General features: G+C 36.7%; 2 protein-coding genes and 2 long non-coding RNA genes across 4 annotated transcripts; 1 reads left to right on the forward strand and 3 right to left on the reverse strand.

Annotated features, from left to right (window-relative positions):
- Positions 1-6,181: 6,181 nt before the first annotated feature.
- On the reverse strand, positions 6,182-6,948 carry LOC144357760 (uncharacterized). The gene is made up of 2 exons (XR_013421714.2): positions 6,852-6,948; positions 6,182-6,359 (listed from the first exon to the last, which is right to left on the reverse strand). It is a non-coding gene; the product is annotated as an uncharacterized LOC144357760 (long non-coding RNA).
- Positions 6,949-16,894: 9,946 nt separating this feature from the next.
- LOC144362804 (uncharacterized) lies at positions 16,895-18,335 on the forward strand. Its single transcript, XR_013422628.1, has 3 exons — positions 16,895-16,960; positions 18,057-18,149; positions 18,262-18,335. It is a non-coding gene; the product is annotated as an uncharacterized LOC144362804 (long non-coding RNA).
- An 8,700-nt stretch (positions 18,336-27,035) lies between these two features.
- LOC146738926 (uncharacterized) lies at positions 27,036-32,009 on the reverse strand. Its single transcript, XM_085503963.1, has 3 exons — positions 31,919-32,009; positions 27,892-28,031; positions 27,036-27,422 (listed from the first exon to the last, which is right to left on the reverse strand). The coding sequence occupies exons 1-3, from the start codon at positions 32,007-32,009 to the stop codon at positions 27,036-27,038; spliced, it is 618 nt and encodes a 205-aa protein (XP_085360089.1).
- A 4,713-nt stretch (positions 32,010-36,722) lies between these two features.
- On the reverse strand, positions 36,723-37,340 carry LOC146738927 (uncharacterized). The gene has a single exon (XM_085503964.1). It carries the CDS (start codon positions 37,338-37,340, stop codon positions 36,723-36,725), a length of 618 nt encoding a protein of 205 aa, XP_085360090.1.
- Positions 37,341-59,161: the final 21,821 nt, after the last annotated feature.

The following is a 59,161-nucleotide window of genomic DNA, read 5'->3' on the forward strand; positions in this document are numbered from 1 at the left end:
GGTGCTCAAAGGACTAAGCAATAATAAGCAGAAGTTTGAATTCCTGTGAAAGTTTCATGTTTATGGATAGCACCAATGACATACAGTGTACTAAGATAATTATGAGGATACTACAAGGTTATTACGAGAATATTGCCCAGATGCATGAAGGCAGTACAGTGATCATACTGACATATGTGTAGGAGAGGTCAATGCAATTCTGTACTGCCTGAGTGCATACTTTTTTTTGTATTATATTTTTTATTAGGTACTCGTAAAAAATTACATATCTGTTTTTCAAAGTGACAATTCTCAAAGCTTCAGAGAAAGGATGATTTATTGCTCACACTCAGAACCTTTATGTTTGCTTTTAGTTTATCATGGACGGATTTTTCACTAAGTTCTCTATATTCAATAGATTACTACTTGTCTATCCCGTGCAGTTCTAGTTCATACTATTTGCCTCGTTATTCCATATATGGTATTAAAGGGAACCACTTTTTTAAATGCTGTATCCTTTTATTGTTGTGGTTTGCTATCCAATTTTTCACACTGATAGAACATGTACGTTAGAATACCCTTGAAATCGGGTTTGTGTCATTCATTTTGGTAAATATGTTTCCTAACTAACAGGCTAATAAAATTTATTGTCAACGATTCGCCTGGATCTGATATTATTAAGCACATTCTGCTCGGAGGTGAATTTTGTTTTAATATCTTTCCCCAACTAAAAAGTATGTCTCTCCGAAGTGCAACAACATATTCACATTCATAGAAGATATGTTCCAGAGTTTCTGGATTCTCCTGAAAAAATGTGCACATCTGTGTTGAAAAAATTTCTGGGTTTATTTTATGAAGTTTGTCATTTGTATATCGAATGTTATGTAAAAGCTTGAACTGAAATTCACGTGTTTTGCTGTCGATACTCATTTTTATCATTAATTTATACATTTAACTCCATTCTATTAGGCCAAGTTTCAGCACTTTTTCAAGTTTCTTTTGACTCACTGGAGGGATGAATCTCCTATCTATTAATTACTTTTTTATTTAGTTTTTTTTAGATCCCATCAAGCGGCGTTGGGATTCAAGACACCGATAAACTCATCTCATCTATGTCAGTGTTTATGGTATTTTAGATTTTCAGAGATGGCAGTAACACGACCAATCCATTTTAGTTTATGTAATAGAGACAATTCATTTTGGGTTATTGTTTTCCATGGTATAAGACCATCCTCTTAATCCAATTCTCTATAAAAAAATAGGTTTTTCGGCTATTTTTTTATTTTCGGTATTCCAAATTACTTGGTTTGTGTTTCTGTTACTCATTTTAGTTTCAGCTTCCCAAATTTCAAGACATTCTCGCAGGAAGTCAGTACAGCGAATTGGTAAAAGTTTTGTTTTATAATTACATTGGAAGATGATATTACCTCCTATACTCTTAAGCTGCTTATCAATAAATAGTTTATATGGATGTTCATTATTTGGATCCACATATCTTTTAATCCATAGTAGCCTCTGTTGTTTTTTGAGGATATGCATGTCTGGGATACCCAAACCGCCCTGGCCCACACCTCCTATCATAGTTCTACGAGCAATTCTGTCTTTTCCTTCCCATATAAAATTATACATAGTCTTTTGAGCCTCCTGAATAAATTCATTCCCAACTGCAGTTGTACTCATAAGTGAACTGGGATATACCATAGGTTTTAAACATTTGGACTTTTCCAAAAGGAGAAAGTTTCCTGCTCTTCCAAGCGTTCAAAATAATGTTCATATTGTCCATGGCTTTTTTAACATTTATTTTGCTTTTGGTTGTAAATTTCTATAATTTTGATAGGAGATGTGGGCCATCTAACCCCGAACAGTTTATCTTGCCTATATTTCCATTTACCGAGCAAGACAGCTTCAGTTCTGTCCATGTTAATTCTCAGCCCTGAGCATTTTTCAAAATCCCCCAATATCTTAAATAGCACCTCAGCAGATTTTTCGTTTGAAATGAAATGAAATGACATGTTGTCTGCAAATGCTACTTCTTTATTTTCTTTTCCGGATATGATAATACCTTTGATTTCTTGTTTTGATCTAATAGCCACCAGCAGGATTTCTGAAACTAAAATGAAGAGCATCGGAGACAGAGGGTCTTCTTGTCTGATTCCTCTTTGCAACTCAAAGTATCCCGTACTATATCCGTTATTCATCACGCAACATACAATGTTTGTATACAATGATTGTACCCACCTCTAATGCCCTATCAATATACTCCCAACTGACCGTATCAAAGGCCTTTTCAAAATCTACTGCTATTAGCAGAGCCTCCTTACCAGTTTGTTCTATTTAGTGATACACCTCACTAATTAATCTTGCATAATCACTAATATTGCGGCCTTTAACAAAAGCTGCCTGGGTTTCGCCAATTAATTCAGGAAGAACAGATTACAATCGCTTAGCAAGACATTTGGATGCCAATTTTGCATCCACATTCATTAATGAGATTGGCCTCCAGTTTTTTAATAAACATTTATCTCGTCCAGGTTTTTCTATTAGTGTAATGATACTTTGTTTCTGAGAGGTCGAAAATTCTCCCTGCTCAAAGGCCAAGTTTAATGAGTTCACTACCAGATTTCTTACCAGTGGCCAATATGCCTTATAAAACTCAACCACTCAGCCATCGTTTCCTGGGCTTTTATTTTCTTTCAATGAAGTTAATGTATCACAAATTTCCATTGAAGTTAGAAGTCACATTTTGCCCGGGAACTTTCTGCCAGCACTGGAATTTCAGTATTATTACGAAATTTTTAGTAGCCTCTATCGAATCCTTATTTAGGTAAAGTCTAGAGTAAAAGGATTTTATTTCTGTTAAAATTTCATTTGGTTGTTCTATAGTTTTTTCCCCTTCTACTATTAATTGTTTGATGCAGGATTTCTTTTTTCCCCTTTTTCATACCACCTAGCCCGTGATCTCATTATAGCATCTTCTACCTTATATCAAGACATGAATATCACAGTCCCCGTTATTTGAATATAAAGTAGTACAAGGAACATCTGCAAACTGGTGAATGAATACATACTCCATGTGGGTACAACTCATCATAAAGTGGTTTCCCATAATCTAGTTTTGTACTAACAACTATAAACTTCCACTGACCCATGTTCAGAATCTACTAAGTGCAACAAAACTATTTGTCATACATGTATACTTGCTCAAGAAACTGCATTCATAAATCTGAGTGAACCTTAATGTACATGACTTCTTTGTTAATTAAGGTCTTAGTATATTACCAGGATCTGGGTCAAATCAAAGATCAAATAACTGCATTGTTTTAATTTGCATGTTTTTGAGAGAGTGTGGTCATTATTGCCGAAAGCACATCTACTCGTGCCAAGATGTAATCATACCAAATATGAATAAAATCTACACTGTGGTGGTAGGGATAGCAGCAAATAACTGCATTGATCTAATTTGCATATTTTTGGGAGGGTGTGGTCATTATTGCCAAACGCACATCTACTCATTCCAAGGTGTGATCCTACCACATATGAACTAAATTGGCCCAATGGTTGCTGGGATAAGAGAAAAAAACTACATTGATCTAATTTGCATATTTTTGGGAGGATGTGGTCATCACTGCCAAAAGCACATCTACTCATGTCAAAGTGCAATCCTACTAAATATGAACAAAATCGGCTCAATGGTTGCCGAGATCAAAGGAAATAACTGGATTTAGCTAATTTGCATATTTTTTGGGTAGGGTATGGTCATATTAATAATAACCTAAAAGATGACTTCCGATGATAAGGAAGCTATTTTGAAATTGGGTTCTGGGAAATTGGTTCTGAGGTTCTGCAAAGTTGGTTCTGAGTTCAAATACATTTGAAAAAAACTTTAACTGAATCAATTATTCTGAGCATGCTCAGTTGCTCTGTCAGTGTAGTGGAGATAGGTAATTATGGATGAAAATCTTGAAAAAGACCCACTTAGGATTTTCAGATCTGGAAAAAAAAATACGTGCATATGTAATACAGATTGTTCATCAACCAGCACAGTTTCATTGACATCTGCTGCGGAGTCTCTGAGAAAATGTGAGAGATAACTTGAAAATGAGAAAGAAAGTAAAATTAGTGCTCCCCTTTCAGGCTTCGCCTGATTATAATGCTCTTCTAGTTACTTTTTCATTTCTTTCATATTGTTATAATTTTCCTCATTTGAGTATCTTCAAGCTGTTTTTTCCAAGTCTTCAATTTCCTGTTATTTAGTGTAATCAATTGTAAGTTTTTTATCTGGTAGTTAATTAAATCCCATAACTGACTTCTATCTATATCTTAAATTTTTCCTGCCAGTTTTCAATCTTTTCTTTTATTAATATACTGTTTATCTTTAGTTAGAGTGGAGTTGAACCTCCAGTGAGCAGAACCATGTTTCTGACAAGAATTTTTGAAATGCAGCCAAACAGCAGAGTGATCCGAAGCCAAACCTGGTATAATTTCAACTTTTTAAACAATATTTTGCAAAACATCTGTTATTATTAGGTAGTCCAGTCTGCTTTGTTGAATAGTAGGGCGTTTTCTACTACGCCAAGTAAACTATTTTTTGATCTCATTTCTTATTCGCCAACTAAGCTAAATTGTTCAATCCTCAAACATGTCTATCGAATTAGTCCAGGTTTGGCGGTTCCCTCCTGATCTGTCCATTAAGTTATCAACTGTAAAATTCAGACCCTCCCAGATTATCGTACTGTTTGGATCTGGGATCATATTAGTCAACCTGAATTTTAAATCAGTTAAGAATTCAGCATGTTGTTATTTCCTATTGGGTGCATAAGTGTTTAGTAGAATACATTGAGAGTTATCAATTTCAGTTTGAATCATTTAAGCGGGGGTTGTCACCTGGGCACGCGCGGGAATTGAGTCCCAAACGACGATAACACACGCTAAAAACGCAAAGGCTCATGGTTAGACGTTTGTTTGTAAACAATTACACGCTATGGCCATCTGACGCATGCGCAGGTGACGACTTCCTCGCTTTAAGATTCTTCCATCAATATCCTGTGTTAGTTTATTAACTTTATCTGTATTTCTAATTATAGTCATCACTCCTCTGCTGGTGGTAGTTCCATGTGAATACATTTCCCCTAAATTGAGAAGACCAGAAAATCTCATCTGCCAAGGTGCTATGTGTTTCTTGCAAATATGCTATATCAAAGTGTTTTTCTTTCAGCCAATTAAACATTTTCTTTCTATTTTAGTCCCCCAGGCCCTTAACATTTAGGGTCACAATAGATAATTGCTCTTCCATGAATGCACATGTTTGTACTTGGTTTTGCAGAAAATAGCAAAGTTGCAAAAGCAAAAAATAAAAATGTACGTTACCATAATAAGGTTATTAACAAAATACCGACATTTAAGTTCTTATACATCGTACACTTTCGCATTATTTGGTTTGTGTTTTCTTTGATCAGGTGTCAAGTCAAGAGTACATACAGTGTTTCAATCAAAACTATGTGACCTTTGATTTTACGAGGTTATCACCTGATATTATTTGTTTTGTAGACAGTTAAAACTTGAAATTTATGGCTGAAGCAAACTCCAACCAAATATACAAACACAAAACATAATAAAAGTAGATACATCATCATAAAATGTCAGTGGTACAAACTTGAACTAGTTCAATCTAACGAACCGAAACTAGTTCCACCTTACGAAAACTAAATGTGGACGTGAGCAGCCATGTTTAATTAATTATATATTCACGCATGGACGCCTAATAAACAAAAGTGCCCTGTAACTGACTAGACAAGTTTAATGGCAGTTTCCATCTGCATCGGAAAAAGCTAACTAGCACCAGTACACCATCAGTTCATTTGTGTACTCCGACCCATACCAATCTGATTAAAATCTGATGTAGTGTACGGGCTTTAATTATTTTGGCTATAAACTTATTTTAATTTTATTTTTTATTACTTTTATTATTAATGCCCTTTTATATTATTATTTTACTTTGATTTTGATTTTTTTGAATTCCGCCCTACATACATCTGATCCGACGCCTACGTAAGTCCCGTTCAAATCTCGCGTAAGTAACAGCCAATCACAGACCCCCTTTTATATAGGCTGTCGGTTGCTTACTTTTCAGTGTAGTGATACTCCACGGGCAATCTTTCTGTACATTATATTTTGCCCACTTGAATAAACCATTAATAGAAAATTGCTAGTATATTTTTATTTACAAAAGAAATTCCACAGCATTTTACAATTTTTGTCATTACATTGAATATTTTGTTCACTTCCAACAAATGTGTACACTTCCTGATACATCTTCGCCAGCCAAGGTTCGTTTATTCAGTCATCGCTTCAATTTTACATCAAACACTGAGCATAATTATCTAGAATGGAAGCAAAAAAATAAGTAAATCGTAATGATTAGAACACTGTAAACAGCTATAGTAAACAATGCAAATTTTAAATTGTACAACGGTCACCGGCCCACGGCATCGACGCAGAAAATTGGAGCAAAAAATATTTCCTGATCAATTGCGATGTGTTCCAAATAAAAAATATGTTATTCCAGTCCAAATCAGCCCAATTACTTTAATAAAGAGTTATTGTATAATGTACAAAATGTTGATACATTTTGATGAATATTTACAGCTACGGCTTCAATACCGTAGACGGTTTTGACCCGATCGTCAACAAAACATCACCCGTCTCCAGGGCAAGCAACTGGAAAAAGACACCGGTGTTCGGTCGAACCGGTGGAAACAAAATCGTCACTCCCAGAATAACTACGCAAAATAACGATCTAAACTCGAACCATTCGAGCCACAATATAAACATAAAAAAATGACTTTCGTTGCATTTGACAATGATAAACTTACCGAAAAGCCGTGTTCTTCTCGGTCGCTAACGTCGGTATTATCCGCCATTTTATTTGAGTGTGTTTGCCACCTGACTCTGTCCAGTGACATCAACATGTGCGCTATAGAAGAAGGTCTGTGATTCGTTGACTAAAATCGTCGACAGTGGGTCTCGTTGAAATCTCGTTACATAGACATCGGCTCAGATGTATGTATTGCGGAATTTAAAAAAAATCACAAAATCAAAGTAAAATAATAAAATAAAAAGGCATTAATAACAAAAGTAATAAAACATAAAATTAAAATAAGTTTATAGCCAAAATAATTAAAGCCCGTACACTACATCAGATTTTAATCAGATTGGAACCATACCAGAGTCATACATACCCTCTTCTGCAAGCGGTGAAAGTGGTGGAACTCTCTCATTAAATGCTAAGTAACTAAGGGAAGACTGGACAACTAAGGAAAGACTGGACGACACAACTACAGACTATACTGATCAAACTGAACTGTAAGTGAAAAATAATAACTACTTTAGACAACAATTACCACATATACAAGGTTGAGAAAATTGCATGGAGAGTTGTAATGTAAACAAAGACAAAGACAACAAAAGCAGCCATTATCCACCATTACAGCCAAAGAGTGTGAGCAAAGAAACCTTAAAACAAAAGGTTACAATTATGGCATCCAAAACCAGAGGATGCAGAAATCGAAAACAAAGAATCCAAGGAAAGAGAAGCAGTTCCCCAATGTGAGGAAGAAAAAGAAATTAGTAATACAGATACCACTGTTTCAAAAAAGATCACTCAACTATGATAGGTTGTACTCCATGAAATGAAAAAGAAAAACAGAACAATAACAAAGGATGATCATACACCATCGAAAATTCCATTACGAATTTCAAAAACACCAAAGTTGAATAGCGCAACATTAGATAACACAGAATTGGCTGCCACATTGATGCAAATGTTCAAGTCAATTGAACATATAGACAAAAATTAATGCAACATAGTGAGAACAGGAAATATGAGTCAAGAACTAGCAGACCAACTAAAAGCAGTGCAAGACAGCCTTACACGCCAAAATAAAGAAATTCAAAACATTTGAAAGTGGAAGTTGTTAAGTCAGCTAAACAACAAACAGCTATGTACACCAATAAGGAAGACACGGATAAGTTGACAAATAAATTAGACAAAATGAAAAAATATATCATATCCATAGACAAAACAGTGCAACTTAACAAAACATCATTGGTTTTAGTTGCAGTAGCTCAAGAAGTTGTATCATAAAAGATGTAGAAATACAAGGATATGAGCGAATTCAACTGGAAAATGAAGAACTACAAAATAGAATTGGCGAAATAGAGAAATCAAAGTTGCTATACTTCCACTCCCCTAACCTATTCAAGAACCTACCATTGGCAAACATCAATACAACATGTAGCAAGACGTTATCTCAAACAGCACTAGAAAATCAAGATAAATATAAATTGGTGCATTATAGAAAGAAGAACAGAGAAATACAAACTCTTATTGTGGGTGACTCAATGTTGAAAAATATTTGTATAAAACGTATATACAAGAATACACAAACCAAAACACTACCAGGTCGCAAGATAAAAGACATAGATGAATATATTCAAAGGACAACTAATGAGAATATCCAGAACATTGTGATCCATGTAGGAACCAATAACATTTCCGATGGATGTATAATAGAATCGTGTATGGAGGCATATAGAAAACTGATTAACAACATGAAGCAAAAATATCCAACAGCCAAAATATGCGTATCATCGATAATACACAGAAGATATGATGTTAACATAAATAAGAATATAGATGTTCTTAATAAGAAGTTAAAAATCATGAGTAACAATGGTGATAACTATATCTACATAGACAATGATAACATCAGTTACATAACCCACCTATATGATACTGTGCACCTGAATAAATGTGGGACAGCTGTCTTTGTGAAAAATATGAAAGATGTGATTGGACCACTAATCGGTGTCACAAGACAAAAAAACAAGCCAGGATACAGTAGCCAATGGAAAGAAAAGAAGAACAACAGGAGGTATACTCCTCATTGTGAGACGGATGGTCACAGACCACAAACAACTTACTAATGGATCAACAAAAACACAGGAATATAAACAATGCTCAAAAGCGAGCATTATCTATATCATATTGGAACATACAAGGAGTTAGTAACAAGCTAGAAAACAATGACTTTATAAAGAAAATTACAAATCATGACATTATTGGACTGGGTGAAACATGGTTAACCACAGTTTCAGAACACTTGCTAAACATTCCAGAATGTTATACTTATTCAGTATCAAGAAAAAACAAATCTAGAGGAGGTATCTCTCTATTAATAAAACAACAACTGAGAAAAGGCATCAGAATTGAACAGACAGAATCAGAAGATATGATATGGTGCAAACTGGAAAACAATTTTTTTCAATTGGAAAAAGACATGTATATCTGTTTTGTATATCACCCACCATTCAACTCTAAACATTGTAAACCAGACGTTTTCGAACGATTAGACAACCATATTACAAACTTTTCGTCCAATGGTACTATTGCCATTCTTGGGGACTTTAATAGCAGAGTAGATTTTTTAGCTGACTATGAGAACAATGATGACATTGATAATTTCATTCCAGTATCAAATTTATCAATCCCCGTAATAGTAAAGATGAAACTGTCAATACACAATATTTTTATCGTAAAATGTGGAAGAGTAGTTAGTGAATGTACTACTGCTCACGCTAAAGGCAATTTTAAATGACAGAGACACACGAGCGTAGTTCACGTTAGCAAAAACACAGTATAGGTTTATTGCAGTACGAAGTAAACTGACATAGAGTACTGAGGCAACTGGTAAAACATGAAATATAACAGAAATCATGGGTATTTATACCTTCTATGCGAACGTGAAAGGAAACATATTTAGGCGTAAACTATGTAACTAAGTTTTAAATATAAGCGGCAAAACGAGGCCGAACTGTGATTGGTCAAAGTTAAACACTTGTGATAGGCTGCTCACTTCACCACCAGAATCCGTTGTCGGATATAAAGGGAGGATGAATCGAGATAATTTATCATGGATTGACTCCACTAAATACTCCCAGCAGCAGGCAAGAAAACAAATACATGACCTATTTAATAATCGACTGACAATAAAGTATAAAGGGGTCGATTATGTTTTGAATAAATGTATTCAAAAAGTTTGTCGTGTGTTCTTTCATTTCTCAGTAAATTATCGCATTATATCGTTCAATGTTCTATATTTAGAAACTCGAATAAAACTCATAACAATAATATTGGAAATGCAAGAGTTCTGCTTAAATTATATAGTCTCATATTGCTTACATAAGGTCCTGAATACGAATTCTCGCAGTCATGGCTGAGTCTCTCAGTAGACGTTTTCTCCTCATTGGGGGTTGCGTTGTGTTTGCATCTACTTCGTCACTATTCTGACTATGATCCTCGTGTGGAACAGAGTTCACATCTGAAATTTCATCGGAAATAATTTCCAAGGGGTACAATTTATGTACTGGGCGATTAGTATCACCCTGAGCTGTATAGAGTTGGGCCGATTGCACAAGGCCATTATTTCCGTAGATTAATTTTGTAACAACTCCAAGACGCCACTTTTGACGAATGTCAATAGTTGCGTTCACGCACAGCTCCTTAGCACGGGTTAAGAGGTCAAATTCCTTAGCCTGTGCTAAGAAAACGTGCGTGAACGCTTAGCACGGGCTAAGGAATGCTAAGTACGGGTTAAATCTGATCCGAATTTAAGACGCCGTGTAGACCCTTAGCACGGGCTAACGAAGTGTGCGCGAACGCTTAGGCCAGGGCTAAGGGCCCTCTGCTGCGACCTTTGGGTGTGAACATTATTTGCGTGATCAAATATATCCAATTGGCTGGTCCCCACCTCTACGTGCAAGCTCAAATCACACCCAGCCGGGTCACGTGATCTGACGCACAGTTCAGCGAAATATATCCAACTTTCTCATTCCCAAAATGGCAACCGAGCATAGTGTACATGAAACCGCGTTCTCTCGCAAAAACTGGAGCGATGAAGAAACAAAAGCGTTATTGAGTATATATGGAGAGATAGCGAAATCTTGAGACAGCTGGACTCATCGCCGCGGAACAGAAAGAGTGCCTACAAGGATATGCAAGCCAAATTAGAAGAGATGGGATTTTTCCGAGCGATCGACTTCATACAAGAAAAATCAAAAAGATGAAGCAGCAATTTAAAACTGTAGCAGACCATAATAGAAGAAGTGGCCGAGACAAGATAACTTGTCCATTTTTTGATGACTTAAATGAAATCCTGGGCGGCCGAGCGAACATAAATCCAACAGCAAGCAATCTGATAGATATTTCAAGTAAGTTTAAATTTTCGTTGATGTAGTAATTTGCATGTCAATGAGCTTTAATAGATGTGTATACATAATTACAACTGCCCTGTATTTGACCATCTGGTTAGTTATGTAACTCTCTTTATATAAAGGCTGTACATTGACAATAAAGGGGGTCTGTATTGGTGATTGCTGCGTGTGTGCTTGTATCTTTCTCTGGTCTGCAACCATGAAGTATTACATTGGCGACGAGGATTTGTGAACCTATTGTGCACAGAATTACTGTAATAGTCATACTATGAACCAGAAAAGACCACACGGTGAGACATTTTGCAATAGAAAGACATACTTGTCTCCTTAATTTGACTCTGAACATACCATCTGAATTTCATTATGGCAATGCAAGGCAGTTTCATGCTCGCTCAAATATCTTTATTTGATGTCCATGGTGACCCTAGCACCCTTGCATCACGATGGAAAAGATGGATCTCTCGATTTGAAAATAGCTGTGTCGCGTGGGAAATTGAAGACCCAGTACAAAAAAGGGCTATGCTATTAGACAGGGGAGGAGAAGATTTGTTTGAAGTCTCAGAAACACTGACTATGCCAACAGAACCAGAATATGATGACATTTACAAAAAGATTGTGAAACCTTTAGAGGACTATTTCCACCCTAAGAAAAATACTGAGTATGAGATTTTTCAATTTCGGCGAACATTTCAATATGCCCACACAAAACAATTGATCAGTTTGTTACACGTCTACGCAAACTTGTCAATAACTGTGGGACAGCGAAGGAAGCTGAAATCAAACATCAAATTATTCAAGGTGGGAAGAGTAACAGAATTCGCCGACGCGCCCTTCAGGAAGATATGGCCCTTGATAAAATAATAACGTTAGCCAGAACCCTTAAAATTTCCGAACGTGAAGCACATGGCATTGAAAATGTACGACATGACTACGTGAATACTGTGTCTCAAGATCGAGCCACTGTTTGCCGTGTACAGCATAACTGGCCCAACCAAAAGAATCGCCATTCTGACGCAAGGTCTACAGGTTCGGAGCGTCGATGTTTCTACTGTGGGCGTAATTATCCACATGATGGCCACTGTCAAGCGAAGGGTAAGCAGTGCAATTATTGTCATGAACTCGGACACTTTGCTGTTTGCTGTCCCAAATCACGAGTTTGCAAGAACAGAACTGATCGTAATTCGTTTAAGGTAAACAAACATTATTCAGAAATTAAGCACCTCCATACAGACCAAAGTGTATCAGATAATTCTAGTGATGATGATTATTTGTTTAATGTCCATGATAAATATGGTGGGAAGCTACGATTTATTAAGTTGAATGTGAATAATTCCCTTGAATTTATGTTAGACTCGGGTGCATCTTGTAATGTTTTAAACAGAAATGATTTCGGAATTATAAGTGATACTGTAACTCTTGTGCCAACCAACAAAAATGTATTTACATATGGAAATCAACAGAAAGTAGATGTACTAGGTACTGTTAATGCTAATGTTGACTTGGGTGGGCGATTTGAAAATCTGAAATTCATGGTCGTTGATACTGGGGACTCGTCTATTTTAGGATACCCTTCCGCAAGTCAACTTGGGTTAGATCAACCCTAGCCACTCTAATACTGTATCATTTGTCGAAAAAAATATCTCTTCGAATTCTGAACAAGGTTGCTCTCGCACATCTGTATTTCATAATATTGGGATGGGATTGAGTACTAATGATTTGAATATTCCAGGTGTTCCGGTCTCGGTGCAAGCAATTGTACAGAAATATGCAAATGTTTTCACTGGGATGGATAAATATTCTGCTAAGTGAATCAAATTACATGTGAACACAAATGTCAAGCCTGTAAGTCAAAATCATAGACGCATTCCATATCATTTACGAAAGAAAGTTGAAAGAGAACTGCGTTCTTTGGAAGAAGCGGATGTTTTGGAAAAAGTGGATGGTCCAATGCCATGGGTAAGTCCCATTGTTGTCGTTCCAAAACCCGATACTGATAATGTACGGATATGTGGAGACTACAGGGCTCCTAATTTGGCATTACAGCGCGAAAGGCATGTGACACCCACTGTCCAAGAACTCCGAACAAAACTGAATGTATCGACTGTATTCGGCAAACTTGATGCTAATAAACACTATTTACAATTTGAATTGGACGAAGAGTCCAGGAATATCACTACAATTAGTACACATGTGGGTTTAAGACGTTATAAACGCCTCCCTTTCGGCATAAACGCAGCAGCAGAAATTTGTCAAAATGGAATGTCTATGGTTTTACAAGGCTTGACAGGGGTTCAAAGTATTTCCGATGATATTATTATTTATGGTGAAAACCAGGAATTGCATGATAGAGCTCTTAATAATTGTTTGTGTAGATTGTTTGATAATGGACTAACGTTGGGTCTACCTAAATGCAAGTTTTCAGTCCCAGAGATAGTATTTTTTGGCTTTGTGTTCGACAAAAAAGGCATGCGTTGTGACGATAATCGTATAAAATGAGCTAAAACGACCAAAAAATGTTTCGGAGGTCAGATCGTTTCTGGGAATGTTGAGTCTCCTATCAGGGGGAAATTCTTCTCCACGGGGTTCTCCACACTTCCCAGGGGGTAATCTTGTCTCGTCTCTATATCTCGTCCCCCTCGAGGTACGGGATCAGGAAAGTCACTTATACTTTACAGTCAAATAAGACACACACAACGAAATACGTTTCAGCTCTCGTCTTAGTCGTCAATCAAGCACTCTATAAGACACAGCGCCCTGGGGAAAAATCCCCAAGACTATCGTAAGGCTGACCCAAGACTCTTAGACTCCGTCAACACTCGCCCCAAGGCTCTCCAGGACTCCTCTCGACTGCGTCTATCGTGCTGTGCTCCCCAAGACCAACTCAAAACTCTCTTTATTCATTTTCAAAACTCTAACCAATTACAATGCAGTAAAAAGACTCTAGGGCGTAACCTTCAATCATAAAGCCAATCACACTAAGTACTGAATACGTCATATCTTTTGATTAATCATTCACTACATTAATAACTATGAATATAAACTGTCAGAATGAGTAGTCTGAATAGCGGCGGTTATCTGGTAATTAGATCCAAATCACCTGCCAAGTTCCGTCCAAAACTTCAAATAGGCCTAAACGATGACAGACATAACACAGCAATTCAGCTAATAATCAGCTAATTAAGTCGGTCAACAGATACGCAAAAACAAATTCATGACACTCCCATCCATGATGGTGCCACAGTTTAGTACGTTGTCCGAACCAATTAGATCACTCGTGAAAATTGAGGTTCCATTTGTTTGGGGTAAAAGGCAAGAAGACTCGTTTATGGCCATTAAAAAGGCAACTTGTTCAGATATAATGCTTGGCTATTTTGATATAAATAAACAAACTACACTGACTGTTGACGCAAGTCCGGTCGGCCTCGGTGCGATTTTGCGACAGGGAAATGCATTAATCAGCTGTGCGAGTAGAGCACTTTCCGAAACGGAAAGCCGATACAGTCAGATTGAACGAGAAGCCTTGACAATCGTTTGGGGAATGGAACATCACCGATTATATCTCGATGGTTCACCCGAATTCACTATTGAAACTGATCATAAACCATTAATTAGGATATTTGCTCGAAAGGAATTGCATAAAATGTCAAGTCGAATAGAAAGATGGGTGATCAAGGCCCAAAGATTTAGATTTAAACTAATCCATTGTTCCGGAATAAACAATCCAAGCGATTATATATCGCGACACCCCAGTTCTCTTAACCATCATAGTGGAAAAAGAACGGATGAACACGTTTCTTTCATTCGTAAACATACGTTGCCTTGTGCTGTAACAATGAAAGAAATTCAAATTGCGATTCAAAATGACAAAACTTTGATGTTTGTTATTCAATGTTTGCGGACCAATTGTTGGCATAAGGTACCACAAAATGTTAATAGAGAATTCGTGAAAATATTCAAACTAATTCAGGACGAATTGTGCTTTACGAACGGTGTGCTACTGAGAAGGCCACGGATTGTGATACCCGAATCAATTCAAAGTCAAATTATTTCTGCTGATCTGCACTGGCTCGGAAGATGAATTCTGATTGGCTAAAAAAACAAAAGACTTGTGGCGTTGAATGCACGTTCATTCTCAGTAATGTTATGCAAATTAGAAATTCAAACTAGCTAATCATTTACAACCTTCCGAGCCAGTGCAGATTAGCCCAATTATTTCTATTGCTCACGAGGGTCATTTGGGTACCTCTAAAACCAAGGCATTGATGAGAGAAAAGGTATGGTTTTCTGCAATGGATTCTTCGGTTGACAAAACCATATCAGATTGTTATGCCTGTCAGTTTAACATTGATATGAAAACAAAAGAACCATTGAAACCATCACAATTACATACAGTTTGGTCTCACGTTGCAACTGACATGTATGGCCCCTTGCCATCTGGCCAATATTTAGTTTTTGTAATGGACGAATATTCAAGGTTCCCGGAAATAGAAATAACAAACTCAACTAGCTCTAGTGCTGTGATACCCAAACTTGATCGTATATTCACTTCATTTGGATATCCATCAAATTTGAAAAGTGACGGTCCCCCATATAATTCAAATGAATTTCAATTTTATTCGAAAGATTTAGGTTTCCATCTCCAGAAAATAACACCAGAATTTGCCCGTGCGAACGGACTAGCAGAGAACTTCATGACAAATTTGGGAAAGGTAATCAGGTGCTCCTTAATTGAAAGAAAAAAATTCGCAAATTTTTAATGAATTATCGTGCAACTCCACATCCATCAACCGGCAAGAGTCCCGCCGAACTTTTATTCGACCGTAAAATGAGAACAAAAATGCCATCTCTTGACTATAATGCTGCTGATTGTACTGTCAAAGATAGACATAACCAGAGTATGACTAGAAATAAACTTTACCATGATAGTCATGGCAGAATTAAAAGTATATAGTTTGTGGAGGGGGAGAGAGTGTTGGTAAAAAATACAAAGCGTACAAAATTTGAACCAAGATATAGAAATGACTTGTTTAATGTTGTTAAATCGAAAGGAAGTATGATAACGACAGAGAATAAACAAGGAAAAAGTATTACTCGTGACAAATCATTCTTTAAAGCTTTCAATGGCGCAGAGAGTAGAGAAAATGTATACGAATCTGAAAATGATATAGATGCAGATCTCTCTATTTTTGAATGCCCTGACCAGAATGTTGAACCGAGAGTTCAGCACCAAGTGCAATTGCCAGATACTGACCAAAACCCAATTCGGAGATCTACTAGAATTAGAAAAACAAATATTAATCCAGATTTCCATTATTACTAACAATATTTACTATACTCTATTTTTGTGAAAACAGATATATTTGTACATATAGATAATTAAAACGAATACAAAAAAAAATTATAAAATGTGTATATTTAAAAACAGAATTTATAGAATTGTATTTAATTAACTTTTGATGTTGACTGATTTTCTTGTTTACCTGTCATATGTTGTCTTTATTAAGGAGGGGAAAGATGTAGTAATTTGCATGTCAATGAACTTCTAATAGATGTGTCTACATAATTACAACTGCCCTGTATTTGACCATCTGGTTAGTTATGTAACTCTCTTTATATAAAGGCTGTACATAGACAATAAAGTTAGTCTGTATTGGTGATTGCTGCGTGTGTGCTTGTCTCTTTCTCTGGTCTGCAACCATGAAGTATTACAGTTGTGTATCGAAATTGTCCACTTATACAACCTCAGACTAGTAATACAATTGCATGAACTGTTTTTGTGTTTATTAGCTTGTTTCTGTTTGTGTAGATTCTACTGCAGGGAATTTATGTTTTACACACAAGAAAGGAAATCAAAGAAAGCTTAGACAGAACTCCCGTGTGCTGAGGGAATAGGGATCATGATGTAATATTCGGGAATATTTGAAAATGGTAAACAAATTATGAATGATCTATTAAATAAGGAGCCACCAGTAGTCATCTACACACATAGACATCGTATACCTACAATAAGCCTACTTAAAAATATGCATAAAAAGTCTACACAAAATTGAAACATTAAAAAGAAAACTGAAATAATTCATAAAACATTGAGGAAAATGAAATGCAACGAAAATAGTAAACAAATAAATGCCCAAAATAAACTTATAGGGCATTTAAAAATATTTTAGAAATTTAGTTAACACGGAAAACGAAAAGTAGCAAGAGCAACTATGTAAATTTAAAACAATCACAATCTAAATATCTAAAATTCAAACCACTATCTTAATATCAATATTTATTTATTTATTTATTTATTTTATTTATTTTCAGTTATGTATATTAATAAGGAAGGCATCACAATCTTTTCGATTGGTTCGTATATCCCAAAAATCGACATGGTAAAACTACAACCATCGTACAGCTCAGTACCATAACAAATATTAATAATTTACGGCAGACGTACTTCTCGGTACATAAAATTCACACACACACACACACACACACACACACACACACACACACAGACAGACTAACTGCAAAGACTTCCTTTTTGTGCTTCGCACACGGGAGTCAATAAAAAAAGCACGTTACTGACTTTGTTATTAGTACTTCATTTTATACATTAGTACATGTATGTCATATCATGGATGTACTAACATCCATGGTCATATGTACCACTTCCTGTTATTGTGCTGTTGCTACGGTCAGCATTGTATTGTTTTATTTCTAAAGGGGTGTGCTTGTATTATGATTCATTAATGAATCTTCTATTCAAAGTCAGACTTCTCCAGAATTGACTTCCTGTTCTTTGTTTGATTTTTTTTTAGATTTTTCCAACACAAATGATGAAGGGAATGAAGGTGAACAGGAGAAAGTCATTGACTTAGACACGAACTGAGTTGAAACAACTGATGATGAGGGTAAGTTATTTTCAATACAAATATGACTGAGTATAATAATAAAACTGATGATTATCACATGGTACGATCTGCCTTGTAGTACAATTTTATATATAGTTTTCTCTGCATGTAGGTCATCAGAAATCTATTCCTCTCAAGAAAAGAGTGCTACTGATGGAAGATAGTCCATTAGATGATCTCAAACATGGCAAGTTTTATTTTCACCTTTATTCAAGTATTAAAAGGGGGTGGTGGTGGTATACTGTAAAATACTAAGCTGGATTTAATTTTCGTTAAATAGAGTTTTTCGGTGTTTTGTTTTGAATTTATTTTCACTGATTTTTGACAAGTTTATGGTAAAATGTAAGAAAAAAAAGGTATATTGGCTGGATTTTATTTTTACTGAATCATTCTTTCAACGAAAATTAATTCAAAGCGAAAATAAAGTATTCCACAGAACTTATTATAATTGATTTTGTTCCTACCAAATGTAAAACATTATCCAATTTTGTTTTTAAAGATTTAGTATGAAGCATTTCTACGCAATCATATCCCTTATGTATATACATGTATAAGAATTCCAATGCCGTTAAATTGAAAGTTATGGGCAACTGTACATCAGAATCACTGGTAAGCAGCGACAGCAAATGTTGAGTGAAAAAAAGGATAATATATTTTCTGTTAATGTGCCAGCTAATTTTCCACAGAAATTATTCATTTTAATATTTAAAATATTTATTTTAAACATTCTCATCTGTTAACAGAATCAAAAAATGCCAAAAGGATCGTGAAAGTAAATTGGAAAGGAGCATGGAATCAATGTTCGGAAATTTGGTGGATTTAGAGGAGAAAAGTTTCAGACAAATGCAATGAATGGAAAAGGAACGCGAAGAGAAAGAAAATGCATGATTTCAATTGATGATGGACAGGGAAGATGAAGCCAGAAAAAAAGACCGGGATCAGCAGAATAATTTATTCAGTATGATTGTTGATGTCATGAGAGATAAGAACACTAACTCCAGCAGAAGTCCTCGAAGAATGCATTCCCCCGACAGATATCCACATGAACCTATACCGGAACAACCTAGACACAATCCACCAATAAGAGGCCAGCGTCCAGTACCAGCTTACATGTCTGTACCACAACAATTCAGACATCCGCCTGCTGTACCACCATATGCATCCATGCCACCAGATCTGGGGGATTATAAGCAGAGTACACCAATGGTAGGGCGTGCTCGAGCCCCACCGCCGGCACCAATCCAGCAACAAATTTTCCGTCCTGGGTCAACTGTTGGCTATTTTGAGCCTGAACCGCAGTTGTCCCCTATACGTGTACACAGCAGTGAAAGACTCTCTCAGATGGGTTGTTGGTAGACTCTATGAATTTAGCCAACAGTAAATACAGTCCAGGATATTGACAATCTTATTTCAACTTGTCAAAGTTTTTTGTTACTTTTTCCCCTATTGCTTTAATTTTTTGGGGAAAAATATGAATTTACATTTACTGGCAAGGAGCTCATTTATGTTTTGCAGTATTCAGCTTTGTGGTCATTATTTGACTTTTATAAAATTGTCTTTATTAGCGATTAAAATTTTTTTACACCTTTTTGTAACTTCTTTCATTATTGATATGCTTTTCTTTTAAAACCAAATAAAGATAATTTTACATATCTTTGTTGTCTTTCTTACAAGCAAGCACATTTCCTTGGACCAAGTATTTTGAGAGGGTGGAAATGCACTGAAAGTACATCAAAATAAATCATTATAGAGATTGAATACTACTGTTTTATTTAAAAAAGTATTTTATTAAAGTATTAACTCACAGTTTAAAAGGACAACATTTGGGTATGTTGAATAATGCCACAAATAAAACAAAGCTGGCAGGTCTGGCATTACTTTTTAAGAATACTGCGCTCACTATTAGTAGAGCTTTGCGCTTACACAAATTACATCATCTATGGCTAAAATAAGTCATATTTGAATGATATAAATAGCTCTTCCAAGTTTGGTGACATGCTGAGAGTTCTACTGTTGCGCGAAATACTCTTGAAGTGCATGTCTGACATGTGCCCCTGTGGTGTCAGCTGGACGATGATGAGGTATATTTGGCAAATCTAATTCATCAACACCGGCCAACAGTTGTGGGTTGAAAGGTATAATATTTTCCTCACAAATGTTGTGTAATATGCAACAATCCATGACAACTGTAGAACTGTTCTGTAACCTGAAATCACTTCTTTTCAGCAATACTCGCCATCTACCTTTCAATCGTCCAAATGCATTTTCAACTATCAAACGAGCACGGCTGAGTTCTTTGTTGTAACGGCCTTGTTCTTGAGATAGCCTACCATTATCAGAGTAAGTAATGTCGCTATGGATTAGGACAATGTCATCAACCTTGACCACGCTGTGTTTCGTTCCCTTGGCCGAATGGCGTTCACGAAGAACGGTGAGGTACTCCGTCGATCAGCGTCTCCAGAATTGCGTATGTAGTCGAGAGAGGTGTTCATAGCGTTTGTTGACATGTTGATGATCGTTGGATCTATAAGTTCCTCGTCAGTTACTGCGATATATGGTAACTGGGTCATCGTCCTTCCATGAAGAAGGTGGTTTGGGGTCAGCGCAACCTTGTCATCGAGACTTGAGGAAATGTAAGTTAACGGTCTGTCATTGAGCACGGATTCAACTTCAGTAGTGACTGTGGTTAACTCGTCGAACATAATAAGTGACCGTCCCAATGTTTTCTTTATTACGTCCAATCAATCTTTCCCAAAAGCCACTAAACCATGGGGCACGCTTAGGAATGAATGTTCATATCACACAGTGAGATGCTAAGAATTCTTTAATATCGGGATTGTCAATTAATGACCTTATTTCACCGGCGGAGGAGAGAAACATAGAGGCATTATCCGATAATAATTGACTCGGTAGCGAACGACGCATGGAAAATCGTCTAAAGGCGTGTATGAATGATCCTATTGACATATCAGGTACAAGCTCCAGGTGAATCGCTCGAGTGACAGCGCAAGTAAACAGGCATATGTATGCTTTGCTACGTATTCCTTCTGTTGATTTCGTAAATAAATGTCCCGTAAAATCGACACCTGTTATAGTAAAGGGCGGTGTAATATTGACGCAATGGTGCTGGTATCGGATTGGCGTAAGGTTTACCAGTGACCTTGTTACAGGTTACGCACTCGTGAATAACTTTGCGTACAATTATCCGTATTTTAGGTATCCAGTAACGTTGGTGAATTTGGGTCACAGTAGACTGGACCCCTTCGTGCATGAGTAGTTCATGAGCTTTCATAATCACAAGATTTGTAAACTTATGATGTGGAGGCAGTAAAGCAGGGAATTTCGTAACAAACTGTGAGTTGTGTATGCGGCTACCACAACACAGGGTGTCTTCGTTATCCAGAAACAAGTTCAACTGTTGAACAATGGAGGCATGTTTATGATCGCGTAATCAGAGAGAATGTACGACGTCCCCATAATTAGTGCGTTGTAGGTCAGTGACCCATTTCTTCTCCGCCATATTGATTTCTTCGGTAGACAGTTGAACGTTGTTATTGTTTGATGACCTCTTTAATTTGTTTACAAATCGAAGTATGTATGCGGTTATTCATAGTAATTTATCCAGTTTGTTATAGTTGTTTATATCCACAATGTTATGTACGCCAATATCGTCCGAAACTGGGTCAGAACCAGTATTATTGTCGCACGTAACAATATTCCGGGAAGGCGAATATAATAATAATATAAAATGACTACTTAATCCCTCCATGGGTAGTACCGGGTCATTTTCGGTGGTTTCAACAGCGGAATGCAGGACGTCTTTGGCTGAATATAATCCAGGGGTATAATGACTACTTAATCCCTCCATGGGTAGTACCGGGTCATTTTCGGTGGTTTCAACAACGTAATGCAGGACGTCTTTGGCAAACAGTTTAGCCTTTATTAACACCGGAGTTAAAAATCTAAGGGGGTCAAACAGAGAAGCAGTAAAGCTGACAACGTCTCACTTGGTGATTAATTGTGACATTGTAAGAATGTTATTAGGTTTAAAATACGTTAGTGTGTCTGCGTTTGTATTCCAATACATACCGAGAATAGACACATTTGCCACGGTATCTGCTAAATTATCTGAGGCGGTGCGGTCTTTGATGAGTTGACTGTTCGATGTCCATGACTGCAACTTGAAACCACCTGTGTTCATGAGATCATTAGCTTCTTCATCGTATTGTATGGCCTCCTTGTTGTCATGAACACCGTCAATTACGTTGTCTACGTAAATATTAGTCGCGAGTTGACTGGCTGTTGCATCTAGGTCAGCTTCGGCTAAGTGAGATTGAATCACTGCGTTTAATATGAATGGTGAGCATACTGCTCCAAATGAGACCGCATCAAATTGGTAGGTAATGAAATCACTTTCCGGGTCATTAGTGTCCGAGAGTCATAAAAATTTTGTATACTTTCTCTCGTCTGCATCAAGTCGAATGTTCAAAAATGCCTTTTCGATATCGCTAGTTAAAGCAATGTTGTTAGCTCGAAATCTTAGCAATATGCTCGGCAAATTGTTTATCAACAAAGGGCCAGTCTGCAAACAGTTATTTAGACTGAGGCTGTCCGGAGAGGCTTGACAAGAACAATCGTAAACAATACGAATGGGGGTCATTGCAAAATCCTTTTTAACAGCGTGGTGCGGTAAATAGTGCCATTATCTGGATCGGGGTCATTGACCTCAGAAATGAAACCGCGTTGTTTCTGTTCGCTAATAATGTCATCGTATTTTGCAATAAGTTCCGGGATGAGTCGATGAATCATACTCCGTGTGTGGCGCGTTGTCACGGCATAGTTTGTTGGAAATGGTGGGTGGTCTTCTTTCCAAGGTAATTTGGCAGTGTATTTCCCTGTGTCGATCGAAAGATACAAGTCCGTATAGGTTTCCAAAGTTAACAGTTCATCAACTTCCGGGTTGTCTTTTATTCCAATAAGCTCTAGATCCCACACATTTTGGATATTTGCTTTGTTCTTAGGGTGAATGTCAGGAATTATGTCCTCTGTTTTGCGATTGAAATCAGGAATAGGAGAACACGTTAGAGGCTCGGAAATATGATTCTCTGTGATCATGACATGTAGAATACGAACATTAGTTATACATGTCGAAGCGAAGTGGTTTCCCAAACAGAATGGACACAACTTCTGAGCTCTCGTAGCATTGTGAGTTTGTGGCGGTCAATGTTTAGACGACTGTGTTGAAGTGTGAAACGCGGCGGTGATGACCGGTCTGAGTGTAAGTGACGACACTTCTTTTAAGGGGTCGCCAGCACTCAGAGCGTTGATTTCCTGCAGAATCGCGGCTCGTAACTGTTTCAGTGTCCATGCCGAGTTACTGTGTCCACGGGCTATTTGTAAACGAATGTTCTGTGGAATTTTATCTCTTATCATAGGGACGAGTAATTCTCGATATGAACTTCTTTCTTTCCCAGCGACTGGAGCCCTCGGACGTGCATTTCCATTTGATCGTAGAAATGTCTGAGGCTTTTGACATCACCAGTGGGTTTAGCGATTCTCCAAAGTGCGGTAATATGCGCATTGATAATTTGATGAGTCAGTATCGTTCGACTAACAAGTCGATGACGAGACAATAATTTCCATCAGTGAAAGTGAGTCCGGCAATAGTGTCCGCCTATTCGCCTTGTAGCATACAACGAAGGTATGTGAACTTTTGGACCGGATCAAGAGAGGTGTCTGCGTGGATGGCGGACTTAAAGATGTCGTAGAAACTGTGAAATTCAACAACGTTACCTGAGAATGTTTGTAACTGGCGTAAACGAAGATGTAGTCGAGGCGTCGGTAGCGGCGTTTTCGTTGGAAGGCTCGGGCGAATCAAAGTCATCGTCAGGTGTAAGATATAGTATGGTGACTTCTAGATCTGCCAGTAGATTGTACTTTGTCGTGAGTTGATCGTAGAGTCCCTCTAGTGAATCGAGCGATGCGTTTTTGTTGGTACCCTCGTCTTGGAAGTGTGCTATGAGGTTGTCGGCTCTCGTAAATAGACGAGTCATCTGTCCTCTCTGTCCTCGTCGTGATCTCATGCGTTTGCAAAGTGTCTCTGCATCAGTTTCGGTGATGTTACCGGCTCCTCCAACCATTGGGTTTTGTGATGTCTCGTCTGGCATTATCGATGGTTATATCCTGGTCTCGGCACCAAAAATGTGGAAGAGTAGTTAGTGAATGTACTACTGCTCACGCTAAAAGCAATTATAAATGACAGAGAGACACACGAGCGTAGTTCACGTTAGCAAAAACACAGTATAGGTTTATTGCAGTACGAAGTAAACTGACAGAGTACTGAGGCAACTGGTAAAACATGAAATATAACAGAAATCATGGGTATCTATACCCTCTATGCGAACGTGAAAGGAAACACATTTAGGCATAAACTATGTAGCTAAGTTTCAAATATAAGCGGCAAAACGAGGCTGAACTGTGATTGGTCAAAGTTAAACACTTGTGATAGGCTGCTCACTTCACCACCAGAATCCGTAGTCGGATATAAAGGGAGGATGAATCGAGATAATTTATCATGGATTGACTCCGCTAAATAACAGGAAAAGTGTGCTAAAATTAAACATAAACATAATGGTTTGACAATGAATGTAAGCTACTGAAAAAAGATTTTTGTATAACATCAAGAATGATTAACAAGCACCCATTTTATATTAAACATAGAGAACTATTTTACGCAAAAAAGAAAATATAAAAATATAGTGAAAACAAAAAGAAAACAAGAACAAAACCTTATTGTAAATAAGCTAACACAGTTAAACAAAACTAACCCTAAACAATTTTGGCAAATTATAAGCAAGTTAAAAAATTCAGACAGAAATCAAGAAAACCCAATTTCACCTGATAAATGGATTGAATACTATAAACAATTGAATACTGAAGAATTTAACAGACTTTCAGAAAAACATTGTGACTAAAACAGAGATATTTGAAAATATGAAACAATCAAACAATTGCTTAAATGCTGAAATAACTGAAAAAGAAATTAAAATAGCAATTAACAAACTTAAATCCGAAAAATCAGCTGCATATTATGGGTTCTATGCAGAACTTATAAAAAACAGTAAAAAACATCTAATTAAACCACTTCATAAATTGTATAATTTAATATTCAATACAGGCATTTATCCTTACATCTGGAATACAAGTATAATTACGCATATTTTTAAAAAAGGGGATAAGAACGAACCAGGAAATTATAGGGTGGTAGTAGTTTCCAGTTTTATAGGCAAAGTGTTCTGTAATTTAGTCAATAATAGGTTATGTGACTTTTCAGAGAAGCATAATGTTATAAATAACAACTTTTTCTAAACCCAGCCTGGTTATCAGACTACTGATCACATTTTTACTCTAAAAACAATAGTTAATAAATACCTGAAACAAAATGGTAAACTATATACCCCTGTACATGCTTTGTAGATTTCCGCAAGGCTTTTGATACTGTTTGGAGGGATGGTTTATTTTTAAAATTATTGAAGAACGGGATTGATAGGAAACTTTATCTTTTAATTAAAAACATGTATAACAATTACTAAAACATGTATTTGTTTTGGCAACAAAATAAGGGTGTGAGACAGGGATGTACTATAAGTCCAATGCTTTTTAGTCTTTATGTTAATGACTTGAATGACACATTAAAACATTCAGTAAACCAGGTAACATTAAATAATTATAAAATTAACTCTCTATTTTATGCAGATGATTTTATGTATTGATTTCAACAACACAATTAGGTTTGCAAAATGCATTAAATAAATTATCTGAATACTGTCACAAATGGAAACTCCAGGTAAATCTTAATAAAACCAAAGTTATGATTTTCAAAAAGGGAACAATGAGAAAGAGAGAGTTATTTCAATTCCAAAAACAAAATATAAGTTGTGTCAATTCCTTTATTTATTTAGGTATAACTTTACAATCAAATGGAAAGTTCCAAGAAACAAGACAATGTTTAACAGACAAAGCTACTAGAGCAATGTATGCACTGTTGAAAGCAATGCCAAGAGAGACTGACTGTACTGTAGAACATTTATGCACCTTTTTCAGATATTTATTAAACCAATTTTGTTATATGGATCAACAACTTGGGGACATGGCATACTAGACAATAATAGATGGGACAAAACATCAAAACAAGCCTTTGAAGAACAAAAACAACAAAATTTACATTGGTTTACATCAGTAAAAAACATGGTCTAAGAAAATTACCACACAGTAAAATAAAAAACATACGAAAAAACATCCGACAAAGGTATGTAGAGTTCTGGAAGTTGAGTGTAACAAATGATAATAGAAAACTGAGAACGTATATAAAGTTTAAAGACTTGTACACTTTTGAACCATATTTGCTCTTATGTAATCTGAAACATAAAATCATAATGACTCATTTCAGAATAAGCAGTCATGTATTAGAAATTGATAAGGGTAGGCATACCCAACCCAAAATATCTTTAGAAGACAGAATTTGTAAGCAATGTTCCCGGATCAAAATTGAGAATGAAGAACATTTCTTCATGGAATGTCCTAAATACCAAACAGAAAGACACAAGTTATTTAATAATATCAGTATTCCAGAAGAATTGAAAAGTGATAACCAGATATTTAAATATATTGTGAGTTCAAGAGAAGACGTACTAATAAGACAAGTTGGTGAATACTTATACAAAATATTTGAAATCAGAAATACATGTAACAATAACTGACATTTTACTTTTACTTTAGTTTTATATGTATTGTACTTTATTATTTATAACATTTTTATTTATAAAATTTTATTGCTGAAAACCAATGGAAATTATTTCTAAGGATGCAATAAATTCATTATTATTATTATATTATATTATAATATGCTGGAAATCTTGAGTGGGATTTTGATTGGGAAGGTGAGAATTCCCAAACTCCTGGTGAATTAGTAATTGGAATATACTGATGAGTCGCCTTATTAGGCATATCTCTTTTTTGTTTCAAATCTTGATTTTTTGGAAGGTGGTAATCTTGGGTCTTGACAGTGAACACTTCATCATCACAGCTATTTATCAAGTGGCTCTCAGAAATATAAGATTTATCTTCACTACTCTGTCGAGCAAATAGAGATCTTCCATTCACATGCTCCATGCTACTATCATCTTGTGTGAAATCTTTCATTCCACCTTTGGGTAAGTCGTACACTTCGTAGACTTCATTGACATCGATATGACCGTTGGGAACAGGATGCATCTATGTAAAAAAAAGTATGGCATCCAAAATGTGTATATGATAAAACCAAAAGAATAGTCCCATCGTGAAAAACTGAATCCAAGTCGATGATTACCAATGATATTTCTGACTTGAATGAAAGTCACTGCAGTGACGCTGATGAATGAAATGTAGTGAAACGATTGAAAATAAATAAAATAGTGAAAACATAAACAGGGTCGGCTGGTAATTGTTTAGCAGGGCAGGCAAGTTTTTAAAGTTACCTGCCCTGTTGTCTGGTAAACCATTTTGACAAACTGCAATGATCACTATGAACATTTACAAGTGTATGAAAGTAATTTTACAATATAGAATTTAATATACATGTACATGCAAGTCCTACATACCAAAGATGTTAAACGGACAATATGACGCTGTGAATTCCTCTGTGACAATAATAACAGAAACCTTTCTCACTATCTATGATACAAGGACGTTAAACATAACTTACCCAGTTTTCATCTATGTTCACTTTTGGTATCGGTTTAAATATTTCAGATTTCTTGTATTTTTTCCAACACCTGCAGAGAAGCATTATAATTATGATGGAGACGGCTACCCCCAATGTCACTCCTATTGTTCCTAAAACATCTGGAAAATAACACAGTAGGAAACAGTGTTGATTAAAAAGTTATGAAACCAGAAATTAAACAATGATAATATAAAGTAAGTTTTGACGTGACATTTAACTATAGTTTATATACAAGAATTCATCTAGGATTTTTTTTTTGGTTCAATATTATTATTATTATTCAGCTATCTAAAGAACACTGCTAAAAACAATTAGAAAGTAATAAGTGTAGTCCTCTGGATTAAAATTTTTTTTTAGATGTGGTTCTATGAAAATAGACTATTTAGTAGTCATTTGGAGATTTTTTTGTGTTTCTCCATGTATATTTAATGGATTAACTTATGGTGAAGGTGAAATACTGACTTAATTTAAGGTTGGGGAAGTTTTTTTGCTTTTGCGAAGTATTCAAAATTATTTTGTCCAGTACATAAAGGTCTACACAGATTACAGAATAAAATAACAAAAAATTAGATTATATTTGCGGTTGTTCCAAAATTTTGATGACAGACCAATTTTGTTTCTGAAAAAGTTTCAAAGAAACAGGTATAAGACATGTAAAAAACAAAACGACCTCCAGTCAGCCATTTTGAATCAAATAATATGACAGCAGGTAACCCACCATGAGCGAGGTCAATGCCAAGTGTAAAAGAAAACAGCCCAGGTATGCCTGTTTTGTGTTTTTGAACAAAAATGACTGCCACTTTAGTCAAAGGTCATCAAAACAAATCAATGTGCATAGGTATATTATTATGACTTGTCATTGTACCAACTTTGAATCAAATCGGACGAGACATGTTCTAGAAATGACAGGGACTTGGAAAAACAAAATAATGTAAATTCAAGTTGATAAATTTATTAAAAAAATGCAATAAACTAAAAGTTACTGTTTTTGTTTTTAGTTGTGGTTATAAAAAATACAATAGAACGGCTTAGTCTTTTCCACGAAACGAAACAAAATAAAACGAAACGAAATGAAACGAAACCCTAACCCTAACCCTAACCTTAGATTTTGAACGACCTCAAACATCGTCACGTCCGTAATTTCACAGTGTGAAATTTTCTCAGATATTATTGGGCCAATGAAAAAAAAATGCGAGTTAGGGTTAGGGTTAGGGTTAGGGTTTTGTTTCGTTTCGTTTCGTGGAAAAGACTAAGCCCAACAGAACAAATTTCAGTAAGCAAAAAAACTACATAAAATAGATATCTACGTATATATCAACCAATACAGACAAAAAATATATTTGCAAATTACAGCAATAATTTTAAAATTTTTAATTAATTAGTGTAATGGAAATGATTAATTAAATGAAAATAATTTTCAATAGTTCAATAGTTTGCCAATATTAATATATTTAAACGAGCTAAAATTCAGCATTTCATCCATAACTGTTATCATTTGATGTCACCTGATAGTCGCGCAACATGTACTTTGCAGCCTCATATTAAACCTCTGAACAAATCACAGCATAAACTATCTTCCATTCACTTCAAAGTGTTGCATTATTCATGAAATCAGACATAACAAGTCATTGAAAATGACACAGTCCCCGTTAAATTTTTGAAAGGTCTCTTTGTGCTTGTCATATTAAAGCGTGTGTGTCCTTGAAACTTGAGTCCCAAGTGGCATATAAACAGATTATTTATTCACATCAAATTCGAACACGTATTGGTCATCCTTGATCCGATTTTGAAACAAATTGTCCTGGACATGTATCCTAACATGTATAAAAAATGAGCCAAATTTGAATTACAACTGACAAAGCATGTCCAAGATACCAAACATAAAAAACAAAACAAGATGCCTGCCAGTCGACCATCTTTGATCCAATTGCAAAAGAAATTGTCATGGACATGTATCCTAACATGTATTATCTATGTACCAAATTTCAATGAAAACTGACAAAACATGTGAAAAATACGACATTTGAAAAACAAGATGCCTGCCAGTCGGCCATTTTGAATCGAATCGCTAAACCACTACATGTGCATATGTCCCACATAAAGTACTAGGCACATGCAAAGAATGAACGGAATCGGTCAAAAGGATTCTTAAATATGACTCTGGACGGACTGACGCACGGACGGACAGACGCACGGACAGACTCACGGAGTCACGGGAACATGCATCATAACATGTATAATCTATGTACCAAATTTGAATGAAAACTGACATGACAAAGCATGTCCAAAATACAACATTTTCAAAAAACAAGATGGCTGCCAGTCGGCCATTTTGAATCGAATTGCTAAACCACTGCATGAGCATATGTCCCACATAAAGTACTAGGCACATGTAAAGAATGAACGGAATCTGTCCAAAGGATCCTGAGATATGACTCCGGAATGAAGCACGAACGAAGACAAAATTATAAGTCCCCAAACAACAAGTCATGAATGACACTGCCTTCACTAGTTGTCATATTAAAGTTGCATGGACATAAATTGGCAAACGTGATTTCTATGGCATTTTAAAGTTTATAGCACTCTCCATCCAGGTCAGCATTATTCTCAGCAAGAAAACCAGATAGCGACAAACCAGATCAACAGGTAAAATGACAAGAAAGTATAAAAATCAGATCTGGAAATATGTAGAAGAGTCAGTGTTGTGTCTGTTTGGATAAACTAGCATGTGGCCCTGGAATAGTTTCAATAAGGACAAGAGTACTTCTCATATGACAATGATACAAATAAAGTGCAAAAATCCAGAAAAATATTATCAAGTTTTTATTATCATACTTTAATATTAATAAATTGTGTGAAATTTTATGTACAGAGAAACATATATTTATGCTTTGGTTGACAGCACTTCTCAAAGTAAAAAAAGAGAACTAGTGGGCTTATCTGATAAAATAGTAACGTTGGTGACATGAGATTTATTATTTTAGTCATATCTCTAGATCTGAATAAGATATCTTCACTATTTTAGTGTCCAGTGTATGTTTATTATGATGAGCAATTCAATGAAATGGTGTCCTTGGGGATGTAGGGTCAATGTTGAAGCCTAAGAGAGGTTACCATTATTTTTGACTGTTTAGCTATGCTTTGCAGTGACAGTCTTTGACTACGATTCTAAACTCTTCATCATCATTGGGTACGAAACTAGTAGCACACGGTAATCTAATAAACATAACATAACAAAGTACAAACAACAGTCTCATTTAAATAAATATTTATTCAGTTATTGGGCTAGTTATCATTACACCTCAGATTAGTTCTTTCATATAGCATCACTTGATACATTAATCGTGGAATTACTTAATATTATTACTAGGAGGCAGGTGAGGCTGAGAGGGCCATAAACGTCCAAGTATTATCTGGGTTCTGCTGCCATATGGCCCAAGCAGTCTTCTTTTAGCCTCTAAAGCTATGAAAAAATGGAAGACCAGCTGAACGAGCATTGCCCACCTGCTGGGCAATTTCATGCACAGGAATGTACCTGAAGTTCTCACATTCAAAAGCAATCCAGAGCTCACAAAGTTCCTGGAAGTCTTGCCTAACTGAATTGACAATCACCACAACATCATTGTCAGTTGTTCTGATTATAACCCATTTGTGTCTATTGGCAGCTCTATATGTAACATGGACAAAAATGCAGGTGTCCGCCTCCTCATGCAAACAAGAGGAATATTAGCAAGGTTTTCACTAGGTAGAGTGCTGACAGCATTGGTGCCACAAGTTGATATCAGCTGCTTCCCTAGTTGAAGTTTTGTCTTTTCAATTTTATCACTCATGAGTGTGAACAATTCAGTTTTGTTGGCATCAACTCGCAGAAACCCTGTGAAGTTGCCAGGTACCTTGGCTGCGTATACATGTGCCTCGACTCTCTCTGGTGCCAGCTTTCAAACTGTTTTGCTTATAGATGTCCCGTATAATGTCCAGTCTAGCAAGATTTTCCAGCCAAGCTAACCTATTGTCATTGAACTTCCAGGCTTGATAAGTTGTACAATTGCTGGACCATCCAGTACTGCAGCATCACTTTGAGGACGAGTTGAAGGCATAAGGTGAGCTTCTCCCTCTAGGAGTGTTAGGATGTCAGCTTTAGTACCATGGAACATATGTCCATTCGAGAAAGTGATAGTGGGCTGGAGCTGCTCTCATGTGAAAATACATCTTTGTTGATTTCACATTCTGAATTTGCAGCAAGCAGTGGCTGTATGACTTTTAACCGCTCTTCTTTCAGAGTAGTCACCTCTGCCTTTTGTCTATTCAATTGTGAGTATGGATCTAAGAGTTCCAGCTTGTTCCTGGGAATAGGTGCAGTCCATGGATTTGTTCTCTCCCTTGGAGGTTCAATGCGCTTTTCAAAGAGGTCATTGAACTGCTGGCTAACAACCATTATGACAGATTTGACAGCATCCACTACCAGTGAAGAAAATTGATATTATCAATACAATAAACGTTCCCAGTAACTAATGTGATCTGAAGACAATTACTTCAATATCAAATATATCCAAATAGAAACATACATCTGAATAGATATACAGCAATCTGTCTGAATGATTTCAAATAAAATCTATATTTATAATGTGCAACTTACTTCATCTGTCATAATTAGAGAGCCATCAAGCTCAATCAGCTTCCTAGAATCTTCATAGAATGGATTCTCAGGGTCAACAAATGCCTCAACTAGTGTCTGGACATCTGCTTAGAAGGTATGCTGAAGCTTAGCATTCTCTTCATGATGCCATTCATGTGTACTAGGAGTTGGCTGCTTAAACCCCTGTACAAGGCGTGACAGTTGTGGTCCAACAATCAAATGGCATCAAAGTTTTGCTGGGTTTTCCGTGAGACCTATGACTCCAGAACTGTTGCCTTTGAGCTCACCAATTAGTTGCTCATAAATTTGGTCAAGAGCAATTGTGGAGAATCCATGGCTAGATGTTTGTCCAACAAAGTGACCTTGTCTGGATGTTGTTCCTCAAGTGCATGCATATCATGGTTATGGATGGTCAGATTTCGTATGTATTGAGTTCAATCCAGAGCAAATACCCAGGGTGATAGTTGTTCAATGGTCTTGAGGAAGAGGTTGAAGTCTCCATTATGGACAGACTTGACAAACTGGAGTGTGGTTAGCTCAAGCTTCATTCACGGTGCCAATACAGCAACTGTGGCTCCTTTTCATTTTATTGACCCAGGCATCGAAGCTGAGAGTGAGATCATTAGGGTTCTCTGACACAGATCGGGAATTGACTCCCTGAACAATGGCAGCATGAAGGATGGTGTAACAGTAGGGATTTCAACCGTTTGACTCGCATGGTATGCTGCCCAGGAGATCCAATCACTGTTGCTGAGCTGATTTTTGAGGTAGATCTCACTTGCATGCTCTAACCACTGGCAGGTATCTTGCAAGGTAAGAGGGGGGCGCCACATAAATAACCTCATCATTGGGCAAAGCAACCTCTTCCATGGTTGTGTCGGACTGTGGAAGAATGTCGATCCCCTTCTTGCCAATCACTTTTAGGTTGAGTATGCATTCTTGACCAATTTTAGTGCCAGCATTGCCAGGAGTAGGAAATTGAAGTATAGACAGACAAGATCCATGAAAACTTGACTTGCTTGTCATTGCACATGGGTTGTGGTCGATGTTGTCAAAGGCATTTGTCGTGAAGACCACATGACGAGCTTGCACAGGAATGACTATACCACTCTTTTCATAAAAGCGAGATATTGTGATATTGTCCGCAAGCGAGAGTATGCTCATGCATGAAATCAACAAGGCTTTCTTTCTGGTATTTGTATAGATCTTTAGGGCAATATATGCAAGTGAATTCTCACGTTCGCAATTACGACGTGGAATTCGGCCAGGGTTGGTCGAGCGTTGCTTCACAGAGTTGTAAATGATGAGCTGTGAAATTGAGTGCAGCTGGTATCATTATTGCAGGTCCATCTAACACCATCTGCTGGAAAGAAAGGAGTATTTATGGTACTGACTTTACCTCACTATCTGGTGGAAAATTTCCATTGAAATCATACTTCATGTTGAATACATGTTTTCTCAGAATCTTTGCTGCTTTGACCAGTTATCTCAAAATCCCAGCTGATATCTCTAGTAGGGCTAGACTGAAATCCTCACCAAATGCTAAATCAGTGCGGCTTGATGAACATTTGACTTTAATAAGATCTGGAACTGCAATTACCACTATGTGGCGAAGACGAGATGTGTGAACATAATCATTCAAGCCAAGGGAGACTAGGTGAGAAGAATACAGATTAGCAAGAGCTGCCATCTTGAAAACAGTACCTCGTTGTAATTCAATATAGTCAACCAAGTCGGCAAATGCTTTCAGGAATTTAGTTTGCTGGTCATCATCATCATTTGTAGATTCAATTATTGCAGCATCCCCGTAAAGCTTAGTAAGACATGACAGATGGTACACCGCATCTATGGCCACCATGTCCCCTGAGGTGAGCTTCCCAATAAGTGCCTTGTCACCAATAATCACAGCACATCTTCTTACTTTGGTGTCAAGTCCGAATGTGGCAGCCTTCCTTAACTTTTTTTCCACCAGTCTTTTCACAGAGCAGGCATAGTCTTCTCTTTTCGGGTGAGTCTTCTTTGGAGGACAAATAGCATCAACCTGTGAAGGGTTACCCTTACTTACTCTTCGAATTCGACTGGGCTAGCATTCACTGACACACGTTTGTTAAGAGAAAGATTAAAGTGGCAGATTGACAGATGAAACAAAGCTGCCAATTCCTGGTGTCTCTAGATGCTATCTACTTCTACATCCATGTTTCATGGCTGAATAACATAAAAATAGAGTTGTTAATTTGTAAATTTTGCCTAAAATTTGATAAAATTATTTTTGAACGACGCTGTAGGGACATAAATTGATCTCGTAGCACCCAAGTTACGATTTTATCAGATAATCTGTCATCAAAAACATACATTAAGAACCTTACATATTACAAATATCCTGACTAGAACCAGAGATATGGAAAAATACATCAGGATACTATTCGCTGGTGGCGGCCATCTTGAATTTATGTAAATGAGGGTTAAAGAAGGTCACCACAGCTTGTGTCCATATCTTGAATGTTTCATATGGTCATAGACTACCTTCACGCCAAGTAAGATGTTTGTACTAAAAAGTGCAGGCTTTTGATCATTTTGGGGTCTTAGCAAGTCCACTAAACCTGCAAAATCTCATACTATTGTCAGAGACGCAGCAAATAGTACCAGTATGTTTTTGTAATACATGCAGTTCCAGTGGCTTTGCTTTCTGAGAAAAAAATTCTGGCTCTGCACCTGCAAAAAACCCCAAAAAGGTTGTAGCATATGTGCTCACATTGGCTGTTGAATTAAATTAAAAAAGATATTTGAGTCTTTTTAGTACGAAAAAATATTACTTAATAAATTTATACCAGCCAGAAAGAAATTCCAGTTCTCACTGTACTATTTTAAACATGTTCTACCAAAGCCTAGGATGAACTAATTCACCAGTCTGTTTCCACTCTACAAAGTTGTCAAATTAATATTCAAGGGATTCTGCAAAAAAAATATATTAAGAATGTGCAAAAAGTACTTGTGTTTTCAATGTCATTAAAATCTGACCAGGGATATGCAGAAAATGTCATTTGAGCTGAACCAAATGGATGCCAAGATACCTAAAGAAATTAAAAAAAATACTATTGAGAAAATACAAAAAAATAAAACATTTAATATAAATGCAGATAGAAGTGTCTAAGTGTATGTCAAATTCCCTTTGAACTGGATTGCAGTGTTCATTCCAGAAAATTGTCTCAGGTTGGCGGCTAATTTGCATACTAATTAACATATTGTAGTGGTATTTTTTAAATAAAGATTTATTGTATACAGTGAAACAAATTTAGATTATTAAAATGGGATATATTGCCAAAAATATATCAGTTAATTTTGTTAACTGTTTACAATTATATGATATAATATCTGGAATTTAGAAAAAAAAATTATGACTATTAAGTCAACATCACTAAAATTGAGGATTACATGATTTGAATCCCTCCCTAATCTTGCTTCACTGCTCCCTTAAAGCTAATAGCTTCGTGCGCGTTCTGGTAATTTGCATACTGCATTGTTATTACCTTATATTAATGCTAAGAAATGACGCTAGAGACCAGGTCTTGGCTGAGAGCAGAAGGGGTGAGAGCCACGGTCAAGCGCCGTCGCCGAAACCTGTTCCGTGATGTGAGTCGCAGATTTGATTCACATCACAGAGAGATTAGCATGGTACTTGATCGAGGCCAGTCAACGCAGGGGTCACCACCCGACTGTCGTTGCGGATACCATTTCCGTGCACAGAGTCGCATGTTTGACTCTATTCACGAAGAATGGCAGCGTGTTAATCGCGTGGTGCCCGCATGCACTGCGATAACAACCCCAAATTATGAGATGGCCGGGAATGGCGCAGCGACAAGCAAGCCGAGGATTCGGTATAAATACATGTTGTGGTATTAAAGTACATAACTGTGATGTTGCTCGTGATATGTAAAATGCAATAGTTGGTCAACGCAACCTAAAGTGAAATAGATGATACGAACATGTCGAGGTAAATGTCTGAAGCGAAATATAGTTCATGTAAATAAATGTAACAAGGTAATAATGAGCGAGTACAAAGTTAGATGGTTGAAAATGGCACCACGGCATAACGCAAGTACGTGGATGTGGCAAACGAGATGCCAGTGTGAGAGTCACGTGAGGATGAGAATCCACAGGTAGCAGGAGGAGGCACCTAAGATGAATGTCTGCAGAGGATTCGAGGCACGGCTTGTAGCGTTGACGAAGGTGTGTCGATATACACTTGGTATGTGTCACTTCGCCATCTTCCAAGAGTCTTGATTAACCAATCTGGGACGTTCGCTTCTGCTGCGGTTGTCGCTGCCCCTCGTCTGAAGCTGTGGGTTGTGTACAGGCGTGGATTTTGGATTCCAGCTCTAGTCAACAGGTCACGCAAGTGGGTAGTTAGGCTTTGACGTGTAAGCCAACTTCCTGAGTGGAACTGGAAGGCAGGCGTTTGGGGTGATGGGGCACAGATGCTGCCATACTTGGTGTACGCACGAACGGCACAGACTGAGGTGAATGTAGGCACAATTTTGATGATGCAGCCATGACGAAATGGATCTGTTTTGGAGGCACGTAACTGGACGTGTAGCTCGATTGCACATGTTATGTCTTCGATCAGTAAAGTACGGGTTTTGTCGAAAGGCTGGGGCGACGTTGCAGTAAATTCGCTGACTCTTAGGAATCCAAAGAAGGCAACCGTAAATGCTGACCATAGCATGAGTTTGTCATTTGTGTGGATGAACAGGTGCGTTCGGAGTGATTCTTTCAGGCGTCTTACAATGTTCATAGTGATAGGGAGTCGTGGTTTCTTGTGTCCCCTAATGACCTTTTGATGCCAAGTAGTGTACGTTATAACTGTACGCTGTTTGAGATGTTGTCTGGTTGACCTGAGTCGGTGTGTAGATGGATAATGGCCGCCAGGTAGACCTTATTGGTTTTGTATGTTATGCCAGTCTGAGCTAGGTAGGTGGCGAATAGTATGGTTGTTTGTGGTGTGACTGGGTATGCTGGTAGCCAGTATAAGTCACAGAAGTTGTGGTAGCGGTTTTGGCCGACTTGGTATGTTCGACGGGTTGAGTCTGCGATGCTGCATTGCATGTACAAGTGTGCTTGTGCTGCTAGGGCTTGTGTACTTTGTAGTGAGGCTCGTAGTTCTGAGATATGATGCGCTCTGGGAGTAGATCGGGTGGAATTGGAGTAGCGGCGTGGTCGGCTGTTGGAACCAGTTGCTTGAAGCGTTGCATCTGTGAACGAGAAAGTGAATCGGCAATAGAGTTATTGACGCCATTAATATGGGTGATCATAACATGAAAGTTCCCTTTTGCAGCAACGAAGAAGATTGCCCGGACAAGGCGCATGATATTTGGACATCGTGTTGATCCTTTCTTCCAGATGTTAACGACGGCTTCATTGTCACAGTGGAACAGTATGCGTTGACCGTGCCAGGAATGCCCCCAAATTGAACAGGCGATGAGAATAGGATACATTTCCTTCCATTAAATGGATGTTGGAAAATGTGCTGGCCATGGTATGGTAAACCAATGGTCAATGTAGAAGCCGCCGCAACCAATAGAACCTGATGCGTCTGTGAAGAGTTCGAGCTTTGGAGCAGGTGACCAGTTGGACTCTAAGAATGATGCGGAACCATTCCAGGATGGTAGAAAGTCACACCACCACTGAATATCAAGTCTGAAGTTTTCAGTCAATGCAACGATGCTGTTGATATTGGTGACAGATGTGTTGAGGTTGATCATGCGGCGTGGAAAATACGTCCGGCAGGCACGCACTTACAAGCAAAGCTTAACGTGTTAAATCAGTGACAAGAGCTCTCGTTTCGTGCTAGAGGTTTTATGGAGCCAAGTGGGGAGTACTTGTAGTAGGTCGTTCAACTTGTCGTCTGGTAGTCTGATGACCATTTTGACAGTGTCTAGTTCAATCCCGAGAAATGTGAGTACTAAAACATGTTTGGATATTTAGAGTACTAACAAATTTTCACTTCCGGTCCGGTTAGACTTAAAATGCCTGTGAAATGGCTGCTATTTTCACGCCTAAAATTATCAATTGATACATAAATATTATTAATTTTTATGTTTCTAAGCATGAATTACTTTTTTTAAGTGAAAAAATGTGTTTTAAACATAGTCTACGGCAACTTTATTTTTGTGTATTTTAAAACGAGGCTCCTTATTAGCTTCTCATTTGCATACAGAAATTCCCCTTGTGACGTCAGAAGGGGAAGTCGCATGGCAGCTTGCATTGCCGATACGTGTAAATAAGGCAAATTACTTGTGCAGTTTTCTCGTCTTTGACTACATTGTCACTTATGTACTTGTTCGTCGAGGAAGAATGGACCATAATGAACACATAGTATCAATTTTTGTTGCATGGGGTTGAGTTAGATGCGAAATATGTCCGTTCTGGTGTAGCTGACCACCGTGATCGTCACCGACACCGGCGCATGTTTGTACACTGTTGCTGGACAAAATAGAATTTGACGTCGGAATTATCTCGTTATTTAGCAGGTTACTAGGCACGTCACTACACTGTTTTATTTCATCAATCGACTGAGTAAAACTTTCAAAATTAAAATAAAAGAGAACATGTTTTGACATTCTAAACATTAGACTATAGTGATCACTATAAAATAATTAAAAAAAAACGACAAATCACAGTTACTAAATAAATGACAGCCGCGTGGAAATAAATTTACATTTTGTTGAAATAGGTAAACGCGTCAGGTCACGGCGAGGGCAAGTGCGTTAAAAGCAGCGTTTAATTGGATAACAAAAATAATCGAGATCTTTACACATACAGATAAATTCAGAGTGGATTCGAGTTAGCTTGATCCATGGCGTGATTGTCATAATTATAACATCGTATTAAAACTTTATTTGGTGGAAACCATTAACCATAGACCCTCTGTTAGAGGGTCTATGGTGGAAACACATTGACCAAGCACGGATTCTTATTTCATAAATTATTACGCAGATCAAGCTGAAAGCATGGTGGTAAAAAAGAACAGAGGTGTGAATTCGACATTCAACACCAATCACCAAACAATTCAGAAACTTTTAGCCTTCGAAAATGAAAACAGTTAGCAGTGTGTAAGGGCTGTGTAATTTACTGTTTGTCCGACGCTTGTTTTCGTGTCACTGTCAAAATTATTGCTACCTTTTACTTAACAGGGACTAAATGGTCTCTATAAAACGATAATCAGGATCGCAAAAAAAGTCAACTGACTTGAAATACTTGCCGGACGTCTCTCTCTCTCTTCTGAAATCCGCCTCGGTGATCATGTGCTGGTCCGGAATCTTTTTCTTTCAAAAGTGTTGCGCCAAGTTTACGTTGTCGGCGTTTCTCTTTAAACCTAGTCGTTTTTTTATGGACGAGGACAGTTGAATGAATCTAAGGTTAAGTGATGTCGCACCTTTGGATCGATTAGAAACGTGTGAATACATACATTATGGCCATACGTTTCACTGCAACTGCCCACAACACAACATCTAAAAACTCTCTCTCAAAAAAAAAAAAAAAAAAAAAAAAAAAAAAAAATAGACAAAGAAAAAACGCCGACCGAAAAAAGTATATCGTTTAAAAGTATACTGAACGACCAGTGTTATTACGGCTCAGGGGTATGACTTCCTCTCACATTTTGTCATTTGGTGGCGCACTTTCGGCGAGAGTCGGAAATCCGGAAACAGTCGACCGTTTCACGATAGCTGGGCGTGGCTACAACACGAGAAATATCCTAAATTTACTTGGATATGAGTAATCATTTTCAGCAAAAAAATCAATAACTACCCTTTTCAGTGGGACACAGATCTAAAATGGGAAACGCGAGGGTGGACATTGCACAGGCACTTTAAAATACACCATGAATATTCACTTTTGAGATATCATTTTTGGTATGTGTTGATTCTTTGATATTTCAGCTTTGTCGTCCTGTGCTTCATTTAGTAATTCAAACTTCCAAGATTGCGTAAAAACGGAGAATTTTGCGATTTCGACATCGAACGTACGTGCTCTGCAACTTGCAGCACATGAACTTAAAGACGTTAGATAATCAAATTCACAAGAAGTTGACTATCCCTGATACGGATATTGCTAAATCACCAGTGTGAACTTTAACAGGATTCCCATATGAAGTTACACATCATTCTAGCAAGGAAAAATAATGATTAATTTTGTTATAATTAAATTTATTATATAATAAAATCATTATTTCATTTTTGTTAGTGTATCTTTAATTTTATTTATTAAAATATGTACACATTATATCTAATTGGGGTGGGAATCGCCAAGCCAATTTATAAAATTATAAACAAATATTTTCGTAAATAACACTGAGCGTGAAATACGCCCTTGAGAAGTGTTACTGACGGAATATTTTATATTGCAATTTCTTTCAATTTTAATTAGTTGTATTGCAATGCATTAGTAATAATGTAAATATATATATATATATATATATATATATATATATATATATATATATATATATATACATATATATATATATATATATATATATATATACATTTCTTTATTTCATTGTTGTGACTGAAATATATATCTGTTACGTACTATAATTCATCTATATTGGAAAACGGTTATGGGGATTATTAATTCTAATACTGCACCCCGGTAAACAATATTCAACTATCCTTTGCAACACCAATAAGATCATAATGATAATGTTTCTTGGTCTTTGAAACTATGGGCATTATCAGAGCATGCGTCCTATTTAGCCCTGAATACAGTCCTGTAGGTTGGCCTCCTTCCGCTGATCATTCGGCCCCCACAGTCCTGAGAAGTCACATAGACTGAGGATTCGACACCCGCCTACAAATTTATGGCGGAGAACCGTTCTGCAGTTTTCATGATTGTAACCAGCTTTTTTGTGGCCGAAAAATGAACCTACAGTACTGGAACGTTGGCGAAAGCTAGTTTTACGCAACGAAACAACGTTTTGTTAATAAATACATCAAGAACAAGATGGCGGCATATATTTTCGGTTGACATTAGTAAATGTCGATTGATCGACCCTAGTGGGAAATCTTATGTAATTTCGCTTCCAGTTAAGGTATTTGGAATAGTTAGACATATCAACCTGCTTATTTTTTAACTGCAAAACTAAATGCCTTTTAAATCGCTGATACATTCCTTCACAATAGCGTCGAATTCCCGGTCTTTGCGACTTCTCAGGACTGTGGGGGCCAAATGATCAGCGGAAGAAGGCCAACCTACAGGACTGTACTCAGGGCTAGGGTCTTATTTTGGAACTCCTGCCAGAGCAACTGCACTAGTCATAGGGTCCTACTAATTGACACACCGACACGCATGGGACTGTCCCGGCACTCGCCGGGGGTGAACGGGGAGAAATACCTAATGCGCGGGACAGCGGTAGCAATCCTTGTACTGTATGATATTCGTTTATGCTCAAAATTTGAAACAGAGTGGCGAATTTGAGCAGATATCCACACTTTTTATGATCAATGCCCAGGCATTCCGGTGAGTCAAGTTCGCCATGATGTTTACTTAATGTTGGTTAGCGTTTAACAATAGGACAATACCATTCTATCCATGGGGGTGACAATGCTACGCACACGTGCAATGAAATCCGTATCCTAAGAATATCGTAACGTCTTTGTGTTTTCCGTTGCAGTGCAAGTTTGTATACGGTAAATCACGTGAACGGTACAGAGTACGGTAAATCTCGTACACGGTACAGACACAGAGTACGGTAAATCTCGTGTACGGTACAGAGGGAATATTTTTGTAGGCTGTAATCCAGTGTTTTTATTATTTATAATGTAATTCAAACAAATAAAAAACGTAAATTCGTAGCCATAGACAAAATTTAAAATGTGGTCAGATTTCAAGTGACGTTGAAATACAGTACAAATGTGCCGACATTGTCGAAATTAATTAACATTAAAATCAGCATTGTATGCATGTCGGAATGTATATATATTTTTGATGCAGGAAAAATTTGTACAAGTGGGGCGAGACTCCGGTAGTATTGTTTAGTAAGATTCATTTAAAAAAGAATTTGTAAGACGTCTGTTATGCGGAAATTATTTTATATTCACCTCATGTAAAAATAAAGCATAGTTTTCTCATTGTTGTGCTATGTTACCTCCATGGTTATATCATGGATCTGGGTAACCCTGCGTACAGTCTATGGAGGTACGCTATATTGCAACATTCAGTAAGACTTGAATCTTGTTTGCGCCCACGATAAAACATGTATAGTAAACAACCCGCCCTTGTAGGAGAATATTTTTTATTCAAAATTAGTCAAAGTACAAGTCAGCTAATACGAAAATTAAAACACGTGTAGTAAATAGACAGAAACCCGCCGATCACACAGTATGTAACCACAGGTTTGGAAAAGATCGATCACAGGGCATGTATACAGAAAACTACTGGTATGTAGCTTGCCAACTGGGCTTGGGATTTCTCCATCGCGTCAAGTGGTCATTCATTCGCAAACGTGAATTCGTACAGCGGGCGATGAACTGAACTTGACCTTTCGACGTGTCGCTTCCAAGGCGTTGTGATACTCTCTTTATAACTACCAATATTTAATAAAAGTGGGAACGTCATTCAGTGGGCTTTTTAGGGGCCCAAGCCGGAAGCATGTGTGCGAATAGAAGTCATTGCTGCAGTGTCATGCTTTTACAGTAGCTCACATAGAATGTAGCGTAGGTCCATGCTCGGGGATTGTGGTCTGTGTTCGAGCCCTGGCCACTACAAATTGGTTTGGGATTAATGTTATCAGCTTGTAAATAATCTACTGTACACCGCACAAACAAACTACGAGGGGTTCCGTAATATAGAAATACAAGGTGGCGTATATCGCGCCATTAAATGTTTTCCCTTACCTTCAGGCCCCAAGCCAGAACAAATGACAACATTTATCAAGTTTATCATATGTCAGGTTTATTTGAAAAAACGTGCCTTGCTTGGGTTGAAACACGGTTACTAAAAAATAGTGACCGTGGTTGAACTGAATTATGGATAGTGTATTTTCCTCCTTTGTTATATTTGCGGTGTCAACACTTTGAAATATGTGGACGAAACGTAATATACCGTACGCTATATTGTGCACGAGATTGACCAAACTCTGTGCTTTCGACAAGAAGTATAAACCAAATTTACCTTAAACTGCGTGTACAATAAGAAATTTACAGCATTCTGTATGAGTGGGGGTAGGGGTAACTGGTACAGGATGCAGGAAATAAAAAAGGCATTTTTACAGGAAGTAAAATGAAAGTACCATTTACAGTAAAAAAAAGATGTATTTGATATTTTGTGTTCAAGAATCAATAATGGAAGCTTAATGTGGAAAATGCTTTATACACTTACAAAATATACGATCTTTGTACAAATCATGGACGAATGAAAACGCTGATCACATTTTAAATCTTCCAAGGCTATGAATATACGTTTTTTATTTGTTTAAATTACATTATAAAGAATAAAAACATCGGATCGCAAATAAAATCATATTTACTTCAAAGGTAATTTAAAAGTGATGATAGATTGATATTGAATTACAGTACTTCTGAATTTCATCATTGCTTTCAAGCAGTCACGGTTGGCTGAACTTGACTTGTGTTTTCTCGATAATTCAGTGTTCTCCACAAGGGGTTTAAGAGGGGCGCAGCGCTCCTCTTTAATACATTTGCGCCCCCTTCAATTTGTAGCGCCCTCTATTTATCTTCAGTGCCCTCATAGGACAATGGATTGGATGTCTGGGGGAAAAATTGGCTGAATAAATAAACAAAAAACAATGGCTAGATGCGTGAAGACGGAAATTGCGTTAATCACGCAATGGGAGAGTCAAAACAAGTTCCCACATCATTCCTGAATTGGCTTAGATACTTAAGACAGAAGAACCAACAACAATTTATTGGTCCAATTGCTTGTTACTAGCCTTTTTTTGGCAAAAAGTAAAAAGAATCATCAAAAGAATCACCAAAACAAAATGTACGTAAACACTGAAACAACATAGATGACACGGTATCTAATTTGACCTTTGTCCTTAGTACCCATAATGCAATCAACATAATAATCAATTTATTTTACAGTCATCGGATTTGATTTTTTCTTTTTTCTTTTCAATGATAATTTTTTTTACATCAAGTGGTTTAATTTATTCATCAAAATAATTCAAGAACATTAATATAGTACTTGTACACAGTATTTGAGGTTGATGTAAATATAAAAATAAATTTTCTTTGAAATGTTTGATTGGTATGCTAATTATATGTAAATTAGATGTGCTAATTAATGCAAATTAGCGCCCCTCTTTAAATTTTATTTGTGGAGAACACTGTAATTCTAGTCTAATATGTCATCACGAAATCAAGTTTCACACTTCCTTTCAATCTGCTAGCAGTTGCCAATGAACACCGGAAATAGCAATCGTGCATAACAGATTTACAATAAAATATAATCTCGCAAATCACAAGACAGCGTGTTCTAAACTTTTACGTTTTTATTATTCCAGTATATATGCCAAATATAATTCCCAAGACTCTTAAATGACAAGATAAACTTTCGATTTACACGTTTCATAACCAGTTCTTGCAATAATAGCAGGACTGTTTTTTTCTGGCAAAGTGTAACCAGCACTGTGCGATCGTTAGTCATCAAGTCAGGACACAAAAGGATAAATCAAAGTTCATAATAAATACCATAAGCACAGTTTCTTACCTTTGAAACTGACGAGATAGAATTTAATCTACCTGGTATATAAGTCTTGTGCAAAGAAAGATACAGTCCCGGAATACAATATCCTCACACGAAAATGTCGGCGATTTTCTCAGCGGTTAGACTGGCGCATGCGCAACACGTTATGCCAGTTCTCGTGAAAATTCAGATTTTTCCGGCAATTTTCGGCATTTTTACTAGTAAAATGTTGAAAATCACAGAGAAACACAGTAAAACTTTGACGAATCAAAAAAATACTTGGCGTGCATATGTATGGCATTGAGAATTACATATTCACCAACTTTAAAAAACATTGAACAGAGCATATCAAAGTTAAGAGAGGTAAGAGACAGACGAACGAACGAAAGCAAATCTAGAAGCCTCGTCTGCGAAGGCTAAAACAACAAACAAAGGTCATAAAAGCATAGTGGCGTTAAAACTATTTTGAGTGTTGTTTTCATATAATGAGAGTGTGATCAGTCATTGATTCAACAGTAGTGATTAATCACATTGAGGCGGACATCTTGGATAACAACATGCACAGAGAATGACCTCAGGTCATAGCCTCGTTCTGGCTCAATGCTAATTCAAATATAACATGTTAAAACAAGTCATTGAAAATGACACAGTCCCCGTTGTCGCGAGCGTGTCCTTGAAACTTGAGTTCCAAGTGGCGTATACAACAGATTGTTTATTTACATCAAAACACGTGTTTCGTGTCATAGTAATATGGCCAAAATAAAAACAGCCGTTATTAAGCCATCTTTGATCTGATTATGAAACACACTGATATGTTGATGTTTGTGCCAAATACGAATGAAAATGGTACATAAATTGTGGAAATATAGTAGTAAGGCCAAAAAGTCTGATGGCTGTCAATCGGCCATCCATGACCAGATTTTGAAACAAATTGTCATGGACATGCATCCTAACATTATAAAGTACATGTATGTGCCAAATTTGAATGAAAACTGACAGAGCATGTCCAAGATACCGCATAAAATAACAAAAACAAGATGCCTGTCAGTCGACCATCTTTGATCCAATTGCAAAATAAATCGTCATGGACATGTATCCTAACATGTATAATCTATGTACCAAGTTTGAATGACAACTGACAAAGCATGTCCAAAATACAACATTTTCAAAAAACAAGATGGCTGCCAGTCGGCCATTTTGAATCGAATCGCTAAACCACTGCATGTGCATATGTCCCACATAAGGTAATAGGCACATGCAAAGAATGAACGGAATCGGTCCCCAGGATTCTGAAATATGACGTTGGATAGACTGACGCACGGACAGACGAACACACGGATGGTCGGACAGACAGACTCAGGAACTCACGGACGGTTGGGGACATGTATCCTATACATGTATGATCTATGTACTAAATTTGAATGAAAACTGACAAAGCATGTCCAAAATACATTTTCAAAAAACAAGATGGCTGCCAATCGGCCATCTTTGATCCAATTGTGAAATAAATCATCATGGACATGTATCCTAACATGTATAATCTATGTACCAAGTTTGAATGAAAACTGACAAAGCATGTCCAAAATACAACATTTTCAAAAAACAAGATGGCTGCCAGTCGGCCATTTTGAATCGAATCGCTAAACCACTGCATGTGCATATGTCCCACATAAAGTACTAGGCACATGCAAAGAATGAACAGAATCGGTCCAAGGGATTCTGAGATATGACTCCGGACGGACGCACGGACGCACAGAGACCGAATTATAAGTCCCCGTTTTCGGACTTCGTTCGAACGGGGACTAACAAATGAGCATCAATAATGACATATTGTAACATCCTTTCTTTTTTGGAAAGTAAGCCGTTAATAACAGTTTGTTGTCTTGATTACTGGATTCATATTTTGGTAACATTAACAACGATAACATTAACAATCAAATATAACAAATACAAAACATAAACATCATAATCCTGGAATCGTGCACTAAACAATTGCGCAAATGAGTTAAAAGTTTCTCTCAATGAAAAGTCATAGAAAATTTATAACAAATAAAGCAAGAGGGTTGCCCTATAGAACTTTTCTATAGAAAGTCACAATGTCACAGAAGTCACACATTAAATAGCGTAGTCCTTTAAATGTGACGGTGTTTTGAGTGTACGACCGCTTCTAGACCTGATTGGTGAATCTCTGTTACTAGTTGATATAGACGGTTTCTTTGTCGGTGATGTAGTTTTGTCAAGTTGAAAGTTGGTACGTGGTTGAGAACTATCACTTGCTCAGTGTTGTGCAGAGGGTGGTCATGTAGTTGGTGGAATGGTTGATTTGTTTTGTGTGTCAGCGTCATGTGTTGATTCCATTGTTTCCTTAAGATCAGCTCTGTTGCGTCTGTATATAGCGTCGGATGATTCAACTTCATATGATCTTTCGTCAAGACGACGTGTGACGACTGCTTTGCGCCATTGCTTGTGGCCAAGGATGAATCCTAACAATATCTCCTTCTTCCAGGGCGGGCAGGTCATCAGCGTGTTTGTTGAAGTATTCAGCCTGTTTGATTTGTTTTTTCTTCATTTTGTTTCGTACATGCTCTGTGTTAACGGATCTTGGTTGTAAAAAACTAGCTGCAGTTGGTAGTAAAGTTCTTGTTCTATGATTCATCAGTCACTGAACTGGGCTTGATCCTATTGCCTGTGTTAGTATTGCGTTTGTCTAACAGTGCAAGATGTATGTCACTGTTGGATTTTCTTGTTTTCATCAGGATACCCTTGGCTTTCTTTACCGCTGATTCAGCCTTGGCATTAGATTTGCCGTTGTATGGGCTTATTGTGAGATGTTCAAAGTCCCATTCTTTGGCAAATGACTCAAATACATTTAGATGTACTGCATGAGGTTCATTATCGGAAATAAACCGTCAGGGATACCGTGTCGGGTGAAATGGCACTTGGTTGCATTGATTACAGTTGTAGATTTGGTGTTGCATAGTTTGTCTAATTCGTAGTAGTCACTGAAGTAGTCAACGGTGAAGAGGTAGTCTGCATTGTCATATGTGAAAAGGTCTGATGCGACCTTTTGCCATGGTCTATGTGGAAGTTCATAGCTCATGAGGTTTTTTTTACATTGGCTAGTTTCATATGTTCTACAAGCTTCACAGGACGATATGTAATTCTTTACATCAGCTGATATCCCAGGCCAGTAGATACATGCATGTGCTCTTCGCAAGCATCCTTCAATTCCCATGTGTGATGAATGTATTTTGGTCATCATTTCTTTCCTGAGTGTGTGTGGGATTACTACCTTTTCACCTCTGAAGATAAGACCATCTTGGACGGATAATTCATCACGAAAGTTGAAATATGGCGAGACCTGTGTTGGCAGTGCGAGTTTGCTATCTGGCCAACCTTGCAGTATTACGTTTCGGAGGAATTGTAGAGATTCATCCTGCTCTGTCTCATTGCGAATTTGTGTCAATCTTTCCTCATGTATAGGTAGAAAGCTGGCCATATTGATTTAATCAAATATGGTTTCTTCACTGACTCTGTCATTTGGTGGAAGGTATGCTCTGGATAATGTGTCTGCGAAAAACATCTACTTGCCTTTGCAGTATATAATCTCTGTGTCATAGTTCTGGAGGCGAATCAACATTCTTTGCAGTCTTTTGGGTGCTTTGTGCAGAGCCTTTTTCTGTATATTGTAGTGGCTTATGGTCACTGTATATTTTGGTATGACGGCCATAAGTATATTGAGAGTAGATGACTGCAAGCATCTCTTTTTCAATCTGTGCGTATCTCACTTCTGTAGGAGTGAGGGCTCTACTTGCATAAGCGATTGGATGACCATTTTGCATGAGTACTGTGCCCAAACCGTACTGGCTACTATCAAACTGAATTTCTAAACTGTTATCTGTGTTATAATATGCTAGAATTGGAGCTGATGTCATCAGTGTTTTCAATTTGTCAAGTGCTGAGTCATGCACTTCAGTCCATTCCCATATGGTGTCATCATGTGTGAGCTCTCTGATTGGCTTCATTGCATCTGAGAGGTGTGGTAAGAAGCGACTTAGGTAATTTACCATACCGTTTAGTTGTTGCACAGCCTCTGGATTCTCAAGTTTTGGCATTTCTAGAATTGCCTTTACTTTGTTAGGGTCTAGCTACTTTCAATCCCAGCTCAGTCAGTAGATGCCCATGAAAAGGTATCTCTTTACAGCATAGTTCTAGCTTTTCTTTCTTAAGTTTGATTCCTTTCTTGCGACATCTTGTGAATAGCTTGTCTAGACTGACATTGTGTGTATGCTGGTGCTATGTACTATGATGTCATCTGTGAAGCAAAGCACATCGGGTAGACCTTCTAGAGCTTGATGAAGTCGCTTTTGAAATATTTCACGAGAAACATTCAAACCAAAGGGAAGGCGACACCATCAATATCTACCGAATGGGTTGATGAACGTTGTTAACAAGCTGGACTCTTCATCTAGTTATAAGTGCCAAAATGCGGATGAAAGATCAACTTTCGTAAACACTTTGGAGTTAGATTGGAGTTCTGGCAGTAGTTCATCAAGGGTGGGTAATTGATATCGTTCTCGTCTTAGCGCTTCATTAAGTGGTTTAGGGTCAATGCAAATTCTGATCTCACCTGACTTCTTGGTTGTCGTTACAAACTGGCTGGTCCACTCAGTTGGTTTATCAACTTTTGCTAACGCTCCAAGTTTTACTAGGCGCTCAAGCTCAGTTTTCAATTTACTTTCAACAGAGACAGGAACAGTACCACATGGTAACGTTGTAGGAACTGCATCTGGGTTGACATGGAGGTGTACATCGCCTTCCATTTTTCCAAGCTCACTACAATTGAAGAGATCTGAATACTAATTTGTTGATTATGTCAACTTTACTGTTCGTCTGAACCATGTTTACTACTTTGAAGTTTTCTCGGTTAATTGAGAGTAAGTTCATTTGCTCAGTGGCTTGCATACCTAGTAAAGGGGTCAGGTTTTCCATTATTATGATGAACTCAACTGAATATTTCTTTCCAGGCTTCGGATTGCGAATGTTTCACTTTTGTCCCATTCCACATCACTAGACTGTTGTGACATGGCTTGATCTCGCGATCACCTACATATCTGGCTGGTAGGACATTGACTGTTGCTCCACAGTCTAGCTGGAAACGAACAGGTTTCTTGTCAATGAACATCTCTGCATGGATTTCTTTGTCATTCCCACTGACAACATTTACTTTTACAATATTTATCCATTCAGGATCAGAGTCACTGGAGTGGTCAGTTTCATGTTCTCACTTTGTTGACCTCTAGTTGACTTCCCATCGCTTACATTTGTGATGCAGTGGCTTCTGCTCCACAACATGTGTTGATGCAGTGGTTTAGAGTTAATTTGCGTTCTTGTAAGAGACGTTTTCTAACTGCATTATCTCTAACACCAATGACAATTTGATCTCGAATGAGGGAGTCATATAGACATTGACAGAAGTTACTGGTCTTCGCTAGTGATCTCAGTGCTGTGATGTATACATCTATGCTTTCCCCAGGTTCTTGCATACGTTTGTTGAACAAGTATCGTTTATATGTCTCATTAAGAGTTACAAGAGATTGCGGATCAAGAGATTGCAGCGTTACCGAGAGACAGTTGTCCAGTACGCCTAGTTAAGCGGTGTGCCATCACCTCAAGACCTAAAGCAGTATCAAGACGATGGCGTCTTAGTCGTATTCAGTGGCGTATTTTAGCAGACGCTAATCAACTTCCAGGAGTTATCAGATCAATGTGGTGATGCACGTTCGTTGACTTTTTAGGAGTATTTATGCAAGGAGAGACGATGTCCACATTTTATTGACACATTACCTACTGAAAGCAGCCTCCGATAAATGCCGAAATAAATGCGGAAATAAATGACGTCGACAGGCGATGTGTTAAGCATGCAATGATAAATTTGAAGTAATGTCAATATGGTTGATGTTGGGCATTATGATCATTCGTGTTCTTGATGTTATCGTCATATTTTCAGTCAAAGTACCCAAATTTAACTACTGTAGAACATGTTGAAATAGCTGCATGCAATTTTAGCAGACTTTTGGCATAAATTAACAGAATCTTAATTTAGCTAAAGTGTTGACTAAATTAGTTAAAATAACATGGCATGCTAGCTAAAAAGACATATTTTACAGTATGTTTCTTTTCTAAAATGAACAGGTTACCATAACCTAAACTTAGGGTAAATCACAATATACTAGTACTATTGAACCCCAGGGTCCTTAATCGGAGTAACGCTATCGTCAGAACTGTGCATGTGTATGTGGATGGCTCACACAACAAATGTTTATGTATTAATTGCCGTTCTTAAATAAGTGATTTCCATTTACTGTAAGATCTCATCTATTGCGTAAAAAGGCATAGACAAAACATCTGGCACAAATATTAAATAATTTGATTTCAAACTTGAATTTCTCATTAAATGTGCATAGTACATTATTCCCATGCAATGTTTTGATGTCACTAAGACATTGTTATCTTTGTTTGTCATGTTTTCACCTTAAATTTCATGCTTAGCATAGAATCTTGTAAGGGAGGGAAAATGGTTATTAACAGTTTACTGTACGTTTCTTCATGGTGATAAGTTATAGTATACTCAGAGATATTAATTCTAATAAACTGTCACATTTGGAAGTTTAAGAGAAGTAGCATTCAGTTGATAATGTTTCTTTTCCTGTATTCATTTATGCCATTAATGGTAGCCATTTTTCATGTCGGTATAAGCATGCTGAAATGTAAATTAGGTTTTTTTTCAATAAACTTCACCAATGAAGTGGTTGTAAAATTTCTTAATCACAGTTGCCAACAGGGTTTTGTCTTCAGTGTCAACATAAGCAAAGCTATTATATATTGCTAAGGCAGTGGGACCAATTGCATGCAGAAAAAAAGCGAGTTGATATTCTGCCATTTGCTTGTTGAGCTGAGTAATTACACTATAGTTACTCCATACCTGTTTCCATTTTTTCCATTTCTCGACTGAACTGGAACTGTCTCCAAAATCAAGACATTTGTAAATCAAGAAAAGCAACCCAAGATCTGCGAAACTGAAATTTTGCAGCAAAATAACTGTGAGTGTACTCCACTGTAGTAGTGTGTCTGAAACACGTATGATATTGGTACAGCCTGAAGCATTGCCTTGAATGACAAAATGCCTCCGCCTGGAGCGAGCGCATCATAGCACATACTGCTGCTCAAATACCACCGCTGCCACCATATTTTGAGTGTTGTTTTCATCTGATAATGTGCCTTATATATTGGATGGTCAATTTTGATGAAATAAGTTTATGCAATGACATATTGTCCTTCTCAAAACTTGGCACGTCAACATTGAACACGTGAACAAAAAATCACCAATTTATTCAAATTATTGGGGCCTAAACAATTTAAATCAGTTCAACTGTTGAGCCAAGACCAAATTTTAAAATCTTCACAGGGCTTCTCGACCAATCAGAATGCTACATTACATGTTTATTTATCTTTATAATTCATTTATCTTGATCTCTGATGAACAACATGTCAAAATACCTCAGTGGGTTTAGATAAATTGCATTTCATCATCAAAGCTGAAGATAATATTTTAATTCAATTTTTTCTTGAAATTTTTACCTTTTTTTTTTACTTAGTCCCTGCTTCTTCCGTTTTTTTTTCATCCCAAATCTGTTTCTAGTTCTTAACTTACCCAGTCCGATATAACACAGGTTACATACAGCAGACGGTCCACTTATTTTACCAATCAATTCCACACCGTCATTATTACTGACTGCCTCAACAGCATAAAAATAACTGATGGCATCATCATGGCAGTCCTCAGAAACCACTAGTTGTGTCACTCCATTATCAAGAGTCGAGATTTTCCCCCACTCACTATTATCAGCATAGGCTTTCTTATATATTTGGTACACCATCAATTCTAATGGACCATTCGGTTGAGAGGGCGGAGCAAAAGTGATATTCACTGTATTGAAATCTATTACCTTAGCAACAGGTGCACTCATTTGTCCAGGAACTGTAAATAATCAGAAATTAATTGCCCAATCATATAACAGATTGACATGTGTACATGGCCTTCTAAAGACAGTGAGTGTGTTGTTGTTGTTGTTGTACCGGATTCGGCTGATACCCCGCCCTGGGCGATCTTATGGAGGATTCAATTTTTTTTTAGAAAAATGTGGACCAAAAGATCGCCGGGGCGATGTTTTGGCAGATATTACGAAGCCCATATTGTCTGGAAAAATAACCCTGCGTTGATAAAAATAGTCTCAGAAAATATTTAGAAAAAATAATGTTTCGCGTTGACCAAATATAATCATGCAAAGTATAAATTCAAAGTGTTTCAATACATTGGTGAGAGGTCACATTTTACGTGAACAAGAACAGGCACTAAGGAAAAGCAAGCCAAAGTCGAAACGGGGTGCATTATAGACATAACACAACACACGCTGCGACAACTTAGTGATCAGCGACATCATTTTGGGGCGCAATTGAACTTCAAGTACTTCTTTACGAAACTTGCTGCGCGGCCTTAGTAACCTTTTTCTTTCGTGGTCCACGCGTCGATCTAGTAAAATTGTTATTATATCCGACGGCACTGTAATTACGCAACTTGTATTTTATTTTATTTTTATTTTTTATTAGACGCATAAAATCCTTAGGAAAGGATAAAAAGGGTCTTGCAGAAAGAAATTAAAACTAACTACAATCTAAAAAAGAAAACAGAAAATAAAAACTTTTCTAAAAAAATAAAACAAATCAAAAACAATAAAGACAATTTTCAGCCAATGGTGAATACAGAATATAAAATGTAGCCTAATACACTGATAGTTGTTGCTGTTTTGTTCCATAGCTGTTTTTTAGGAAGACTGCTAAGGCTGGTGCTAGAGTATGGTTTGCCATAATCAAAATGAATTTATTCTGACTATTTTCTTTATCAAAATTTGGATCTTTATTTTGTGCAGTCAGGAATAATTTGTCCCTATGGTGACTGTAAGCTGGACATTTCATTACAAAATGTTGCTCATCCTCAATTATATTTTGGCTGCACATATCACATGTTCTTTTATCCAGCGGCACATTATTATGTCTGCCTTTCTCAATTTGAAGGTCATGGTTACTTGTCCTGAATTTTGCAATTAACCTTCTAAGACCATGGTTCTGCATATTAATTAGGTAATTTTCAATTTTTAAATCTTGTTTGAAAAGTCTGTATGTTCTTAGTTTGTTTTTAGCCAAGGTTTGTTTTATATTATCATTATGCATGTCTAAGATCCATTGGTTCTCAAATGATTTGTTTAAATATGTTTTTAAGAATAAAGTCTAAATTTTTCTTAATTATTTTTTCACTTGAGTTTACAATGGTGACAACATCTATATCTTGCATGAGGGTTTCTGCACTAGTAAACCATTTACTTTTTACATTCTTATTTACTAAGTAGGCTTCTCTTAGTAATGTGTTATCAGAGTTTGTTACCCGGTTGAAATATTTAAGTCGTTGTTTCTTGATAAAACAGTCAATGGGGTACCTTCCTAGCTCACCATAAACAACCATTTTTGGTGTGAATTTTGAGAGACCAAGAATGAACCGACAAAATGAAAGATGGACATCCTCAATTGCAGACTTAGTTGTGCTTTCATCACCCCAAACATCACTACCATATACAATAATGGGTCTTATCAGTTTGTCAAATAAAGATAGTTGGAGGGGTATGTTTAGTGAGTTGTCATAACCGAGTTTGCATTTCAAAGCAAAGAGAGCTTTCATCCCTTTATTTTTTAAATTATTGATACCCTCTGATACCCTGTATGCAACTCTGTACTGGCTTTGAATATATCAACGTCGTTTACTTAGTTCACTGCTTTTCTAAATACGCAAATTTGTTTACAATATTGCTCGGGCTCTAAATATTTCAATTGTGTAAGGTATTGCTTTCATGATAATTACGCAAAATTATTTTTTACTATTGTTAGGATGCTGACCCGGGGTATTGGGTCTGTGAATATTTCAATATTACCGACTTGATAATGCGTTGAATTCGTAATAATTACGCAAACATAAACATGGCCGCATTTAAATCATTGAAAAGGATAGTAGTCAGGTTTCTACAGAAAGTTGAGAAAACATTTTAAATACTTGTGATTCATCGATGTTCCAATGCGTCAAGTTAAATTTTAACTATAATATAATAAACTCTGGACAGCGCAGTTCGATCGCAATATTCACGTTCATTTCGACTGAACTCTAATAACCACGCGTTTGAATTATGTGCGGCATTGGGCAATGACCTCCAGAGTTCACGCACTGATATTTAAATTCGGGCCATCCAGCTTGACGCAAATCAATATAGTTACTTGTCATTTGTTAAAAAAATCTTTCAACTCTCACAAATACCATGAACGCAAAGAGTTAACTGGGGGTTAACTGAAAGGGAACGTCTTTTTTGGACAAAAAACATGTCAATGCAAGATTATGTGTGCAAGGTTAGATTTATAGAACGTACATGACCGCTTAACTCTGTTTTTTTTTAATAATCATGTCGCATGTGAAATGCAGGAGACATTTTAGTTCGCCCATTTCTTGTTTATCGATCTTGAACTTTTTGTCTGGAATGCAATACAGACAAAGATTAAACATTACTGATAACAACCAAGAGGCTCGAATCAGGAAGGCTTGGCTATTTTAAACTTCGTAAATAACATTCCTTTCAAGCATAGACTTTATTAAGTCTAATAAACGTAAGTGAAATGTATTTTAACGAGTAATAATACGCAACAACAATTCGTATACAACATTGGTTTTATTGGAGTTTTATGCTTTTCGACTTCACAGTGAATCATTTTTAGTGTGATATTTGAAATAGCGCGCTCGATACAAGATGTCGGACAGGAAAATTGTGTCTGTAAAACTCCTTTTAGGTTCAGTCAGGCAATGTGTGGACCAAAACATCGCCCACTATTTGAAACATCGCCCATGGGCGGGGTTTAGGATGGGCTGGGTATCAGCCGAATCCGGTAGTTGACTCCATAACGGTGTAAAGTTTGAAAATGAAGGTTTGTTTTATAGTCTGTAGATACAAGGGCTTATAAGTAAGGGTATGTAACTAATGTGATATACAATGATATACCAAATTTAAGTCACACAAATTATAAAATCAAAGAAAGCTTAGAAAGAACTCCCATGTGCTGAGAGAGTATTGGAGACACATTAAATATAATTTGAAATTACTTAGCTGAAAACTAATTATGCAAATCAGAAAATTAACATGAACAGATTTGATTGTAAAACTAATGAGGTCTGCGCAATGTAACAAAAACTCTATGTACCAAGTTTAATTGAAATGTGATTAGAACCAAAAAATTATGAATTATTATGCTAATTAGGGAAATAATATGAACAGAGTTTTACCCCAAACTAATTAGGTTTGTACATTGTCCTAGAGCATCTTTGTACTAAGTTTCATTAAAATGGAAATTAGTACTTTATATATCAGTGTGAAAACTTAAAATTGGTTAATTATGCAAATTGGGTAATTAATATGTACAGATTTTAACCCACAATTATCCAGGTCAGTCTATTGTTCTACAGCATCCATGTATAAACATTCATTGATATGTGATGATTAGTACCTGAGATATCAGTGTGAAAGTTGGAAATTGGTTAATTATGCAAATTAGGTGATTAATATGCACAAATATTTACCAAAAACTAATTGGGTCTCTGCATAATTCTAGATTCATTGAAATGTGATGATTAGTACTTTAGATATCAGTAGAAAAGCTGAAAATTAATTATGCAAATTAGGTAATTAATATGCACAATTATTTACCCTGAAACTAATCAGGTTTCTGCATAGTCCTAAAGGATCTATGTACCAAGTTTCATTGAAATGCGATGATTAGTACTTGAGATACCCGTGGAAAAGCTGAAAATTAACTAATTATGCAAATTAGGTGATTAATATGCACAAATATTTATCCGAAACAATCAATCTCTGCATAGTCCTTGAGTATGTAAGTACCAAGTTTCATTGAAATGTAATGGTCACTACTTATATCAAAAGCTGAAAATTAATTAATTATGCAAATTAGGTAATTATATGTACTGATATTACCATAATCAAAGAAAGCTTAGAAAGAACTCCCATGTGCTGAGAGTATTGGAGACACATTAAATATAATTCGAAATTACTTAGCTGAAAACTAATTATGCAAATCAGAAAATAAATATGAACAGATTTGAGTGTAAAACTAATGAGGTCTGCGCAATGTAACAGAAAATCTATGTTTCCAAGTTTAATTGAAATGTGATTAGAACCAAAAATTATGAATTATTATGCTTATTAGGGAATTAATATGAACAGATTTTTACCCCAAACTAATTAGGTTTGTACATTGTCCTAGAGCATCTTTGTACTAAGTTTCATTGAAATAGAATAATTAGTACTTTATTAATTATGCAAATTAGGTAATTAATATGTACAGATTTTAACCCACAATTATCCAGGTCTATTGTTCAGCATCCATGTACATTCATTGATGTGATGTTTAGTACCTGAGATACCTGAAAGTTGGTTAATTATGCAAATTAGGTGATTAATATGCACAAATATTTACCGGAAACTAGTTGGGTCTGCATCATTCTAGATTCATTGAAATGTGATGATTAGTACTTTAGATATCAGTAGAAAAGCTGAAAATTAATTATGCAAATTAGTTAATTAATATGCACAATTATTTGCCCTAAAACTAATCAGGTCTCTGCATAGTCCTAAAGGTTCTATGTACCAAGTTAACTAATTAACTAATTATGCAAATTAGGTGATTAATATGCACAAATATTTATTGGAAACAATCAATCTCTGCATAGTCCTTGAGTATGTAAGTACCAAGTTTCATTGAAATGTAATGCTCATTACTTGAGATAGCAGTGGAACAGTCGGACACACATACACACATACACACACCCATACAGACACACTAACTGCAAAGACTCCCATTTTGTGCTTCGCACATGGGAGTCAATTATAAAACACCAAGACGTACAATCGTTTCTAGAATAAATAAGCAAATAAGTGAGCCTGTGAAAGAAATTTTAAGTCCTGAGTTGTTTTTGTTAGTGTCTTAATATTCGTTTTAATATTTGCAGTACAAGAATTACAGACGCTTCCCCATGATGAATTCATGAGACTAGCAAGATCATGAGTTTGGATAGGAGACACTGAAATGTTAATCAAAATATGATAATGAAGACGAAATTCCATAATTCTGAATTGAGCATCAACTGTATATTCATAAATGGTTTTCAGAAGTTCATAAGAAACTCAAACTTAGTTGAATATGACAATTAATGAGTATGTTAATTAAAACTGACTTAAGTAAATTACAGTGTATGTGTGTTTTTAAAAATAAACTATCTGTACTCCCACAATGCACTGTGTTGACCTATTAAAGATGACCTACCTCCAATGTCAGTTCTTTTATTTAAACTAGCAAAGTCTCCACATGGATTAATAACAGCCTCAGAACATGCTTGGATTTGTATATCATACTCTGTATATCCAGACAGATCCACCAATACAACACCAGTTGTATGAGTTGTGATTTTGTCTTCATTGTATTTTACTTCATACTTGATTATATTACCATTAGGAATGATTGGCGGTTCCCAATGGACTGTCATGTTAACTGCAGTAATATCAGTAACCACAGGTCGTATAGGCTTACTCGGAGCTGATTATGAAACAAAGTGACATGTATAATGTATGTGCCAAATACGAATAAAAAAGGTACATAAATCTTGAAAATATAGCAGTGAGGCCAAAAAGTCAGATGGCTGTCAATTTTGAAACAAATTGTCATGGACATGTATCCTAACATGTA

Source organism: Saccoglossus kowalevskii, chromosome 9 (genome assembly GCF_978046115.1).
Source record: "Saccoglossus kowalevskii chromosome 9, keSacKowa6.1, whole genome shotgun sequence".
NCBI classification, from domain to species: Eukaryota; Metazoa; Hemichordata; class Enteropneusta; family Harrimaniidae; genus Saccoglossus; species Saccoglossus kowalevskii.

Coding starts and splice junctions, on each gene's coding strand:
- LOC146738926 (XM_085503963.1), bottom strand. CDS start 32,009: ATGCCTTCAACTCGTCCTCAAAGTGATGCTGCAGTACTGGATGGTCCA. Junction 28,032..31,918: donor TGGAAGTTCAATGACAATAG/GTTAGCTTGGCT, acceptor GTTATTTTCCAG/ATGTTTTAGGAACAATAGGA. Junction 27,423..27,891: donor TGAACATAGATGAAAACTGG/GTAAGTTATGTT, acceptor TTTTTTACATAG/ATGCATCCTGTTCCCAACGG.
- LOC146738927 (XM_085503964.1), bottom strand. CDS start 37,340: ATGAACATTGTAAGACGCCTGAAAGAATCACTCCGAACGCACCTGTTC.